This window comes from Setaria viridis, chromosome 4 (genome assembly GCF_005286985.2).
Source record: "Setaria viridis chromosome 4, Setaria_viridis_v4.0, whole genome shotgun sequence".
Taxonomy (NCBI): domain Eukaryota; kingdom Viridiplantae; phylum Streptophyta; class Magnoliopsida; order Poales; family Poaceae; genus Setaria; species Setaria viridis.
Genome location: NC_048266.2, coordinates 11,728,990 through 11,801,078, shown reverse-complemented (window position 1 = coordinate 11,801,078; position 72,089 = coordinate 11,728,990). Strand labels below are relative to the sequence as shown.

The window sequence follows — 72,089 nt, the reverse complement described above, 5'->3', positions numbered from 1 at the left end:
CGCGCTTTCCGATGGAAACTCAATCCTACTAAGTGCGTCTTCGGAGTACCTTCCGGCAAATTACTCGGGTTCATCATTAGCCATCGCGGCATTGAGGCCAACCCGGAGAAGATATCTGCCATCACAAACATGCAGGCTCCTGCCAGCATTAAGGATGTGCAGAAACTTACAGGCTACATGGCCGCTCTCAACCGGTTCATCTCGAGACTTGGAGAACGGGGACTACCCTTCTTCAAGCTTCTCAAACGTCAGGACAAGTTCAAATGGACGGAAGAGGCAGACAAGGCTTTCACACAACTCAAAGACTTTCTGTCAAAGCCTCCTGTACTCACTGCTCCCTCGCCGAACGAGGACTTGCTCCTATACATCTCCGCTACTACTCATGTCGTCAGCACGGCAATAGTAGTCGAACGGTCTGAACCGGGCCACGCCTACAAGGTCCAACGACCTGTCTTCTTCGTCAGTGAAGTACTCTCGGACTCCAAAACTCGGTATTCACCGATACAAAAGCTATTATATGCTATTCTGCTCACCTCCCGGAAGCTGCGCCATTACTTCCAAGAGCACAACATCACAGTCATCTTCGACTTCCCGCTTGGAGAAATTCTCCATAACAGAGACGCCACGGGTAGAATCTCCAAATGGGCAGTCAAACTCGGAGCTCTTACTTTGAGCTTCAAGCCACGGACAGCCATCAAGTCTCAGGCTTTGGTCGACTTCATAGCCGAGTGGACCGAAAATCAAGTTCCTACTCCAGTCGAACGACCAGAGCATTGGGTAATGTACTTCGACGGATCCCTCAAACTTGAAGGGGCCGGCGCAGGCGTCTTACTCATCTCCCCCAAGGGAGACCAACTCAAGTACGTGCTACAGATATTCTGGGAAGCATCCAATAACGAAGCCGAGTACGAAGCACTGCTACACGGCCTTCGCCTTGCAATCTCCCTCGACATCAAACGATTACTGGTGTACGGCGACTCCCTAGTCGTTATAAACCAGGTCAATGACGAGTGGGATAGAAACAAGGACAACATGGACGCTTACTGCAAAGAAGTCCGTAAACTGGAAAACAAATTCTCCGGCTTGGAGTTCCATCACATCGTCCGCGACAACAACGTTGCCGCCGACGTCTTGTCCAAAATGGGCTCAACTCGTGCAGAAGTTCCAGCAGGAATTTTCGTACACGAACTACGCAAGCCATCTATACCTGCACAGGTCACACCGCCCGTAGTCCCGACTACTGATGCCTCCCGAGAGATCATGATGATAGAAGTCGACTGGAGGACACCCTTCATCAACTACATCAAAGATCACCAGCTACCATCCGACAAGAATAAAGCCGAGCAAATCTCCCGACGAGTCAAGAATTACGTTCTAGTCGAAGACAAGCTCTATAGGAGAGGTGCATCATCTGGAGTACTCATGAAGTGCGTCACCAGAGAAGATGGCCAAGCAATCCTAGAAGAAGTTCACAGAGGAATCTGCGGCAACCACGCCTCCTCGAGGACTCTAGTTGGCAAGGCTTTCAGAGCAAGGTTCTACTGGCCAATGGCTCTAGCCGACGCCAAGCAACTCATCCAGAAGTGCAAAGGTTGTCAATTCTTCACAAAACAGCAACATGTGCCGGCTTACAAGCTAGTCACAATACCTCCAACATGGCCATTTGCCTGCTGGGGGCTCGACATGATTGGCCCGTTACCAACTGCGCCAGGAGGATTCAACAGAGTACTCGTGGTAATTGACAAGTTCACCAAGTGGATTGAGGTCAAACCAGTCACTTGCCCAAAGGCAGACCGAGTCCTCGACTTCTTGGATGAAAACGTACACCGCTATGGTTTTCCCCAATAGGATCATCACAGATCTCGGGTCAAACTTCAACAATCACGACTTCTGGGAATATTGCGAGAATAGCGGCATCGACGTTCGCTATGTCTCGGTTGCTCATCCGCGCGCCAACGGTCAAGTTGAGCGTGCTAATGGCATGATACTCGATGCTTTGAAGAAACGACTACACGACGTCGGCAACACCAAAGGCGGCCGATGGCTCAAAGAGTTACCCAATGCCTTGTGGGGCCTACGTACCCAACCATGCAAGACTACGGGGCTATCACCTTACTTTCTGGTATATGGCTCAGAAGCCATACTACCCACCGACATTATGTGGCAATCACCTTACTTTCTGGTATATGGCTCAGAAGCCATACTACCCACCGACATCATGTGGCAATCACCATCCGTCGAACAATACGATGAAGAGCTTGCAATCGAAACGCGGCGAACGGATATCGATAGTTTGGAAGAAACAAGATGCGCAGCACTAGTGCAATCTGACAGATACCTCGATGGTTTAAGGTGTTATCACGACCGCAACATCAAGGAAAGATCTTTCAACTCGGGCGATATGGTCCTTAAGCGTATTCAAGACACGTCAGGATTGCATAAACTCAATTCACCGTGGGAAGGTCCTTACATCATATCAAAGGTTACAGGACCCGGATCTTATAGACTCCAAGAACTCTCAGGAGAACAGGTGCCAAACTCCTAGAATATAGAACACCTTTGTCGCTATTACACATAGCAGCACCCGAGTACTCACTTCAAGGCAACTACTCGGGACGACTACTCGACTACCGACTTCAAGGGGTGTTCGCTTCAACGCGCTTTCAATACAACAAGGAAACTTGCCCTGATACAAACTCTTCGTATCAATCTTTACTGAAACAAGAGTACATCAAGTTACATACGAGTACAAGGACTCGGCTCAACAAAGACTACAAGCAACTGCCTACTGGCGGGCTGCATTTAAGCCTCAGGCTTTTACTATATCACAAGGCCACTTAGGTCTGCCGACCGCAGGAAGGGCCTACACGCAAGGAAGCTGCGCAAAACGCAGCCACACCCAGGTATCCTACCCAAGGCACGTCCAGGTACTCCATTACCGCCATCACCAGGACAGCGGCAAAGTCAAAACCGGGAAGACGAGCCTAGAGGGAACCAAGGCTACTCTTTTGCTAGCCTTGCGAAGCCTATCTACTCTACGGCCGCACCTCCACCATCTTTCAGAGCGGGATGAAGACTGGGGCACTCGTTACCCCTCACTCGCTGCGAGTTCCAGCACGTACTCCGCTGGATCAGTAGCTGCAAGATGAGGCACGCGACGAACCCTCCTACGAGGATTCTTCTAGCATCGCGGCTATCCCTACGAGTGCAAGAGCCTGTGGAGGCAAGGTGGCCTTAATCTACGAGGAATCTTCTAGCACCGGTGTGCTTTTTGCTGGCTCTCTACACTCAAACAGAAGCAACCGCAGGCAATCCATTGCTACTCAAGAGCTTGAGTTGGTTCGACCAGCAGATGGCTCTATTTATAGCCGAAAGCCACAACTACCACCGGCCCAAGAGTTATTGTGCACCCGTGATCAATAGGTCTGACAACTCCTGACTCTGCCCATGTGACTGCACTCATGCTGCAACAGACAAAGGAGCACAGTACACCCGTGCCTTCGCAATGGACAAAAGAGCACAGTACACCCGTACATCAACAAAGGACAGCCGAGTACAGTGCACCCGTGTCCCTCAGAAGACGAGTACTCAAACAACATTACGACTACTCGACGCTCGGGAGTACTACAAAGCCAAGCTTAGCCTACATGACGGGGGCTCTGACTACTCCGATCCTGGTCGGGCGAGGCGGAGTTCCACCCTAGAAAGGTCGTGCGCCTCCGACCCCAGGACTCGGGGTCGGGCGAAGCGAAGTTTCACCCTCGAAGGGTCGAGCGCCCCCGACCCCAGGACTCGGGGTCGGGCGAGGCGGATTTCCACCCTCGAAGGGTCGGGCTCATCCGACCCCAGGACTCGGGGTCGGGCGAGGCGGAGCTACTCCCTCAAAGGGTCAGGCACCACAGAGTTGCAATACTTTAGGATTCAACAACATTTTTTCGCAAGACAACGAACTCCAAAATCCAAAATCTTGATATTCAAAAGTATCAACATGCTCGGTACAAGAACAAAGGGTACACACAAAAGCTCAAAGTTCTTCTAAGGAGACGAACTCCGACATCTTGGTTGCAATAGGCTCCGCCTCCTCAAGGTACTGCGCATAGGCCTCCTTTGTGCAGTTGCGAGCCACGCCATCACCAGCCGCCGCCAAGTCTGCCCGCGGGTAGTAGGACTTCACAACCGCAAGCACCTGTTTGCAAACAGTCTTGCAAAGTCCTGCTACTTTGCTCGAGGCTGCTCTTAGTCGCTCTACTAGCGATTGCGGTCCTGCGCCTTCCTCCACGAGGGCTATGGCATTCACCAAATCTTCGGCCGCTCCAGACAGCTCTCGGAGTTCGCCCCAAAGTCTTCCCAAGGTCTGGGCATCATCTCTACATGCCACCATGGCCATGGAGAGCATCACGCCATTCTGCATCTTTCGGTCCCGCTGGTGCTCGCACGCAGCTTCTGCTTCAGCGAGCGCGGCCCGAAGATGTTCGGCTTCATCTGCCACTCGGTCATGAGCGTTCCTCCAATCAATGACTTGATTCCTTGCAGACGCCTCCTGTTTCTTGAGCTCTATAAAGCAAAAGAACTCAGGCCACAGCCAACTACAGTTGGACACACCCAAAGTAGTCGCAATGCTTACCTTGATACTTCTTGTTCAAGGATTTATAGCGGCTCTCCAGTTTCTCCTGCAAAACGGCGTGATCCGCGCGTTCCACGGCAAAGGATTTCGCCCCGGCTTCATGAACCCGAAGCGCTTCTCTCAGACGGGCACATTTTGCTCCAGCTGATGGTTTCTTTCCTGAAAGGATCTGAGTACGCTGTGGTGAGTTTCACACCTCACGACTACTCGGGTCTTACAGTAACATTAGCAATATCTACCTGGACGCCTCGGAACACATTCATGGCCCTTTGGAGCTCCAAATCAGAAGGCGGGCTGAGTACTGGCCTTTGGGTACTCTCCACAAGATGAGGAATCGTACCCGGAGCAGCACCTAGAACATTCACCATATCAGCTAACGACTATGACTACAATAACAAATTACAGGCACTTACCTGGAGCAGTCGTTTCTTTGGATTTCTCAACAACAGCCAGCGCTCCGCCAGAGGATGATGATAGGCCGGCGCTCCCCGAGCCTGATGCAGCAGCGGGTTCCTCCACTGAGCGAATCACGTCTTGAAGCATCGACATAGTAGCTCCAAGACGACCATCGTCAACCTCGGGTATTTCTTCAACAATGAAGTCCTCCAGCGGAATTGATGCTGTAGTCAAAGGTTTCGGCACTATCCCTGTCTCTACAGGGATAGTCTCCTCTGCATCCCTGCTCCAACAAAGTGTCACTACTTGATTTTAAGACAATCCAACGGCATCTAACAAGACAAGGAGGCTCACCGGGTTGAATGCGGTGGCAGTCGCACACGTTTCTTCTCGGCGACAGGCGGCCGAGTACTAGGAGCCGCGGGAACAGCCGTCGGCACCATTTTTTCACCAAGACCTATAAAATCGAAGTCAAGACCAACAGTACTACTCAAATGACTACAATTGGAAGGGGCAACGCTTACCACTGGCGATCACATTGGGTAGCAAAGTACCAGTAGCAAGTACTGGAGACACCTCCTTCACTACTCCAGCAGGTAGCCCCAGAACCGCCTGGTCGGCAATGAGCGGCATGACAGCTGGAGGAGTTGGTGCAGTTAACTCGGGGGCTACCGCTGCATCTGTTGATGGTACCCTCTCCGGCAACGTGTCAACAGCCTCATCACCGACTTCAGGGTCGGACGCGTCTATCTCTTCAGAGGCAGCTTCATCTACAGCCTTCGAGAACAAATACAAGATTCACCACATCAGTAACGCATCACAAGTTCATCAGTAACATACAAGTTATCGACTACATACCTTGGTACCCCGAGACTTTTCAGTGGTTGCAGACTTCGCCGCAGCCATCTTGCGGACTACTCTGCGTCTCTTGACAGGAGGAGAAGGCTCGTCCTCCGACTCCTCGATGACAGCTTCCGATTCTTCTTCCGACTGTGCCACATAGCCGTCAAGAACTCGGGACTTCTAAACAACAAATCGGTGTCATCAACAAGAATCACAAGTCAAAAGAAAACAAATCAGGAGGGACTTACCACCTCTGGCTCGTACCAGGATTCATACTGGTGAAGGGCCACAGGGATTACTGGTACTCCCTGATAGTTCCTGAAAAATTTTGCCAGCAGCGCCTCCACGTCATCGTCAGATATGTCCTCCTCAGACATACGCGATGGATCCTTCAGACCTCCGTACTCATTTCCCGGGTGAGCACGTTTTTGAAGTGGCTGGACCCTTCTCTTCAGAAAGCTGGCTGCCACATTGATCCCAGTCAGACCGAGTGCTTTCAACTCGGTGATCTGCTGCATCTGAAGATCAAGCTCCGGGGTATCCTCGGGCTCGCTTATCCAATTTTCCGCATGCTTGGGCGCGTGACCAGTCACCACAGGCAAGCGAGGATCATGGTTCCCGATGTAGAACCACCTTTTCTTCTAATCCCCATGGGAGTCGGTCAGATTATACTCAATATATGCATTTGAGTTCCTGAGTTGGAACCCGGTGCCTCCAAAGACCTCCGTCCGCTGGGCACTCAGCTGAGGCTTGCAACGGAACAATTTCCTGAATAGCTCGAGACTTGGAGGTACTCCCAGGAAAACTTCGCACAGATGTACAAATATATCCATGTGCAGTACTCCATTGGGATTCAAGTGGACGAGCTGAAGATTGTAGTACTCGAGAATACCTCTGAAGAAGTCGGAGGTAGGCACGGCCAGTCCCCTTTCCACGAAGTGAGCAAGCATCACCGTCTCCACCGGATGCTCCTCAAACTGCCACACATTGGGAAATGCGGGGCGCCACTGCACGATTTCCTTCGGCTGAAGGAGCTTGGCATCGGCTAGCGCTTGGACTGCTTCTTCCTTCATCATCGAGTGTTGCCAAGTTGCCCCAGGTGGCGGCGGAGCAGTCTGGTTCGTCGGCCCCACCTTCTCCTTCCCCTTCTTAGATCTGACCTTGCCCATCGCCAGAGCCTTGCCTTCGATCTTCTCGGGTTTCTTGCCCATCTTCTTGGAGCGCATTCAATGGACCCAACCTTGGCTTAAGGAAGAGGTTTCAACTCGGATCTAAGCGGCAATGGCGGAGGCCGCAGCACTGGCGGCGGCGACACAGCGAGCAAAGGCACAGAGGAGGAGGAAGAAACAGATCTAATGCCCGTACGGCGTTACAGCAACCAAAAAGGGGGCTTTCTAGATTTATCTCCGCCGGCTCCGGATTCGACGCGCCAGTTGCGCAACGGACAGATTAAATCGCGTATTAATCGCAATAAACACCCAACGATTACTACATTCAACGGATTGATGACCACTTCAACGACAGGAATTGCCTAAGTGCTCGGGGGCTGCGGGTACCGTACCCGTTGGTCAGTTTTTTCTTTTTCAAAAGATCTCCGAGGGTAAAATGGGCAAAAGCTAGTTTGACCCTAAGCTTGATTCTTCGACTCAACCTAAGGCTCGGGGGCTACTCCATATGGAGTGCGATTGACATCGCACTACCATATAAAAATTACTCGGGACGGAGACAACTCGAAGGTGCAGAAAGAGTACCTTCCAGCCATGCGATAGTAGTCGGGCACTTCAGTCTACAAAAACTACTCAGGTAGTGCCTGCAGTGCCCAAGACTATGGCGCACGACTACAAAGTACTCGGGGGCTTGTCGGGACTACTCCCCAGACCCACGAGTAGGCCTCGAACGGCCCACTAAGGGATGTACTCGGACTTGATCAGAACAAGGATGGGCGTATCCAACTCGGACTAGTCTTGTATGTTTATGGAAAACTACTCGGGGCAATACCGAGTAGAACTCTATAAGAGTACCCGACTAGGACTCAGACTTGTAACCCTACCCTCCCGTGTATATAAGGCCAGGCAGGGACCCCCCTCAAACAACAATCTAAAGATCAGAACATACATCAATACAAACCAACACACAGGACGTAGGGTATTACGCGATCTAGCGGCCCGAACCTGTCTAAATCGTGTTCCTTGCGTCACCATTGATTCCTTGATTCTCGACGACCCTTACCGCATAAAAGACCACCTAGGGTACCCCCTAGGCGGGTTGCCGGTCTAAAACACCGACAGGATATGTCTTCTGCCTCAATGGTGGGGCAGTGAGCTGGAAAAGTTCCAAGCAAGAGACAGTTGTAGATTCGACAACAGAAGCCGAGTATATTGCAGCTTCGGAAGCTGCAAAGGAAGTTGTATGGATCAGAAAATTTATTTCTGAGTTGGGCATGGTCCCTAGTTGCTCTAGTTCGATAGACCTCTATTGTGACAATATTGGTGCTATCGCATAGGCAAAGGAGCCTAGGTCGCACCATAAGTCCAAACACATACTACGACGATATCACCTGATTCTAGAAATCATCGATCGAGGAGATGTGAAGATATGCAAGGTGTACACCGACCTGAATATTGCAGATCTGTTGACTAAGCCACTCCCACAAGCAAAGCATGAGATGCATACGAAGTCAATGGGCATGAGATGCTAACATAACTGTCTAGCACTATAGTGGGAGGCTTATGATGATGTATTCCATAAAGGTAGTCATAAGATGATGACATCATGTCAACGTTTGTAATCTGCATTTTTTAGTGATATGTTCCATGACTTTGTCATTATATGTGATTAGCGAATATGTGATTCATAAGTGAAACTCCATGATACAATATTGACATTGTACTAAAAATGATCCCTAGCTTCCATCCGTCATGCGGAACTATGATGTAGAGATAAGCTAGTACATGTGTTGGGTGGATGTGTTGGGATACGAGGTAGGCTACACTAGCGCAAATCAAAATTTCTACCGCGTATAACCAGGAAGAACTGCCGTATAAGGATCACGGGATTACCACTCGACGCACTACTGGTGCCGAAGATGTAGATATGCGTCGATGCAGTGAAGACGATCACGTAGTCGTACGTAGTCGATCAACGTAGTCGTACGTAGTCGATCACGTCCAGCAGCTCCTCAGCAGCTCGTCCACGTGCAGCAAGATCGCCTCCGGTGCCGCGGCTCGTCGTCGGCTCGTCGTGGCTCGTCGGCAGCTCGTCGATGGCTCGTCCAAGTGCTGCAGGCGCAACACCTCCAAGGTATCCACACGTGCAGGGAGGAAGCGTCGCAAGCCGGACTGCTAGATCCGCGAGTTGCAACAGGCGAGGGCGTGGGAGGCGCGGCAGGTGTGTTTCGCCAAAAGGTGTAAACCCTAGGGCGCCCCCACCCCTCTATTTATAGAGGTTCCTGACGGGCCTCTGGATCCGAGGCCCATTAGTACTTCTAAACCTAATCCAACTCGGATCAGATCCGAATTGGGCTTCCAGCCCCTTAAGTGTGTGACCCTATGGGTTCGGATACGTATAGACATGGCCCGAGTACTCCTACTCGGCCCAATAGTCGGTAGCGGCCTCTAGCAAGACGTGCCAACTCCTATACGCACACGAAGATCATATCAGACGAACCATCACAACATAATATACATGCTATTCCCTTTGCCTCACGATATTTGGTGTAGCTTCAAGCCGATCGCTCTTTCTCGATCCTGTGATTCGGAATCCCTTTGTAGGTTAACTCTTAACCGTACGTAGCATGGCCATGCATTTTCGGATCCGATCACTCGAGGGGCCCAGAGATATCACTCTCAATCAGAGAGGGGAAAATCCCATCTTGATTGACCATGTCTCATAGCATGCTTCTTGACAAACCCGAAAGCTACCTTTATAACTACCCTGTTACGGCGTAGCGTTTGATAGCCCCTAAGTAGGTCGATCCACATCTAGAAAACATGCGACAATCTCAGGTCTAAGGACAAAGCGTATATGTTGTTTAAAGAGAGACCTACTTCTCGTGTTGGGTCAGTCCTAGCACATGTCTCCACATGTGTCCACATTATTAGTTCAACATCTCCATGTCTATGACTTGTGAAACATAGTCATTAACTAATACATGTGCTAGTCTAATATTCATGTGTGTCCTCACATGAACTCCGACTAGGGACAACTTTAGAATAACCATACAAGTAAAGAGTTTCACATACAATTCACATAATTGCAAATCAATTCAAGTAGCCTTTAATGGATATTCAATGAACACAATATACAAATCATGGATACAAATGGAATATCATCATCTCTATGATTGCCTCTAGGGCATACCTCCAACAGTCTTCCACTTGCACTAGAGTCAATCTAGAAGGTACCTAATACCCATAGCTCTTACATGCGCATCATGCTTAGCCTACGGGAGTGGTTTTGTCAACGGATCAGAAATGTTCAGATCCGTGTGTATTTTGCATATCTTGATCTCACCCCGGTTAACGAAGTCTCGAATGAGATGAAATCGCCACATTACGTGTTTGTTCTTCTGGTGGTTCCTTGGCTCCTTTGCTTGCGCAATTGCCCCATTATTATCACAGTAGAGATTCAATGGGCTGGACGCATTCGGGAACACACCAAGCTCAATGAGGAAATTCCTTATCCAAACAACTTCCTTCGCGGCTTCCGAAGCCGCGATGTACTCGGCTTCTGTCGTAGAATCGGCCACCGTCTCCTGCTTGGAACTCTTCCAACTAACAGCACCACCATTTAGCGTGAACACAAATCCTGATTGTGACTTTGAATCATCTCTGTCGGTTTGGAAACTAGCATCGGTGTAACCTGTTACAACGAGCTCCTCCTCACCTCCATAGACGAGGAACATATCTTTAGTCCTTCTCAAGTACTTAAGAATGTTTTTCACCGCTGTCCAGTGACTCTCACCTGGATCAGATTGGTGTCTGCTTATCATACTTAGCGCATATGAAACATCTGGGCGAGTACTTATCATTGCATACATGATAGATCCAATAGCCGAGGCATATGGCACTCTACTCATGCGATCCCGCTCATCAGCAGTCGAAGGACATTGAGTCTTGCTGAGATGTATGCCATGTGACATAGGCAAGAACCCTTTCTTTGCCTCTTCCATGCTGAACCGCTTCAACACTTTGTCAATGTAAGTATCTTGGCTTAAACCTATAAGCCTTCTCGATCTATCTCTATAGATCTTAATGCCCAGAATATATGCCGCTTCCCCTAAGTCCTTCATCGAAAAACTATTTTTCAGTGAAGTCTTTACGGACTCAAGCATAGGAATGTTATTTCCAATCAGTAATATGTCATCCACATATAAGATTAGAAATACTACAGAGCTCCCACAAACCTTCTTGTAAACACAAGACTCTTCTTCGTTCTTGGTGAAGTCAAACCCTTTGACCACTTCATCAAAACGAATGTTCCAACTCCTAGATGCTTGCTTCAATCCATAAATGGATCTCTGAAGCTTGCATACCTTTCCAGCATTTTTCGGATCGACAAAACCCTCGGGCTGTATCATATACACGTCCTCAGTTAGGTTTCTATTTAGGAAAGCTGTCTTGACATCCATCTGCCATATCTCATAATCGAAATATGCAGCTATAGCTAGAATAATCCGAATGGACTTAAGCATCACTACGGGCGAGAAGGTCTCATCGTAGTCAACTCCTTGAACTTGTCAAAAACCTTTTGCGACAAGTCGTGCTTTATAGATGTGAACATTTCCATCCATGTCCTTTTTCTTCTTATAGATCCACTTGCACTCTATGGCTTTAACACCATCAGGCGGGTCAACCAAGTTCCAAACTTGATTGTCTCCCATGGATTCTATTTCAGATTGCATGGCACTCTGCCATTTTTTGGAGTCTGGGTCCATCATTGCTTCTGCATATGTCGCAGGCTCATCATTGTCCAACAATAATATTTCCTGCATTTCGCGGAGCCTTGCCGACCTTCATGGTTGTGGCGGTGCTTCTCTTGCCATGGGTATATCAACTTGTTCTGCTACGTTAGCATCACTCATTGATTCTTGCCCGATTGGCTCATCTTGAACTTCTTCAAGATGCACTGTCTTTCCACTCTTTTCTCCTTTGAGAAACTCTTTCTCTAGGAAAACCCCGTTCCGAGCGACAAACACTTTGCCTTCTGTTCGGTTGTAGAAATAATATCCCAAAGTTTCCTTTGGATATCCCACGAAAATGCACTTATCCGACTTGGGTGTGATCTTGTCTGACTGAAGTCGCTTGACAAACACTTCACATCCCCAAATCTTTAGAAAAGACAAACTAGAAACCTTTCCAGTCCATATCTCATATGGTGTCTTAACTACGGATTTAGATGGTACCATATTAAGTGTGAAAGCTGCTGTTTCTAGAGCGTATCCCTAAAATGACAACGGTAGGTCCGACTGGCTCATCATTGATCGAACCATGTCTAACAAAGTTCGATTACGTCGCTCGGACACACCGTTTCTCTGAGGTGTTCCAGGCGGCGTAAGTTGTGGAACAATTCCGCAACTCTTTAGATGATTGCTAAACTCGTGGCTCAAATACTCGCCTCCACGATCAGATCGTAAGGCCTTAATTTTCTTGCCACGCTGATTTTCAACTTCATTCTGAAATTCCTTGAACTTTTCAAAGGTTTCAGACTTGTGCCTCATCAAGTAGACATAGCCATATCTACTAAAATCATGAGTGAATGTTATGAAGTATTGGAATCCTCTTCTAGCCGTCGTGCTCATTGGTCCGCATACATCACTATGTACGAGTTCCAACAAGTCTACTGCTCTCTCAGGAAATCCTGTGAAAGGCATCTTGGTTATCTTGCCTAGCAAGCAAGCCTCACATGTCTCGTATGATTCAAAATCAAACGAAGTTAGAAGTCCATCAGAATGGAGCTTCTTCATGCGCTTTTCACTTATATGACCCAAACGACAATGCCACAAGTAGGTAGGACTCAAATCATTAGGCCGAGGCCTTTTAGCACTTACATTACAGACAGGTGAACCATCAAGATTTAAAACAAATAATCCATTCACAATGGGTGCAAAAGCCATAAACATATTATTCTTAGAGATCACACAACCATTGTTTTCACTCGCAAATGAATAACCATCCTTCATCAAGCATGAAGGAGATAAAATGTTTCGACTTAAACTAGGAACAAAATAACAATTATTCAACTCCATAATAAATCCTGACGGGAGGTGGAGTTGCATCATCCCGACGGTCAACGCAGCAACTCTTGCATTATTGCCCACACGGAAATCAACTTCTCCTCTTTCCACGCTTCTACTTCTTATCATTCCCTGCATCGAATTCCAAATATGAGCAACCGATCCGGTATCAAATACCCAAGAATTAATAATTGTATCAGCGAGAAATATGTTGTCTATAACATTAACAACAAGCGTACCTGAGGTAGAAGTACTCTTACTTCCGCCATTCTTCAACGAAGCTAGATACTGCTTGCAGTTTCTCTTCCAGTGACCAAGTTCATGACAGTAAAAGCACTCTTTATCTGGAGCAGGTCCAGCTTTAGCCTTGGGCGCTGGGTTTGGCTTGGACACTCCAGCCTTACCCTTCTTCTTCCAAGAATTGCCCTTCTTCTTGAAGGTAGGCTTGTTCTGTACAGCCATCACATGGCTGGTACTAGCGCTTTTCTTAATGTCTACCTCTGTTGTCTTGAGCATACCACACAGTTCATTCAGACCCTTCTCCGTCCCATGCATATGGTAGTTCGAGATGAAGTTCCCATAGCTAGGCGGAAGAGATGAAAGAATGAAGTCAGTGGCCAACTCTTTGCCCATTGGGAAGCCTAGCTTCTCCAATCGCTGAGTGTAACCAACCATCTTGATTACATGTGGTCCTACTGCTGCGCCTTCTGCTAACTTGCACTCCAGAAAGGCTTTGGACACATTGAACCTTTCGGTCCTAGCCTGTGTCTGGAACATGTCCTTGAGTGCCACGATCATATCGTGTGCCTCATGATTTGTTTCGAACTGCATCTGCAGCTCGGGTTCCATGCAAGCAAGCATAAGGCAGCTTACCTCAAGATTAGCATCAAATGCCTTCTTGTAAGCAGCCTTAACGGCAGCAGATGCATCATCAGCAGGTACTGGTGGTAGTGGGGTGTCTAGAACATCTTCCTTTTTATCAGCCCTGAGAACAATTCTCAGGTTACGGATCCAATCCGAGTAGTTTGTTCCATTCAACTTGTCCTTCTCAAGGACCGAACGCAAAGCAAACGATGTGGTGGTGTTGCTAGGTGCCATTTAATCTACAACAAAAGTAATGCAAAATACACTAAGACAAACGTATCCATGATAGAGCAAATTACATTAAACTATTTTAACAGAATCTACTCCCACTAAAATCAATATCCCTCTATTGAAACTTAATGATTCAGGATCCACAACTAACAAGTCTACTAGTGAGCTTTAGCATCACCGCTAGCAAACGAGGTAGGTCGGTAAGCAACTTTTGCTAATCATATCACATATGACTCCTGTTGTTGGGTGACATCTCTATGTCTCGGCGCCCAACCTTTATGCCCCAAGGTCCTTAACCGTTAAGATAACCTTGTTAAGCAAACCAACCCTTATGCGTGTAAGTGTCCGACACAAACCCGTCTAGTCAAGGAAAACTAGTGGCAACCTAATTTCATAGACCCACCACTAATTGTACAAGACATGGGACGGTGCAAGTTTTAGTTGGGAGGGCATACTAACTTAAACTTTGTGAGGGATCGTTCTACTTCTAACATCACAGCATGCAGAAAGTAAAACATAAACAGAATAGCATTCACACAGTTGTGACACAGTATGGCCCGTTTTCATATGGTGATCTCCATCTCCAAAGAACCTGTTCACCATGGTGATCTCCATCTCCATGTTCCATGTGCGCCATCCTCCTGGTGATGAGTCCTCCAAGAACTAGAGCATGCTATTACGCCTAATAGCTAGTAAAGAATCTAGTAATGAAGATTACATAGTTGCTTGGATCATCACAGATTGGTACGCAGACCATTAAATACAATAAAGTGACAACACATATGGCTCCTGCCGTGTTGCCGTACGCGCGACACGCAGGTCACGAATGAGTTACACACATGCATCACATACACAAGGGGGCCATACTGATCACAAGATACAAACATACATCCTGCAAAACAGAGTTAGGTGTCCTAACGTTCCAAACTTCGGATGCCCGAAACTCCATCTTCCAAGCCGAATTTGGGAAATCTAATTTCGCCGAAAACGGCAAAGCGGTTGAATTTTATGTGTAACTTTTTCTGTAGATCAATTTTCATATAAAAATCACCCCGATCCGAGATCGTACCGAAAAGTTACGGCTGATTTACTGAAGCATACGCATACGGCAAAAATCCCGACCCCGGCAGTAGATCCTATCTACTATTGCACATCTAATGCGCCTGGCGTATGACCCTGGATTTCGATTCGACCAATCATATTGATCTTCGCTCACTGCAACTGGATTTACGTGTATCACTTAACTCCGATGGCGGAAACCGACCGGTAGGAGTATGTCGTTACACTACCATTGCAGCAAGGGCACGAAACCAGGACATAGATCAAACAGAAAACTCGCATATCTCCATATGCACACATCCCGAATCCAAAACTAAGCAGCTACGGCTCTTGATACCACTGTTGGGATACGACGTAGGCTACACTAGCGCAAATCAAAATTTCTACCGCGTATAACCAGGAAGAACTGCCGTATAAGGATCACGGGATTACCACTCGACGCACTACTGGTGCGGAAGATGTAGATATGCGTCGATGCAGTGAAGACGATCACGTAGTCGTACGTAGTCGATCAACGTAGTCGTACGTAGTCGATCACGTCCAGCAGCTCCTCAGCAGCTCGTCCACGTGTAGCAAGATCGCCTCCGGTGCCGCGGCTTGTCGTCGGCTCGTCGTGGCTCGTCGGCGGCTCGTCGATGGCTCGTCCAAGTGCTGCAGGCGCAACACCTCCAAGGTATCCACACGTGCAGGGAGGAAGCGTCGCAAGCCGGACTGCTAGATCCGCGAGTTGCAACAGGCGAGGGCGTGGGAGGCGCGGCAGGTGTGTTTCGCCAAAAGGTGTAAACCCTAGGGCGCCCCCACCCCTCTATTTATAGAGGTTCCTGACGGGCCTCTGGATCCGAGGCCCATTAGTACTTCTAAACCTAATCCAACTCGGATCAGATCCGAATTGGGCTTCCAGCCCCTTAAGTGTGTGACCCTATGGGTTCGGATACGTATAGACATGGCCCGAGTACTCCTACTCGGCCCAATAGTCGGTAGCGGCCTCTAGCAAGACGTGCCAACTCCTATACGCACACGAAGATCATATCAGACGAACCATCACAACATAATATACATGCTATTCCCTTTGCCTCACGATATTTGGTCTAGCTTCAAGCCGATCGCTCTTTCTCGATCCTGTGATTCGGAATCCCTTTGTAGGTTAACTCTTAACCGTACGTAGCATGGCTATGCATTTTCGGATCCGATCACTCGAGGGGCCCAGAGATATCACTCTCAATCAGAGAGGGGCAAATCCCATCTTGATTGACCATGTCTCATAGCATGCTTCTTGACAAACCCGAAAGCTACCTTTATAACTACCCTGTTACGGCGTAGCGTTTGATAGCCCCTAAATAGGTCGATCCACATCTAGAAAACATGCGACAATCTCAGGTCTAAGGACAAAGCGTATATGTTGTTTAAAGAGAGACCTACTTCTCGTGTTGGGTCAGTCCTAGCACATGTCTCCACATGTGTCCACATTATTAGTTCAACATCTCCATGTCTATGACTTGTGAAACATAGTCATTAACTAATACATGTGCTAGTCTAATATTCATGTGTGTCCTCACATGAACTCCGACTAGGGACAACTTTAGAATAACCATACAAGTAAAGAGTTTCACATACAATTCACATAATTGCAAATCAATTCAAGTAGCCTTTAATGGATATTCAATGAACACAATATACAAATCATGGATACAAATGGAATATCATCATCTCTATGATTGCCTCTAGGGCATACCTCCAACAGGATGATCTTATTTCACAGGTCATGGCAATATGGGATATTGTGCCAACAATGTAGGCACGTGTTAGGAACATGGTGCCGAATAGACCCACTACGAGACACCGTGAGTACACTGCTATCGGTGAGTCTCGTAACGACACGCATATTATGTCCTCTGACCTGAGATCAGTGTAGAGTCCCAGATTGTGGAGCTCGCATTTTGGGGTTGCTAAACACTATTCCATAACTAGGTAGTTATAAAAGCAGCTTTCGGATGTGGTTGAAGCAAGTCGCAGGGTGTACCGAGTCAAGAAGGAATCGGCCCCTCCCATTTCAGGGAGAGATTCCTCTGTGCCCTCTCGATGTGATGAATTGAAAGTGCATGGCCATGCCTCGACTAAAGGTTAGTTGATCAGAAAAGTTCTTCACTGAGCGAGAAATGGCTAAGAATAAGGGTAGCACTTCACTCGCCTTATACTTGGCTAGGTGTCGTGTGGTAGAAGGATGTAGTATTGGTGAGTGTCACAAGTTATGCAGGATATGATCTTCGTGGACCTTCAGGAGTTAGTATGCCTTGCTAGAGGCCAATGGTAAATATTGATCGGAAATGGTTTCTGAGTCATGTCCGTAGGTTGCATGAACCTACAAGGTCACACACTTAAGGGATTGGAACATATGGATACTTGCATAATTAACTCTTGTGCAAGTGGGAGACTGTTGAAGTTGCCCAAGAAGGCCTAGCCCAAAGTGTTGGCATATTAAGCAAGTGCTATATATGCTAATCACTGGCCATAATTTCTTTAAACAAAAGCTAACCCTGCCGCACGCCAAAGCACCCTGCTGCACGCCTCCCTGGTGCGCTGCCGCCGCCGTACGCGCCTGCCTGGTGTGCTGCTACAGTCCTCCCTCCCGGATCAAAGGTTGATCACGGGAATCTCTAAGTACGTGCCGTGGAGTGCTAGCACTCTCTGATTCATCATCCCATCTCGTATGTGTGGACTGCCATAGAGGTGTCGCTAGGTTGCGCACTTCATCAGATCGTACAACTACTTTCTCGACGTCGATCAGATTGACTACTCATGCTTCATCAAGACTTCCGCTGCAACGCGCGACGAGCGAAGGTATAATCTATGATCATCTACTTGCAAGTGATCCTGTTTACGTGGTTATATTTTTGTGTGTTAGCGAGTAGCATACCAAGTTTTCTAACAATTCAAACTAATATGAGGAAATTGCCATTATAATTTAAAAACTCACGCCGCTGAATTTTCATGAAATTTTCTGCAGGTGACAACACAAGAGACTAGGGTGGCATGTGGTTCTAGCTACGGAGGGGTAACGTTAATGGAATCAGATGACACCATGATTTGATACAGTATAAGTGAAAACACAAGGCCAGTGGCCACGGCATGCGTCACATGCGAGTCACACTCCATCACCTTCCCAGTTCCTGCTCTATAAAGACACAGCAGCGATCCGATTACGGAGCCGGAGGAGCGGTAAAAAAATTGTATGTGCCCGTATCTGATTATGTGGTATCTGATTACAAATGGCCAGTACCAAACAATATCTAGCGTATGTTACAATAACACGAACCAAAGGAAAAGGTCCTATTTACCTCCCTAAATCAACGACCGAGTCTGTGTTCTCCCCCTCAACTCGAAAACCAACCATCTTGATGAGGACATCACCTACTCTGATACAACCCCATTAGCAACTTTTGATTGAAAGGTTAAACAATTCTTTATCATGATTGTATTTGATACATTTGATGAATTGATGCTGCACCATGATGTGTGTTCATTATCATTTTTAGAAATACATACATGGATCAAAAAGAGTGTTAAACACACATGGAAGGCATGGAGGTCCAAATAAGTTGATTGGGGACCAAGTGCAAGAATTCCCAGTGTTCCCCACTAGGCCACCACGTCACTTTTGGTCTAAGGAAAGAAAGAGATCAAATCCAACTTGTGACGGTAACCATGGTTGCATCTAGACTCGGATCGGGGTGTTTAAGTACTTCATGGAAATATTATCAAGTCTATTTTCATATGAATCGAGACTCATATCCATATCTTTTCTGAGGCAACCGCAATCATTGATTTACTACAGAGACCTTTTCTGTCCATGGTGCTGCGTCACCTGATTTTGGCCCGATGGGCCATCTATCAAGTAGGGCCCAATAGGGGGCACATACTAGGGTTGTGGGATGACCCTCACCACGTCCTAGTCATCCTCTACCCTCTCATATACCACTATAGCTGCCACAAATAGATTGAGTTTTGTTTAGATGTAAGTTTATCCATTGCTACTTCCTTACAGACGCGTGTGTCGACTAGACCATCCGTTCTACTCAATTCAGAACCCCAACTCTATGATTTTAGATTGGTTTTTATCTCCATATTTGCAATTGAGTTGCTTGTTCTACTTGTTTTTACTTGTTCCTCGATTACTTGCAGGAATTATCCTAGTGGTTTGGTTGATCGTGCTCCACAAGATCGCGGCGACCATTGGAGGTGGTGTATCGGTTGCTAAGGCAGCATTCTTGGATGGTTGTAGTCGGGCCGGGAACGTCATCTTCATCCTCAAATTGAGTTATCCACCTTCTCTCATCGAAAGATTGGGATTCAACCCCACGGGTTAATATCAGTTGATAATCAAAGCAAGGTTGATCGGTGATAGACTTTCAGTTCTTTGCTGTTTTTAATCTCCTACAGTTCAAAAAAAGCTAAAAAATTAGTAGATTAGTTTTCCTTAATCCTAAAGACCCTTTGAGCCTTCTACTAGTGCTGCTTAGTTAGGGCTTGTTGAGTCTTCGATTGCATCGGTTGTGTCGAGTTGCTAGTCTTAGTGTCTAGTCTTTTCAAGTTTTGAGTTCTTGTCACGTTTTGGTCGCTTCCACCATTACCGCTGCTGTTTGTTGATTTCATATCTATCAAGATTCTAATTTGGTTCAGTTTTTTGTGAATTTCAAGCTAGTTGTTGTTGCTGCAATTGTGTAAGAAAAAGAAAGAAAGAAAAGAAAGAAAAAATAGGAAAGGAAAAGAAAAAAACAGAAACAAAGAAAAAAAGCAGGGGTTAATCCTTTTGTTCCTCTTTTCTTTCGGTGGTGCTTTGTGACTTTCTTTATGTCTAGACTTTATAAGGATTTCATTAAGTACTTAAATGTCCAAAATAGAGTCCAGATGAAGTCGTGGCGGCCGTCGAAAGTTGGAGCAATGCTGTAGTCCGAATCCAGCCCCAAAATGTGTTGGATTTGATCTCTTTCTTTCCTTGAGCCAAAAGTGACATGGTGGCCTGGTAGAGGACGCTGGGAATACTTGAACTTGGCCCCCAATCAACTTCTTTGCCCTCTATGCCTTCCATGTGTGTTTAATACTCTTTTTGATCCACGTATGTATTTCTAAAAATGACAATGAACACACATCATGGTGCAACATCAATTCATCAAATGTATCAAATACAATCATGATAAAGAATTATTTCACCTTTGAATCAAAAGTTACCAATGTGGTTGTATCCGAGCAGGTGATATCCTCATCATGTCTTAGCTCCTCCAACTTAAGAAACCAGTTGCGCAACCACCTCGACTTGAATTAGAGCGGTTTTCGACCGACGTGGCGGTTTTTGGATATGGTTTACCAACGTGGCGTCACATCTTACTACCAACTGTTCGGTGGGTCCCATATGTCAGAATGTATCATCTTCTTCTACCTCAGTTTCTCCTATCCTCGTGCCGCATCATCGTCCTCCACGCTCTCCCTCTTCCATGCGCAGCACTCTCCCCTACAACCCTTACATGCCATCACCGAATCTCGCTCTACAATGCACTTGCCACCCACCTCGCCTCCCTCACTGCCCCATCCACTCTAACGCGCCACTCCTTCAGGATTGGGTGCTCGATTGCAACTTGTGAGGCATCAGACGACAAGCACGGCCATAAATCGCAGCTGGAATTCTCACTACGCGCGAGCTCGCTCCTACCGTCGCTACCATGGGACTAGGTCTGTCGTGACATCCTCGAGGGTTGCGACCACTGTAGCCATTCCTCATCTATTCGCGGCACAGGTAGCCAAAAAGTTCAGGTCGGGTAATTCGGGTTTTTAAAAAATCAGGTTCTGAAAACTCGAACCCGAGATTTGCCCGAGAAAAACAATACCCGACATTTCGTACCCGAAAATTCGGGTTCGCTTTCGGGTAATCCCGAACAGCCCAATTTCAACCTTCAGCAGATCAGCAAATCTTAGTTTCAGAGCCGATTCAACTTAGCATCCATTTGAAGCCTGACCTGCTGCCGTCTCGTTGCTGGTCGGAGCAACGGCGGACAACACGTGCGTCGGCTGCGGGCGGCTAGGGTAGGGTTCGGCAGATGGAGAGGGAAAGGGGGAGCGAGGTCTGCGATTTGCAGCAGGTGCTGCTGGTTGCGCATGGTTTAGATAGGATAGGTGGGCTGCGGCTTGCCACTTAATTGGGCTGGGCTGGCACCGTATTCTGGGCTGCTAAGGGATTTCGGGTAAAATGGGCTATTCAGTACCGTGGCCTATAACTCGAAATTCTCCAAGGGTCCGTTTGGATGTAGATATTGGAAGTCTTGGTATTGAATTAGGTTCAATACCAAAATAGACTGGTATTAGAAATGGGTTACAATACCAAATTTGTTGTTTGGATGTAGATGAAATTGCCACTTGGAATCAAACAAGGTGAAAATACCGATTCATGTTTGGATGTGTATGCGGGTGAAATTGGAATCGTATCTTCTCCTTTCTCCATCCAGCTGAGCAGAAAGGGGAGCAGGCATGTGGGGCGGGCCTCCGTCCATTGCCGCCAGCCGCTGCTTCAACGAACGGCCTGCATGCGCATCTAACCTAGGCAGGTCCCAGGCTCCTAGCCGCCGGCCGCAGCTCCTTAGCCCCAACCCACGCGCGCGCAACCTCCATGGGCCGATCGTAGCTTGGCCCTAACACTGAGGAGGAAGGGGAGTGCCCGGGCCTCCGCACTACCGCAGCCAGCTGCTACTTCGACAAGCGGCGCAGGAGGGGAGCAGGGGACCCCGGTCGTGAGGAAGAGGAGGAGGAGGAGGCTGCAGTCATGAGGAAGAGGAGGGGGATGCGGCCGTGGTTCACGAGGAAGAGGTGGAGGGGATGCCGACCATAAGGAAGAAGAGGATGGGACACGACTGCGACGAAGAGGAGGAGGCGGCCACGGGCGTAAGGAAGAGAAGGAGGCCGCGAACGAGGGAGAATATTGATGGGAATCTCCGGTGGCGGAGTTTCGGCGATGGAGGTCAGGGGTGGAGTTCCGGCGGTGATGCTGTTCAGTGGCGGAGGTTGGGTGACTGACAGAATAAGCGAGCCAATTTATCCCAATACAGAGGCGTGAGGCTCGGCTTTGAGGAAGCGTTTTAAGTTCTGATTGGATTTCATGGTATTGGTTCCAATTCCAATTCTCAATTCTACGGACATCCAAACAATGGTATTCGTCATATCCAATTCCAATTCTTAATTCTGAGCTCCAATACTGACATCCAAACGGGACCTATTTAATTTCGGGTTTCTCGACTTGACGCCCGAGATAGTGTTCGGGTATTTCAGGTTCGGGTAATTCAGGATTGGGTTCGGGTAATTTGGATTCAGGGTTCGGGTTTTCTGCCCACCCCTAGGCACAGGTGAAGCAATGACAAATCAATCCAGCCAAGGAAGTTAGATTAAAGAAACAAGAAATAAATCAAGTAAACTAGTAGACAGGCACGGCATAAGAAGGGGACCTGACACTTCCGGTGAGTGGCAGAGCTAATTGGCTTGCTGTGTTGCTTGGATTTGGAGGTGTGGCTTTGCAAGGTAGGGAAAATAAGCTGAGAAATGCTCGATTTGGGCAAGGGTCAGCTCGGGTGATGACGTATTTGGTGCTGCTGGTGGGGATTTGTGCCTGCTTGCAGGGAGAACCAGTAGAAAGAGATGCAGCGTTGGTTGGGGAATTTCTTGTTCCGGGAGATGAACAGAGGATCGCAAGGACGAGGCGAACACGCTCATGGCGAGCTAAGATGAGCTTGGCCAATAGACGGCGGGCGGCAACAACATCCATGGCAGCGGTATCAGGGTCCGTCCCCTCGCCGCGCCATTGCGTCATCCTGTCGCGCACCCATCCCCATCACGCTGCTCATCCCCCAGCTCTGCCCGTGCGGCCTCCGCGGCCACTAACGGCCAGGGTCAGCTCGATCCGGGAGGGTCGGGCAAAAGCAAAACTCGAGCCTTTTGATATAAACATTATAATAAATATATATAAAATATTACTAATAAATACGTAAATGTATCAAAAATAATATTTATATTAAATTATTTATACATATTACCTTAAAAGTTTCCTCTAACATTCCTCGATGCAAAGTCACTTACGTTAGGATTGATGTTGATCTCATCTAACAATTTCTTCTCGATACATAATGTTGTCAAATCATTTAACCTTTTCGGAGTCATTGTTGACCTCCCTATTAGTTGGTTCATCCGTAACAACTCTTGCCAACTCATCTGGGTTCCTAGAAGCGCCCGTATTATTCTCAGGGCCCTGATTACTCTTGCAAAATTTATCCATAGCTCCTCTTTGTGATTCTTTTCCTTTTCTTGTTACCTGATTCATATTTTTTAGACGACATGATATCCCATAGTACTGAAATTATTATAAATACACAATAGTTATAAATCAGTTGAGATTAAATAACCTGTGATAGTGAATTAATAATTAATGGTATGAAGAATTGGGGAATTGGCAATCGAATCATCTGATCACATAAGCAAATTGGCGCCAACCGCAAGGTCTACAAGTAACAAGCCAACAAGCTAAGAACCAGCGGCGCGCGTGGGTTCTCCGCGCTCGCCGAGCACTTCCTCACCGTGCGCTCCTTCAGGAACACCACGAGTCCACGACGCGGTGCAGTCAAATAGACGGTCGTCGACGTGCACGACCGGTGAATCAAATCCAACCAACTCGATCGACTGGAGAGCCCCTCCCAAAGATTTTGAGAGACATAATTCAATCGACCATCATGTTCAGTACTGAAGCATATGGGATCCTTCCAAATGTACGCAGCATGCACGAGGTGATCGAGGAGCTGGGTTGAGCAAGTAGACGAGAAGAGCTCCAAAAGAGGACAGAACGGCGACGACCTGCCCCTGGCAGCAGTGAGAGTTTGATCTAATCGCGATTTGGATCTAATCACTCTCCCCTAGCGGCGTACGTAGTTCGGTAACTATCTGCTCCTTCCGTTCCAAATTATAAGTCATTCCAACTTTTTTGGAGAGTCAAAGTGTGGCGGATCCATCTTGTATTAGCCAAATCAAGGCACGGTTAAGTCGCCGAACATGCGACACTCGGCCTTAATCGGGCTAACTCGAGATGCCGTCGGATTTTATCCGATTTAACCACTTTAACAGGACCGAGTTAGCAAACTCACACGAAGGTGAGCGGTTCCAGAGAATACAACAAGTCCACTGAGTTAAACAAATTTGGCCACTGAGTTCAAAAACCCGAAATCAGAGTTTTTACAAGGTTCCAAAAGGAAACAACAGAAGGTAAAACAAGCGGAAGCTAAACGTAGGGGTCGGATGTCCTTGGTGAGGCCTGCCAAGACGTCAGTGATCCCTCTCCTCGCCGTCCGAGGAGGGATCCCACTCGACCGTCCAACCCGGAGGGAGTTGGGGCGGCCAAGTGCCAACAGAAGAAGGCTCGGGAGCAGCAACTTCACCGGAAAAAGAAGAGCCACAACAAGGCTGAGCTACTAAGCTCAACAAGACTTAACCGACCGGGAGTAACTACTCCACCACTTCTAGACATGCAAGGCTCTTTGGCTGAGGGGTTTGTTTGCCAAGAAGCACTAAGTAGATCCTTATTTTCAAGTTTTAGCTCAGATTCTAGGTTCATTAACCGGTCTAAGTTGGCACTTACTCTAAGCAAACATAGAACCAACCAAGGGTGTATATATCATCATCAAAACCATGTCGTCATCATATTTCTTTCTTACTCAGGGTAGCATAGCGATCAAGCAGTCTCAAACTGTGAGAGGCAGACGAATCGATTCGAGTTCTTTAACCATGCATGGTGAACCTAACCTCACGACATCCGCGCACCACTGAGGGTCGCTTCCTATGTCAACCTTCCCCATCAATCCCCTAACCCGTGTCGGGTCCATTTCCTTTGGTGCAAGGTTCCACAGACCTGGCCTCTGCCGTTCTGTGACCACGCTTGCCACCACGTGCGGCCACAGGGGAAACTCCGTTCCAAGGACAATGGGGCGACCGCTCACATCTAGGTTCAATCCGGTACTCGGCTTCCTCATCCCATAATAAGTATGAGGTTAGTACTTTCAAACACTTGATCACGAACACCACCACTGTCGGGCCTTAACAAGTTCCATAGACAGACAGGGCGATCAGCCGACCATCAAAGAGTTAACCAAAACCATGCCCCGTCCATCGTCCTTATAGTTGTAACAGAAAGGAAACAACCAACTCCTACAACTCGCGAGTGACAGGATCACTCGGCTTTTACCGCTTCCTATTTAAGCATAGCAATTACTCGGTCCAACAGCTAGTGTTCAGATTAGGGAACTAAGTCATGCATCTATGGTTTCAAGCAACTCCTATACATAAATGCACAAAACAAGATGGAGAAGGCATGCGCAAGTTTGGGAAAAACTGGGTTCATGCTCCGGGGCTTGCCTTCAAATGAGGAGGAAGGGAAGGGGTCTTCTGCTGGGGTGGTTTCGGCTTCTAGAAGCGGGAGCTCGGCTACAACTTCGTCTTCTGGCGCCGGGTGCAGCTCGTAGAAGCCGTTGGCGAGACGCAGCTCTACACGAATGCAATGCAGGGGGTCAGCATTTAGATGATTATTATAACAGCAACATTTGCGAGTTTTAGCCCAGAGACTGGTAGCAAAGCTACGGAAAAAGGTGAGGAAGTTCGCTTGGGTTGGAGAAGAACAAGGTAAAAGGATCGGATGGAAGGAAACTTATGATCTGACCCTTAGACTAGAGGAATAGATGTGCTGGGGGTCCTCAGACTTAACGTAGAGAAGTCCCCAAATCTTTACACATATACCCTCGGGTCTAGGAAAAGGATACAGCCGAGCCCTCAGGCGAGGTGGAGAAAGGGTCGGTGAAACAGACAGGGTCGGGCGAGACGGAGAAAGGGGTCGGTCGAACGGATAGGGTCGGACGAGGCGGACAAGGGGTCGGACGAATAGAAGGGGTCGGACAAATAGAAGGGGTTGGACGAACGGAAGGGGTCGGACAAACAGAAGGGGTCGGACGAGGCGGAAAAGGGGTCGGCAGCTTACCTTTGGTTCACAGGTGAAGCTTGGGGGTCGGGAAGGAGCAGACTTGGGCGGAGGAACTGGAGCACTAAGACTTGCAGCGGCGATACCTGGCGGTGCTCCGGCAGCAGCGGCGGCGCTTCTTGTGGAAACAAGCAAGCCCTTGCGCAGCGCGGAGGAGTAAGCGGCGGGGTGGATTGGAAGGGCGGGCGTTGAGTGGAGAGGAGAGTTCCTCAGGGACTTAGGCTGTAGCGCTTTGAGCACAAAGCTGAGGAACGGCAGCAAGGCAGCGATGGCGAAGAGGACTCCGGTGGAGCTCTGGCATTCCCTTTTATAGCTACGTGGAAGAGAGAAGGTTGGAGCGGCGCGAAGACCGGGAAGAACGATGGAGTGTGCTGCCGGGGCGGCGATTGAGCAGCGGTGCGGCGGAGCAGGACTTCGGGGAAAACACCGTCGGCCATTGGGCACCGGAGACAGGGCGGCGCAGGCGCGGTTTTGCCGGTGGTTGAGATTTGGCGGAGGCGGGCGTCGTCGTGCGGTGGATCTGATGGAAGTGACCGAGGGAACGACGCTAGAAGTTAGGGCGCACAGGTGAGAAGACAGGCGGGCTGCGGTCGCACAGGCGAGCGCGAAACAACAGACTGTCGGGGGCGCAGCTCTGACGGGGCGGAAAAGGAGCTGTCGCGGCCGGGGTCGGGGTTGGCGGAGGAGGAATCGTCGCGTAGCGCATCTGGGGTGGCGCGACGGTGGAGAGGCGGCGGGAAAGCCGGGAGGCATCGGGCTCCGCAGCCGGGGGTCCGGCGGGGTGATGATGGGCGCAGGCGGCGAGGTGCTGTAGAAAGGGTTGCAGAGGGCTTCTGCTGCGATTTGGGAAGGGGGCACGGATATCCATCCGGTCGCGGCCGGCGACGGGGCGGAGCGGCGGGGGGGGGGGGGGGTCGGAGAAGTTGGGCCACGCGGTGGGGGAACTCTGAAGCGGGCATGCTACTCGAGTGCGTCTGTCGCGGGAGATCTGTGGAAAAGATTTTTGTGGGTCCACCGGTCAGTCTCGGTTGGTCCGCGCATCAGATTGAAGGGAGGCGTTGAGGGAAAACTTAGAAGGATCCGGCGGGTGAGTTGGGGTCGGCGGGGTCGGGACTGGGGGCCAGCGGAGAGGGATCGGATTCCCAGGGGTCGGGACTGGATTGGAGGTTGAGCACTTCAACTCGGGGAGCTGAGGTAGGGGGATGGGGGACTCGGATTAAGATTAACTCAAGAGATTTGGGGTCGGTCGTCACACAAAGCATCTCAAATTTGACCAAATTTATACAAATAAGTACTAACATTCATGTACCAAATAAGTACCATTAGTTTCTTTATTAAATATATTTTCGTAGTATATTTTTTTGGTGTTATAAACTTTTATGATCTTCTCTATAATTTTGGTCAACATAAAATAGTTTCACTCTCAAGAAAGTTAGAATGACTTATAATTTGGAACGATTTGGAACGAAGAGAGTATGTTATACTCGTTTGACCTGAGGTGAGCCTCCTGATTTGGGGGGCCAGTGCAGCCGCCCCCTTGCCCCCCCCCCCCCAAGGGTCGGCCCTGGGACTCGTGACGGAGAACACCTTGAGGGGGTCGCTGCCTGCCTTTGCACGCAGGCCGCCAGTGGAGATTGTCGGTGGAAAAGAGAGAAGGAGAGAGAAGAAAAAAAATGGAGGCTGTCATGTGGGACCCGCTAAACAGTTCGCCAGCTAGGATATTACGTGGCGCGTCAGCCAAAACAGGGGTGGAATCGGGTTAGGGAGGTCCCGTGTCCGGTTTTGGGAGACTGAGGTACCAAAATGGTAAAATAGACGGTTTTTGAGTTGGGGTGAAAACGTGGACTCGAGCGTTGGTTCAGGGAGGTAAATAGGACTTTTTTCCGAACCAAACAGCACCGAGTTAGCGGGCTCAATTGTATTAAAAGACTGGAGCCCACGTCAGACACAGCCCATTTAAATGAGCAGTTTGGAGGCCCAGCTTAGGCTTCATAAAAAGGGGTCAATTGGATTAACAGCGAGGCCACGGCCCACCGCTTTATTGTTTGTTTGTTAACTGGATGGATGGATGATGCCCCCCATAAAAGTCAGATTATGCAGGGCCATAAGCTGGAGATAAATGCAACTAATGTAACTTGGTGTGAATCAAATCACCGTCATATTTGCATGATGAAATATTGAAGAATCCTTTGTTTGCGAAAAAATATTGAAGAATCCTTCTTCTTCTAACGAAAAAATATACTCTCTTCGGTCTTCACTATATGCCGGCGTAATCCGTGGGTCCGTACGGCTGCAGCCACTCCGCGATGATCCCGCTCTTCCTCCTGGGGCAGTGCCCCATGTCCCGGCACAGCTGGTCGTGGTACCACGTCACGACGGAGGCGACGCACGACTTCAGGAAGAACCCCCCGCAGCGCCACCGCGACCCCCGCCCCCACCGCGCCCACTCCGCCGCGCCGCGCTCCATGTCCCGGACGCCCGGCAGCCGGACGGCGCCGTCGAGCAGGTGCGCCACCCACTTGGCCATCATCTAGTACGGGTGGATGCTGGACCCGCTCTCCGCGTACCCGACCATGGCCATCTGCGGGATCCGCGGGTGCAGGATGTGCCGGTACAGCGGCAGCACGGCGGCGTCGTCATCGGCGATAATCTCGCTGAACCAGGGCGAGGCGAACACGTCCCGCAGCGGGCGGTCGATGTCGAAGCCCGTGCAGAGGATGACCACGTCGGCGCCCACGACGCGCTCGCCGGCGCCGTCGTGGAGCACGAGGCCGTCCGCGCAGAAGCCAACGGAGCCGCACCTCCTGAGCTCGACGCTGCCTTCGTCCACCCGGTCGTAGAACCCCTCCGGGAGTATGCCCAGGCGCCAGCCCAGGCTCGCCTCCCCGAAGCCGCAGTCCGGCACCATCCCGTGCTCCCGCATCGGGATGCTCCACTTGTAGTAGGCCTCCGTCACCTTCGATGTCGCCCATCCCTGCAGGAACAGCAGCTCAATGCCCTCAATCGAGACGAGTCGGAGTCCCATAGCCCCATAGGAAGAAGACGGATCGGAGCATGAGCAAGGCTGACCAGTGGAGTCAGTATGGTGGCCAGGAGGCTCAGCGCGAACCCCTCGCCGGGCTTGTGAACCATCAGCTCCGACCATCGGGTCGAGGTGAACCTAAAATTTTTCGCACGCCGAGCAACTTTGGGATCCACCATCCAGTGGGCGCTTCTGTAGACCATCGTGCACGGGTACCTGCTACCTGTCAATCCCAATGCACACAGCACGGATTTCAAATTCTCACAAATTCTGATGATGTGGTTTATTTATATTTGCATAAATGTAGAACCATGCAAGAAGTGTCAATCGTTCGTTCTGACCGTTGGCCTCGGCGCACTGCGCGACGGTGTCCATGGCCGATTTGCCGGCGCCGACCACGGCGACGCGCTTGCCCCTGACCAGCTCCGTGGCGTCCTCGTGCGCCATGGCTGAGTACTCCATGGAGTGGAGCACCCGCCCGCGGAACTCGTCGGGGCCTCTGCCGTGGGGGAATGTGGGGAGCTTGGGGACGCCTTACCTCCCGATGCGGAGGATCAGGAAATCGAACCTGTGCGTCTATGGAACAAGGGCACCGAGATTGTTAGGAGCTCGGGTAGAGAAAACAGAGATTGCTAAAGAGCTGTATGAGTGTTAAGATAATTTGTCCGTCTCTCTCGTCTGTCGACTACTATTTGTTGGATTCGTGTGGTGAAATACCGAAACTTCAAACCTTTTTATTCGTTTGAGCGGTGATGCTCACACACTGTAGGAGGGAATGCAAGCAAGCATCGAGAATTCTGGCATCACTGAAAGCGGATGCATCAGTGGCAGTGCTTGCTCTGGGAGAAAAATACATGGCCCCACTTTGTAGGTGACCCGAGAGTATGACATAAATTATGAGGTGCGGAAATAAAGTGCTAACCTAATATAATATTAAAAGTGCGGGTTGTTTTGCAAAAAAGTTCCTCAATTTTTTCGTAATCAACCCGGAGTCCTTGGAATATGTCTTGACGATTTTGCAAAAAGTCCCCAAACTTTACTGCAATTGACCCGAGGTCCAGCCTTTGCTCCAGTTCTTTTGTCCCGCCCACACAGCGTGCTTGCCGGCGGCGGCGCGGGGCACGCACCACCGCTCCGTCACTCGCGTGGTCAATCCTCCCTACGCTCACCACGCACTACTGTCGCTCGCCCTGGTGGGCTCCCTCGGGCTGCACGCCCTACCCGCCACCTGGACCTAAGGGGTGAAGGAGAGAGGAGGAAGGGGAAAGGAAACAAGGAGCCAAGTGTCTTCTTGCAGTCAACCAAGTAGAGCCATGTGCCAGCGAGGGCATGGCGCCCCGGGAGGGGGGGGGGAGCGCAGCGGCAGTCAGTAGGCAACGCAAACAGGAGCGGAGGCTGGGACCTCACACCCCCCCCCTCTCAATGACGTCCATCCCCTTCAGATCCGGGACTAAGGCCTCCACATCTAGCAATTGGGGGCTCGATTTTGTACTTGATTGGAACGATTTGGAGTGGATTATAGAAGGGAGGTGGATGGAAACGAGAAGAAGAGGAGAACACACTCTTGCTCATGGCGGCTAGAGGCACTGTGGCCTAGCGCTCGAAGCGGGAATAAGGCTAGGCACGGGGAGGACGAGCGCTTGCCTGGGCGACGGCGAGGACGGCAAGATCCGTAGCACTTGGGCGATGGCAAGGATGGGGCAAGATGCGGGTGGCGCAAATGGACGAGGAAGCAGCGACTGGCTGGATGACGATGAGTACGCGAAAAATCGAATGAATGGATAGAGCGGAGGTTAAGCGGTGAATTTTTTTTATTTCTACATGTGGGTCCCACGTAATAAATAGATGGTATCAAACTACTCACAAATGTCTTCTACTACTATACTTGCAAAGAGAGGACTACTAGGGAAAACGCACCAACATATTGTGAAGCGAAGCCAACATATTAGGAACAAGCGAATAATAACATGAGAGCAAGTAAGGACCCGTAGCAACACACGGGCATTTTTGCTAGTACATAATATTAAAGTGCGGTTGTTTCTTCCAACCGTTGTGGTTGTTTTGCAAAAAAGTCCCTTAACTTTTTCGTAATCAACCCGCAATCCTAGGAGTTAAACAGTCATAGTTCTTGATGATTTGAAAAAAAATATCTCGCATTTTTTTTAATCAACCCGCCATCCTGATCATGAACTTCTTGTTGCGGCCCAGTCAAATGGTCTAGCAGTTCCGATCCATCTCCTCTGTTTCCCGAGCTCCCCACCGTGCTGCCCCGGTGGTGTGACACGGAGCTTCAATCTCGCCGTGCACGGGTGCTATCGCCTACTACTGCACCCGTGCGTGCCACCCTGATCTAGCGCTGACCTTCTCGGAAGCGGTCCACTGCGATCTCACATATAATCCATGCAGCAGCAAAGCATAAGCTGTTGTCGTAGCATTCTACCTAGGACATGCCTGTTGCCGACGCTGACCGCAGGCTATCACCGGTGCCTGGCATTCGCCTAACATTACTGATGCAGTGGTGCTGCCTGGAGTGCTCGTTGGTACTATGCGGCTCGGAGTATGCTCAAGCTGGTTTGGTAATTGCTAGATGAATTTGCATGCAGTGAAAGTTTTAAATTTAGAAGTGGTCCAGCAAATTCTAATAAAGGGTAAGTATTTATTTAGCCTTACAGTTTCTTTTTTTTTTATAGGTTGAAAGTTTTGTGGGCAATACATCTGTAATAACATGCTAAGCATGAAAGCTCAAATTGGAGTTACGTGGATACTAAATCTATATACCAGAAGTTTCAATATATGTATAAACCTGATGTTGCGTATATTATAAATTAAATAATGGCAAAATAACCTAGACAACCTCAAGGCCTGCTCTACAATCTTGCTGGCTGAACCTCCTTAATTTAATCAGAATTGCTAATTTAAATTTTAACTTAGTGATTATACAGCCAGAGAAATCTGCATGGACCAAATACAAATTTCATGGAGCACTCTAATAGCACTCTAATACTAAAATTGCTGGATGATTGGATCAACATACATTGTGATAATAAATTAATTGCGATTTCAATTATGCACACCAAAATTACATTTTTTTAGTGCGAAGATCTTGGCTCCAAATGTGCGTAGGTTCCGGCCGGCGTATTCATACAAGATCTCCGGAAACCTTCCATCAAAATCCTGGACCCGGACCAAGTCAACAACACTGGTGCCCAGGCTCCGGCGGACCCAAAACCCAATGACGTCATGATGATTGAGGTAGAAGAAGACTGGTGCGCCCTGTTCATAGCCTTGATCACCGACCTGATGGCGCCTAAGGACAGGATAGAGCATGAAAAATTAGCTCGACGCAGTGCAAACTACGTCATCATCGGCAAGGAGCTCTACAGGAAAGCTGCATCCACAGGGATCCTAATGAAATGCATTCTACGTAGCGAGGGCATTGAACTCCTGCATGAAATCCACTCGGGAATACGTGGCAATCACGCCGCCTTGGGTACTTTGGTCAGCAAAGCCTTCCGTTCTGGTTTCTACTGGCCAACAGCGGTAGCCAATGCAAAGGAACTCGTCCAAAGGTGCAAAGGATGTCAATTCTTGTCCATGCAACAACACTTCCCGGCTTAGGCCCTACATACCATCCCACCATCCTGGCCTTTCGCCTGCTAGGGGCTGGATATGGTTAGACCCTTCAAGTCCGCTCTGGGTGACTACACACACATCTTCGTGGCAGTCGACAAATTCACCAAGTGGATTGAGGTCAAGGCTATCACTAGCATCGAGTCAGCTAAAGCTGCTCAGTTCGTGGAGGAAATTATGCACTGCTTTGGAGTGCCAAACAGGATCATAACCAACCTTGGCGCACAATTCACAAGCTCCGAGTTCTAGAATTTCTGCCAAGACAACCTCATCGACATGTACTACTCCTCAGTAGCGCACCCACGCTGCAACGGTCAGGCCGAACGTGCAAACGGGATGATCCTCCAGTCCCTCAAGTCACACATCTTTGATGACGCATCCAAGTACGCCACCAAGTGGCTTCTCGAGCTACCCCATGTCATCTGGGGCCTACAAACATAGAAGAGTCAGGCTACCGGCTACACCCCTTTCTTTATGGTGTACGGCTTAGAGGCCATCTTGCCATCCGATGTGGCCTTTGACACCCCGTGTATCCAGTACTACGAGGAAGGCGACGCAGAAAAAAGTCGGCGGGTCGATATCATCAGTCTTGAAGAGTACCGCGTGGTAGCCCTCATCCAGCATGCACGCCATGAGTAGCAGATACGGTGCTACCACGATTGGAATGTCAACAAACGCTCATTCAATGTTGGTGACTTGGTGCTTCGCCGGGTCCAATCCATCAAGGACATGCACAAGTTGGCCACCCCTTGGGAGGGTCCCTTCATCATCAAAGAAGTCATCCAGCTAGGCACCTATCGACTCCAATGGGTAGATGGCTCCAGCGTCCCTAATCCATGAAATATCGAGGACCTACGACGCTTCTACCCCTAGATATAAAAAGCTATGTACCTTGTTTCCCCTCTATAAATAAAACCTCTGTGGTTCTTTTGTGTACCTACTGCCTTACTGTTTTCTTTCTCGAGCTGTTTGATGCTCGGGGACTATTCGACCTACTCAGCAGCCCGCTCGCTCACAAGCTCGGGGGCTTCACCTGCTGCTGACATCTAGGTCCCGTATTTCTCTCCTCCCCCTCTCAAGGCTATACGACTAACTCGTGTGGTCGGTGTCCTAGCTTGCGAAACTTAGACAACCTCGCGTTCACCCCTCCTACAAGCTCGAGATCCGAGGCTAGGTGCCTAGTGGCTATAGGCTTCAACTACACGCTATTGTATCATATACACCAAGGGAGGGATGGATCTTGTTTTCACCACATATGATTAAGAACATTACATTAAACATTTCATCAAATAGTTTGATACATCTTAAAGTTTTTTCCTACAGGTCCAAGTCATTTACAATGGTTTCCACCACATCATGGTACTGCTCGGCCAGCTCTGGAATCCAGTCCATGTTGAAGTCGGCTGTGACTCCTATCGCAGTGTGCTCTAAAGCTAGCTTCAGGAAGTGCGACACTACCAGAGCGAAGGTGTTCTTGATGCATTCTTCTGTAGTGTCCTTCATCAGTGCCTTGAGCCGACCTGGTGCGGCCTTGAGACAATCCAGCAGTGGTGTTGGCGTGGCTGTGTCGGCGTTTGGTTGGACCATGTCCATCACACAGCCGGCTTCCTTCCGTAGCTCCTCCAGCTCTACCTCCAACCCTGCAGTTACACGTTGGTCATTCTGAAGATTACTTACAGCAGCCTGTAAGCAGCGCTCGGTTTTCTTGCATGCATTGGCTTCGTAGGCTAGCTTCTACGATACTGCATACTCATGCTTGACCGCCGTGTCATGCTCCTACTGAAGGCATGCATTGGAGTCCTCGCACTCCTTAAGGTGATGAGGACATCAACACCAACGATACATCCATGCCGACACGAGTACCAGTTTCTACGCCGACACAAGTACCAGTTTCTGGTCCTATTACTTGCGCCCGTGCTCATCAACTTAATCATCAAGTAATTTCACACTTGAGTTCCTGTCCATCATATTTAGACCATGGAGATGCACTCTTGTTTTGGTTAGGAACCAGGGAGAAGACTGAAAGGGAAAAGGACTCGCGCAGGCTGGATTCGGACTCCAGGACAACACCAACTTGTGATGGTCACCACAGTCGCATACGGACTTGGATTGGGGCGTTCAAGTACTTCACGGATTTATTATGAAGTCTATTTTCATATGGATCTAGACTCAAGTTCATATCTGGTCTGAGGCGGCCGCAATAACTGTATTACTACCAAGAGGTTTTTTATCCAAAGGTGCTGTGTCACTTTAATTTGGCCCAATGGGCCGTGTATCAAGTCGGGTCCATTAGGGAGGCGTCCTAGGGTTGGAGCACAACCCCAACATCCTGGTGGTCATCTTCCCACCTTCATATACCCCTTAGAAGTCACCAAGAACAGTTGGGTTTTGTTTAGATCAAGTTTAGCTCTCGGTACTTGCTTGTAAGCGCACGTGCTGGATCAGTCACCCATCTACTTGTCTTCGGAACCCTACCAATATTGAGATTGAGTTTGAAATCTTCATCTACATCTACTAAATTCAGTACTTGTCATACTTGTTCTTGTTAGTTCCTTGATTGCTTGCAGAACCAGTGCCCTAGTGGCCGGGTGACGTGTTCCACAAGATCGCGGTAGCCGTTGGAGGTGGTGTATCGGTTGCTAAGGCACAGGTTGGAAGGTTGTAGTTAGGCCGTGAACATCGTCTGCATCCACCAATCGAGTTACCCCACACCCTTTCATCGGAAGATCGGGAACCAACCTTAGCAGGTTCCTATCAGTTGGTAATCAGAGCAAGGTTTATCAGTGAGAGACTTCCAATCCTTCGTTGTTTTAATTTTCCTATAGTCCAGAAAATCCCCAAAAAATAGTAAATTAGTTTACCTTCAATCCTACAAAACCCTTTTGAGCCTTTGCTAGCATTGCTTAGTTAGGGCTTGTTGAGTTTTCAGTTGCATCGGTTGTGTTGAGTTGCTGGTCTTAGTTTTAGTCCTTTAGAGTTTCGAGTTCTTGTCACGTTCTAGTCACAGCCGTGTGCTACCATATTAACCTTTTGTTGGCTAAATCCGAATACATCTTTGTGTTCAAGTTCGAGTAGGAATCTGAGTTTGTTTGAGACCGAATCCCATGTGGTGTTGAAATTTGAGTTGGAATCTGTTTTGAGTTCGAATTGCTTGTTGCGCCGTGTTGCCAAATATTGTTGGTGTTTGCTCTTGTGCTACATATATTGAAGTGTTCTAGAAACGCAGCAGCAGTCCATACCTATACTCGACTCCTCCACATTGTGCATACACATTTTCGCTTGGCTTACTCCAGAGAGAGAGAGAGAGAGAGAGAGAGAGAGTGGTGTGTGACTCTTGTGAAGTCTATTTGTTCATATAATCAGATTTGAGGATCCCTGGAAAAAAAGAAAAAAATAGAAAAAAAATAGAAAAAATAGAGAAGAAAAAAAAAAGAAAGAAATAGGAAGAAAAGAGGATGTTCATTGTGTTTCTCTATTGTTTCCCGGTGGTGTGTTGTAACTTCCTTTGTGTCCAGGCTCATGTCTCTAGCACGGTTTAGGCTAGGACTAGCACAGTACCACCGTTGAACAATTATTCAGCTTGCTTTTTGTGACTAACGTGGTCCTAGTACTTCCTTACTTCGGCCCCCCTACAACTCCACATATTTCGACTACAGCTTGACAGGTCTTGTTGTTGAGGCACCGATATACTTCATTCCACAGTTGCAGACTTGTTGGTTGCCGTCCCCTCCTGTTGAGCAAGGTAAGAATTGGTAAGAGCTTATGTAATGGGTTGAGAGTGAGCGTCTTGCAGTAGCTACATCTTAATAGTTGTAGGGTTTTTATTTCTTCACCTATTTTCTTATTGCCTTTGTTTCTCTAACCATAACAGGATCAGAGGATAGTCAGCATATGCCGTGTTCTCCCCGCACCAAGGGCATCATACCACATTTTGAAAATCTAGTGAAGGGGCATGTGGAAGGGCTTGATAATGATTTGTAGGTGACAAATGAGAAGAATGGGCAGTTGGAGGCCACACAACTTGCCACCAACACCAAGCTTACAGGGTTGGAGACATCGGTCACTTATATTGACAAAAGCCTTGCTACTATTTTGAAGCGCTTTGATGAGATGCATGCCAAAACCACAAATGGGCATGATGGAGAAAATAAGAAGGATGAGCGAGTCGAGGATAATTGGGATGATTATGTTGCTGATACTGAACAAGATGACCAAGACGCTCATGATCGCCGACGGCTACGCACTAATTGTAGAGGTATGGGTGGTTACCGATGACGCGAGGTACATAACAAGGATGATGCTTTCAGTAAGATAAAATTTAAGATACCTCCTTTTGATAGAAAATATGATCCTGATGCATACATTACTTGGGAAATTGCTGTTGATCAAAAGTTTGCATGTCATGAATTCCATGAAAATACACATATTAGGGCTGCTACTAGTGAGTTTACTGATTTTGCTTCTGTTTGGTGGATAGAACATGGCAAGAAAAATCCTAATAACATGCCACAAACTTAGGATGCTTTGAAACGGGTCATGTGAGCTAGATTTGTTCCTTCTTACTAGGCACGTGATATGTTAAATAGGTTGCAATAATTGAGACAGAGTGCTAAAAGTGTAGAAGAATATTATCAAGAATTACAAATGGGTATGTTGCGATGTAACTTAAAGGAGGATGAGGAACTTGCTATGGCTAATTTTTTGGGTGGTTTAAACCGTGAAATTCAGGACATCCTTGCTTATAAGGATTATACTAACGTAACCCGTTTGTTTCATTTTGCTTGTAAAGCTGAAAGGGAAGTGTAGGGAAGACGTGCTAGTACCAAGGCTAATATTTCTGTAGGAAAATCTACATCATGGTAGCCGCACATGACTACCTCCTTGACCGGACGTGCACCTCCACCCTCTCCTTCCCCGAGTCGGCCGGCACCACCACCTCTCTCCAGCGACAAGCAACGTGCAACTTCCACAAATTCAGCAACCAAGACTGCGTAGAAACCAGCCACTAGTACCTCTTTGGTTGCATCCAAGGGTAGAACAAGAGATGTTCAATGCCATCGATGCAAGGGCTTTGGACACGTGCAGCGTGACTGTCCTAGCAAATGTGTTTTGGTGGTCAAATAAGATGGTGGGTATTCCTCTGCTAGTGATTTTGATGAAGATACACTTGCCTTCGCTTGCTGCTGACCATGCAGGTAGTAAGGAACAACCAGAAGAGCAGATTGGTGCAGAGAATGCAGATCATTATGAGAGCCTCATTGTGCAGCGTGTGCTTAGCGCACAAATGGAGAACGCGGAGCAAAATCAGCGGCATACACTATTCCAAAAAAAGTGTGTCATTAAAGAGCGTTCGTGCCGTTTGGTAATTGATGGAGGTAGCTGCAACAACTTGGCTAGCAGCGATATGGTGGAGAAGCTTGCACTTACAACCAAACTGCACCCACATCCTGTTAGGTTACGAGGTAGGCTACGCTAGCGCAAAATAAAATTTTCTACCACGTAAACTAGGAAAACTGCCGTATATGGATCACGGGATTACCACTCGACGCACTGGTGCGGAAGATGTAGAATCGCATCGGGGCGGCGAAATCGATCAGCGTAGTCGATCACGTCGACGTCGAGCAGCTCCTCAGCAGCTCGTCCACATGCAACAAGGTCGTCCTCGCACCGCAGCTCATCGTCAGCTCGTCGTGGCTCATCGGCGGCTCGTCATGGCTCGTTGGCGGCTCGTCGGTGGCTCGTCCAAGTGCTGCAAGTGCAACACCTCCAAGGTATCCACACGTGCAGGGAGGAAGTGTCGCAAGCTGGACTGCTAGGTCCGTGAGTTGCAACAGGGTGAGGGCGTGGGAGGTGCGGCAGATGTGTTTTGGCCAAAAGGTGTAAACCCTAGGACGCCCCCACCCATAAATAGAGGTTCTTGATGGGCCTCTGGGTCCGAGGCCCATTAGTACTTCTAAACCTAATCCAACTCGGATCACATCCGAATTGGGCTTCCAGCCCCTTAAGTGTGTGACCCTATGGGTTCGGATACGTATAGACATGGCCCAAGTACTCCTACTCGGCCCAATAGTCGGTAGCGACCTCTAGCAAGACGTGCCAACTCCTATACGCACATGAAGATCATATCAGACGAACCGTCATAACATCATGTATATGCTATTCCCTTTGCCTCATGATATTTGGTCTAGCTTCAAGTCAACCGCTCTTTCTTGATCCTGTGATTGAAATCCCTTTGTAGGTTAACTCTTAACCGTACGTAGCATGGCCATGCATTTTCGGATCCGATCACTCGAGGAGCCCGGAGATATCTCTCTCAATCAGAGAGGGGCAAATCCCATCTTGATTGACCATGTCTCACAGCATGCTTCTTGACAAACCCGAAAACTACTTCTCACGTTGGGTCAGTCCCAGCATATGTCTCTACATATGTCTATAGTATTAGTTTGACATCTCCATGTCCATGACTTGTGAAACATAGTCATCAACTAATACATGTACTAGTCTAATATTCATGTGTGTCCACACATGAACTCCAACTAGGGACAACTTTTAGAATAACCATACAAGTAAAGAGTTCCACATACAATTCACATAATTGCAGATCAATTCAAGTAGCCTTTAATGGATATTCAATGAACACAATATACAAATTATGGATACAATCAGATATCATCATCTCTATGATTGCCTCTAGGGCATACCTCCAACACATCCATATCACATTCGATGGCTCAACAATAGTGGTAAGGTTAACATAATGAGACTGGTACAAATTAATTTTGCTATTGGATCATATCATGACGTTGTTGAATGTGATATTGTACCTATGCAACCTTGTCATATTCTGCTAGGTAGACCATGGCAATTTGATACGGATTGCATGCGTCATGGTAGATCAAATCAGTATTCTCTCATACACCATGATAAGAAAATTGTTTTGCTTCCTATGTCTCCTAAAGCTATTGTGCGTGATGATGTTGCTAAAGCTAAGAAAACTAAAACTGAGAGCGATAACAATGTCAAATCTGTTAGTAGTAAGAAAGATGAGATAAGATTGAAAGGACATTGCTTGCTTGCTACTAAATCTGATATTAATGAATTGGTTGCTTCCACTTCTGTTGCCTATGCTTTCGTATGCAAGGATGCTTTGATTTCGGTTCACGACATGCAACATTCTTTGCCCTCTGCTATTGCTAACATTTTGCAGGAGTATTCTGATGTGTTTCCAAGTGAGATACCAGCGGGGCTGCCACCAATACGAGGGATTGAGCACCAAATTGATCTTATTCCTAGTGCATCTTTGCCAAACCGTGCGCCATACAGGACAAATCCGGAAGAAAGGAAAGAAATTCAATGACAAGTGTAAGAACTGCTCGAGAAAGGTATGTGCGTGAGTCTCTTAGTCCTTGTGTTGTTCTGGTTATTTTAGTACCTAAGAAAGATAGAACATGGCGTATGTGTGTTGATTGTAGAGCTATCAATAATATCACCATTCGATATCGACACCCTATTCCACGTTTGGATGATATGCTTGATGAACTTAGTGGTGCTGTTGTGTTTTCCAAAGTTGATTTGCGTAGTGGGTACCACCAGATTCATATGAAATTGGGAGATGAATGGAAAACTATTTTTAAAACTAAATTTGGTTTATATGAGTGGTTAGTCATGCCTTTTGGGTTAACTAATGCACCTAGTACTTTCATGAGATTAATGAATGAGGTTCTGCTTGCTTTCATTGGAAAATTTGTTGTGGTCCATTTTGATGATATATTGATTTATAGCAAATCTATGGATAAACATATTGATCACTTACATGCTGTTTTTAATGCTTTATGAGGTGCACGTTTATTTGGTAACCATGAGAAGTGCACCTTTTGCACTGATCGAGTGTCTTTTCTTGGCTATGTTGTGACTCCACAGGGAATTGAGGTTGATCAAGCCAAGGTAGAAGCTATAATGGGGATGTCCTGTACCAAAGACTATCACATAAGTGTGAAGTTTTCTAGGACTTGCTAGATTCTATCGCCGTTTTGTGAAGGATTTCAGCACCATTACTGCACCTTTAAATGAGCTTACAAAGAAGGGAGTGCCTTTTAGTTGGGGTAAAGTATAAGAGAACTCCTTCAACATGCTGAAAGATAAGTTGGCATATGCACCCTCCTCCAACTTCCTAATTTTAATAAGACTTTTGAGCTTGAATGTGATGCTAGTGGAATTGGATTGGATGGTGTTTTGTTACAAGAAGGCAAACCTGTTGCGTATTTTAGTAAAAAATTGAGTGGGCCTGTTCTGAATTATTCTACTTACGATAAGGAATTGTATGCTCTTGTTCGCACATTAGAAACATGGCACCATTACTTGTAGCCCAAAGAGTTTGTTATTCATTTTGATCATGAATCTTTGAGGCATATTCGTAGTCAAGGAAAATTGAACCGTTGATATGCTAAGTGGGTTGAATTTATTGAATCTTTTCCTTATGTTATTAAGCACAAGAAAGGGAAAGAGAATATTATTGCTGATGCTTTGCCTAGGAGGTATACCTTGCTGAATCAACTTGATTACAAAATCTTTGGATTAGAAACAATTAAAGACCAATATGTTAATGATGCTAATTTTAAAGATGTGTTGCTGCATTGTAAAGATGGGAGAGATTGAAAAAATTCATTGTTAGTGATAGGTTTGTGTTTAGAGCTAACAAACTATGCATTCCAACTAGCTCCGTTCGTTTGTTGCTGCTGCAGGAAGCGTATGGAGGTAGCTTGATGGGGCATTTTGGAGTCAAGAAAACGGAGGACATACTTGCTGGTCATTTCTTTTGGCCAAAGATGAGAAAAGATATGGAGAGATTTGTTGCTTGTTGCACAACATGTCAAAAGGCTAAGTCACGGTTAAATCCACATGGTTTGTATTTGCCTCTTCCTGTTCCTAGAGCTCCTTGGAAAGATATTTCTATGGATTTTGTGCTGGGTTTGCCAAGGACTAGGAAGGGACGTGATAGTGTGTTTGTGGTTGTTGATGGGTTTTCTAAGATGGCGCATTCCATACCCTGTCATAAAACTGATGATGCTACTCATATTGTTGATTTATTCTTTCGAGAAACTGTTCGTTTGCATGATGTGCCCAACACAATTGTTTCTGATCATGATGCTAAATTTCTTAGTCATTTTTGAAAGACTTTATTGGGAAAACTAGGAACTAAGTTTTTATTTTCTACTACATGCCATCCTAAAACTGATGGTCAAACTGAAGTTGTCAAAAAAACTTTATCTACTATGTTAAGGGCTGTTTTAAAGAAGAACATTAAGATGTCGGAAGATTGTTTGCCTCATATTGAATTTGCTTATAATCGTTGGCTGCATTCTACTATAAAGATGTGCCCATTTCAGATTGTATATGGTTTCTTACCTCATGCTCCTATTGATTTGATGCCTTTACCATCTTCTGAAAAACTAAATTTTGATGCTACTAAGCATGATGAATTGATGTTAAAACTCCATGAAACAACTAAAGAAAATATAGAGTGTATGAATGCTAAATATAAGTTTGCTGGTGATAAAGGTAGAAAGGAACTAATATTTGAACCTAGAGATTTGGTTTGGTTGCACTTGAGAAAGGATAGGTTTCCTGGATTGAGAAAGTCTAAATTGATGCCTAGGGCTGATGGACAATTTAAAGTGTTAGAGAAAATTAAGGATAATGCATATAAGCTCGATCTGCCTGCAGATTTTGAGGTTAGTCCCACATTTAACATTGCAGATTTGAAGCCATATTTGGGAGAAGAAGAAGATCTTGAGTCGAGGACGACTCAAATGCAAGAAGGGGAGGATAATGAGGACATCAACACAAACAATACATCCACGCCGACACGAGTACCAGTTTCTACGCCGACACAAGTACTAGTTTCTGGTCCTATTACTCGCGCTCGTGCTCGTCAACTTAATCATCAAGTAAGTTCACTCTTAAGTTCCTGTCCATCATATTTAGACCATGGAGATACATGCACTCTTGTTTTGGTTAGGAACCAAGGAGAAGACCGAAAGGGAAAAGGACTCGCGCAGGCTGGATTCTGACTCCAGGACAGCACCAACTTGTGATGGTCACATCGGTAACATACGAACTTGGATTGGGGGCGTTCAAGTACTTCACGGATTCGTTATGAAGTCCATATCTGGTCTGAGGCGGCCGCAATGACCGAATTACTATCGAGAGGTTTTCTGTCCAAAGGTGCTGAGTCACTTTTGAGCTCAGCCTCAAGGCGCTCTACCTTCAGACGATAATACTTGACCCGCCGAGTCCCTTTCACCACCTTCCACGTACGGGCAGCTAGATTCTATTTACACTTCAACATTGAGAGTTCTGCAAGGAAGCTTAGATTTAAACACAAGTTGGTAAATGTACTTACAAACAGCAGCTCGCCGGCATCCAGGGACATTTTCCGCAGCATGTAAAGGTGTTCCTTATCGAGCGCTGCGTCCTCTCCCACATCCGTGTTGGAGAAGTCCTCGGGGTCAGACTCTTCATGAATCACACCAAGGTCAATCTCCTCAGTGGACCTCTTTGGCGGCAGGTCATCCCTGGGCAGCTCCCCTTGTTGAGGCTCAGTTCTGGCATCTTCATCAGCCTTCTTCTCAACCTCGGGGTTGACCATGGTGACGTTTTCAGCCTTGGAGCCAACTTCACCTTGTTGCGGTGTTGGAGTCGGTGCAACATCTTCGGTGTGATGATCTTCACCAGCTCCGACCTCCGCAGGTGGTGGCTGCTCCTCGGTGTGACCGCTGGTCGCCTCGGTCTGGACTAAGCAGCTGGTCAGCTGAACAGCCACCATCATCAGATAGCATGGCGGTCCTGCATCGGCAGCACAATAAGAAATTCACACAAGCTAGTCGGCAACCATGATTGCAACACGGATAGTATAAGCAGGCAGCACTTACAGGGTGTTCTTCTTCTTCACTCCGTACTTGGGGTACAATGGTGGAGGCGGCGCTGTTGTATCCTCACTGGGCGCGCCGCGGATCTTCGCCTTCAGCGCCTCCTTGATGTGCGCCACGTCAGCCGCGGTGGTCTCCTGGAGCTCCGACTCCCTCTTCTTCACCGGTGGGCTTGGTGTGTCGGACTCCGCTTCACTGACCAACTTGGGGGTGAGGGTCATGCTAGGGGCAGCCTTCTCCTCCTCCTTCCCCTTCTTGCCGACCATCTTCCTCTTCGTGAAGCTCGACTTCTGAGATTTAGAGGCGGGCTGCTTTTGCATGGCCTACCATGTCCGACGCCCCACTGGTGCAGCGTCTGAGCCCCAGTCGGCACCCTTCGTTACGCCCTCGTTCGACCCAAACGAAGAGTCCGAGTCCCACTGAAGGTCGACGGGTGGCGTAGCGGGCTCTTCAGCCGGGCAGATCTTGGGTCTTCTCACTTTGACCCCTCCAGGTAGTAGTGCCGGGCAAAAATATACGAATGTGTCATCTTGGTCAATCACTGCTTTACTCACAAACATCACAAATAAATATGTGGTACATCAAATCAATGCTGAGGATAATATTACCGGATTGGATGGTGGCCTCTTCAACGAGAAAGCTTTGGGGATGTTCTTGTTACTGATCCGACCCTTGAAGAACTTTGCGCTGGACCTCCCGAGTCGGATCTTCTAGACCCAAGTACTCATACCCCGGGTGCACTTGATGCTTGATTGGTTGGGTCAGCTCTTACAGAAGTTGACACTGATGGCCTCGGCTATCAGTCCATGAGATTTCAGATCGGCGATCTTTGCCAGCAGCTCATCCACCTAGACCTGCTCCTCCGAGGTCGGCTGGTTTGACCACTTGGGCACTACCACTAGCCTGAACCCTGTGTGTGGCGGCAGCTCAAGCCGCTGATTGGCAATGATGAACCATTCACTATGCCAACCTTTGTTGGACTCCTTCAGCTGCAGATCAAAATACTCTTGCACTTTCTTAGGCCGCAGCGAGAATCCACAATCCCCAACAACCTGACCCTATTTCCCCTTACTAATCATGGGCTTCAGATGGTACAGGTACCTCCAGAGACCAAAATGTGGGGGGATGCCCAAGTATGCCTCACACAGGTGAATGAAGACAACAATATCCAAGATTGAGTTTGGATTTAGATGTACCAGATCAATCTTGTAGTAGTGCAAAAGACCTTGGAAGAAGTATCCACACGGGATCCTAAATCTGCGCTCGAAGAACGGCGCGAAGACCACCGTCTCTGCCATGTCCTCCGACGGAAAATCTTAGCCGGCAGTGGGCTTCCACTCCAGCAACGCCAGCGGCCCGAGGAGGCCCCGGTTGACGAGGGCTTGGATGCGCTTGTGATGACCGACCCCAAATCTCATGAGTTAATCTTAATCCGAGTCCCAAATCCCCTACCTCAGCTCCCCGAGTTGAAACGCTCAACCTCCAGTCCCGTCCTGACCCCTGAGATCCGACCCCTCTTCGCTGGCTCTCCAGTCCCGACCCCGCCGACCCCAACTTACCCGCCAGATCCTTCTAAGTCTTCCCGCAACGTCTTTCTCCCAATCTGAGCAGTGGACCAACCAAGACTGACCGGTGGACCCATGAAATCTTTCTCCCAGATCTCCCACGGCAGACGCACTCGAGTAGCCTGCCCGCCTCAGAGCTTCACCGCCACGTGGCTCAACTTCTCCGACACCCTCCGCTCCGCCTCGTCGCTGGCCACGACCGGATGGATTCTCGTGCCCCTTTCCCCAATCGCAGCGGAAGCTCCTCTGCTACCCTTTCTACAGTACCTCGAAGCCTGCGCCCATCATCACCCTGCCGGACCCCCGGCTGCGGAGCCCGACGCCTCCCATCTTTTCTGCCGCATCTCCACCGTCGCGCCACCCCAGACACGCTACGCGACGATTCCTCCTCCGCCAACCCAGACCACGACCGCGACAGCGCCTTTTTCCGCCCTGTCAGAGTTACGCTCCCAACAATCTGTTGCTCCGCGCTCGCCCGCACGACCGCAGCTGCCTGTCTTCTCACCTGTGCGCCCTCGCTTCTAGCGCCGTCTCCCCGGTCGCTTCCATTAGATCCACCGCACGACGACGCCCGCCTCCGCCAAATCTCAACCACCGGCAAAACCGCGCCTGCGCCGCCCCGTCCCTGGTGCCCAATGACCGCCAGTGCCATCCCTAAAGCCCTGCTCCGCCGCACCGCTGCTCAATCTCCACCCCGGTAGAGCACTCATTCGCTTCTTCCCGATCTTCGCGCCGCTCCAACCTTCTCACTCTTCCGCGCAGCTATAAAAGGGAATGCCAGAGCTCCGCCGGAGTCCCCTTCGCCATCGCTGCCCTTCCGCCTTGCTCTCTGTTTCGTGCTCAAAGCGCTACCGCCTAAGTCCCTGAGGAACTCTCCTCTCCGCTCCACGCCGTTGTTCCCCCAATCCACCCAGGCGCTTGCTCCTCCGTGCTGTGCAAGAGCTTGCTTGTGGTCCACAAGAAGCACCGCCGCCGTCGGAACCCTGCCAGACCTCGCCGCTGTCCAAGCTCCAGTTCTTCCACCAAGTCTGCTCTTTTCCGACCCCAAGCTTCACCTATAAGACGAAGGTAAGCTGCCGACCCTTTTCCGCCTCGTCCGACCCCTTCTATCCGCCTGACCCCTGTTCCGTCTCGCCTGACCCCTGTTCCGTCTCGCCCGACCCTATCTGTGTCCCTGACCTTTCTCCGCCTCACCCGAGGGCTCGGCTGTATCTTTTTCTTTAACCCGAGGTTATACGTGTAAAAACGGGGACTTCTCGGCGTTAAGTCTGAGGACCCCCAACACATCTATTCCTCTAGTCTAAGGGTCAGATCATCAGCTTCCTTCCATTCGACCCTTTTTCCTTGTTCTTCTCCAACCCAAGCGAACTTCCCCATCTTTTTCCGTAGATATGCTACAAAGCTTCTGAGCTAGAACTTGCAAGTGTTGCTGTTGAAATATCTATCTAAATGCTAACTCTTGCATTGCATTTCCTGTAGCGTTGCATCTCACCGACGGTGTCTACGAGTTGTACCCGGCACCAGAAGACGAAGCCGCAGCAGAGCTCCCGCCTCCAGAAGCCGAAGCCGTCCAAGCAGAAGAGCAGTTTCCCTCCTCCTCGTTCGAAGGCAAGCCCCGGAGCATGAACCCTAGTTTCCCAAACTTGCGCATGCCTTCTATTCCTTGTTTTTGCATTTACGTATAGGAGTTGCTTGAAACCGTAGATGCATGACTTAGTTCCCTGATCTGAACACTAGCTGTTGGACCGAGTAGTTGTCATGCTTAATAGGAAGCGGTAAAAGCCGAGTGATTTCCTGTCACTCGCGAGTTGTAAGAGTTGGCTGTTTCCTTTCCGTTACAACTATAAGGACGATGGACGGGGCAGGGTTTTGGTTAACTCTTTGGTGGTCGGCTAATCGCCCCGTCTGTCTATGGAACTTGTTAAGGCCCGACAGTGGTGGTGTTTGTGATCAAGTGTTTGAAAGTACTAACCTCATACTTATTATGGGATGAGGAAGCCGAGTACCGGATTGAACCTAGACGTGAGCGGTCGCCCCATTGTCCTTGGAACGGAGTTTCCCCTGCGGCCGCACGTGGTGGCAAGTGTGGTCACAGAACGGCAGAGGCCGGGTCTGTGGAACATTGCACCAAAGGAAATGGGCCCGACACGGGTTAGGGGATTGATGGGGAAGGCCGACACAGGAAGCGACCCTCGGTGGTGCGCGGATGTCGTGAGGTTAGGTTCACCATGCATGGTTAAAGAACTCGAATCGATTCGTCTGCCTCTCACAGTTTGAGACTGCTTGATCGCTATGCTACACTGAGTAATAAAGGAATCTGATGATGACATAGTCTTGATGATGATATATGTACCTTTTGGTTGGTTCTATGTTTGCTTAGAGTAAGTTGCTAACTTAGACCGGATAATGAACTTAGAATCGGAGCTAAAACTTGAAAATCAGGATCTACTTAGTGCTTCTTGGCAAACAAACCCCTCAGCCAAAGAGCCTTGCATGTCTAGAAGTGGTGGAGTAGTTACTCCCGGTCGGTTAAGTCTTGTTGAGCTTAGTAGCTCAGCCTTGTTGTGGCTTTTCTTTTCAGGTGAAGTTGCTGCTCCCGAGCCTTCTTCTGTTGGCACTTGGCCACCCCAACTCCCTCCGGGTTGGACGGTTGAGTGGGCTCCCTCCTCGAACGGCGAGGAGAGCGATCACTGACGTCTTGGCTGGCCTCACCAAGGACGTCCGACCCATGCGCTTAGCTTCCGCTTGTTTACCTTCTGTTGTTTTCTTCTAAACCTTGTAAAACTCTGATGTTGTTTTATGGCCGAACTAAATGGTTAAGTTGGTTAACTCAGTGGACTTGTTGTATTCTCTAGAACCGCTCACCTTCGTGTGAGTTTGCTAACTCGGTCCTGATCAAGTGGTTAAATCGGATGAAATCCGATGGCATCTCGAGTTAGCCTGATTTATGCCGGGTGTCGCGTGTTAGGCGACTTAACCGTGCGTCGATTTAGCTAATCCGAGGTGGATCCACCACAACGCTCTTGCATCATCACGGACTTCATCTAGATGGAAGATGGCTCCGGGGCTTTTGCTTGCGCCATTTCTTTGAGCTCCACACCTTGAGATTTAGATCTAATGGAGGTTAGGGTTTTGATGCGCATATGGTGGTGCAGCGGCTCGATCGGCGGCAGCGGAGTGTGCGCAAGCAGAATAAGGACCACGATGGTGCGACCTAGGGTTTGCGAGCGCGGAAGCAAAGTGCTCAGTGGGCTCGAGGTGGCTGCGCTAAGAGTGTTCAAGATAAGAGTGAAACGGCTCTATGACCAATCGAGCTTTTGAGGGGGATGACGGTGTAACTTACGGGTGGAATCTGTGGGATCTCTATTGCACTTTTAATGGCGTGCCTCTATGACTCTGTCAGTCCTCGTCCTCTAGAGTTGGGTGCCTAATTCTACTCGATGCGCCTCCGTGGATCCGCCAATCCTCATCCTCGGGGGCTGGCGCCTAATTTTGCTCAGCGTGCCTCCTTGGCTCCACCAGTCCTCATCCTCGGGGGCTGGGCACCTTATTCTGGTTGGTGTGCCTTCGTGGCTCCGCCAATCCTTAGGGGATGGGCACCTAATTCTACTCAGGCGTGCCTCCGTGGCTCCGCCAGTCCTCGTCCTAGGGAGCTGGGCGGCTAATTCTACTCAGCACACCTCCGCGGCTCTGCCAGTCCTCATCCTCGGGGGTTGGGTGCCTAATTTTAGTCGGCGCGCCTCCGTGGCTTCGCCAATCCTCATCCTCGGGGGTTGGGCATCTAATTCTAGTTAGCGTGTCTTCGTGGCTCCTCCAGTCCTCATCCTCGAGGGTTGGGCGCCTAATTCTACTTGGCGCGCCTCCGTGGCTCCGCCAGTCCTCATCCTTGAGGGTTGGGTGCCTAATTCTGGTCGGTGTGCTTTTGTGGCTCCGCCAGTCCTCATCCTTGGGGGCTGGGCACCTAATTCTACTTGGCACACCTCCGTAGCTCCACCAGTCCTCGTCCTCCAGGGTTGGGCACCTAATTTTGGTTGGCATGCCTCCGTGGCTCCGCCAGTCCTCATCCTTGGGGCTGGACACCTAATTTTACTCGGCGTGCCTCCACGGCTCCGTCAGTCCTCATCCTCGGGGGCTGGGCACCTAATTCTAGTCAGTGTGCCTCCGTGGCTCTGCCAATCCTCATCCTCAGGGGCTGGGCCCCTAATTCAAGTCAGCATGCCTCCGTGGCTCTGCTAGTCCTTGTCCTCGGGGACTAGACGCCCAGTTTCAAGTCATTATGCCTCCGTGGCCCCATAAATCCCCAAAACTAGATGCAGGAACATATTTTTGCTCAGCTACAATTCCTTTCCTTGGAAACATTACTGGTAATACATATTACAAGCGATTGTGAACCGCTCTGGGATAGCTGACATCCCAGGATAAGAAGCCATAATGCAGAAAAACAAAAAAGCATAATACAAGAAAGCTGTGCGACACACTTCCGTAGCGGTGTCCTGGACAAAGTGGCAGGGTTCACGATACAGCCTCCTCACGAGGATTCTTCTAGCATCGTTACCTCCTGACTTCACCGAAGAGACTGCGAAGGGAAGGAGCACCCTGGTTTTCCTCACGAGAATTCTTCTGGCATCACGCTTCTGGGCAGGTGCTACTCTTATAAAAAACTATAAGCTTCAAGCCTACAAGCGCTATTACTAGGGCCATGGCTCTTCGTGCTAAACATTGGTCTATTTATAGCCTGGCCGCTCGCTAAACATCCAAAGTGTTACAGTGGGCTCGTGAGGGTTCACGACAAGGCCCTCCCATAACGATACGATTCTACAGTGTTCACATGATGCTCGGGCTGATCCATAAGTACTGCTAGGAATCTTGAAGTCGCTCAGATGGTACAGTACTCCCGTGAGCAGTCATTTTTGTCGCTTACCTATCATTGCACGAGTCCTTATCTCCAGAGATTTGGACGTGTACTTTTGGTCGGCAGACCTCTGTGGCTGCACCTATCCTTGTGCTCGGGCACTGGGATCTACTTCAAAGGGCAATCTTTTCTTCTTTGACCATTGGAACGATTATCCTAATCACTTCAATGCTCAGGGGCTACTACTACGGAGTGCATCTTGCGATGCCCTCTATAACCTTCGCTTCGACCTGCTGGATGCCAGCATCCATTAACTCGGCAATCGTCTTCGCTCTATGCATTGGCTCTGCATTCACTTAGATTTTCTTCTTTTTTGAGCACTGCGCAGCCTCTCCGTCACCATGACACCATCGCAGCTTCAGCCGACTTCATTTCAAGCTTTAATGTGATGACCTCAAGTTCCTGTTTGCCTACATATCGCTCGGGGGTTTGAGGGATATGAGTACCCCATGGGTCCCTACTGACCAGGTTACTGGCCGAACTTGACAAGTGGGCCCGCCTGACCAGTGCGTGCAGGCTGAGGACATGAAGTTACTTGGAGGACACGTCAAGGCAACAAGACAGACCAAATCTGCTCGGATATTGCGGAACGCGTATTGTAGTCCAACTCATATTACTTTCCATGTAACTACCGAGTAGATTAGATTCAAACTGACTTGCAACTCTTGGTCGTCAAGCCTATATAAGGCGGACAAGGGCACCCCCCGAGAGTATCGATCTGAACATCGAAACTCACATGCAATAGAATCCATCAGCATACAAGATGTAGGGTATTACTCTCTGGAGGCCCGAACCTGTCTAAAATTCCCTGTGTCCTTCATGTTCTCACGATTACCTTCGAGTTCTTGGTTTCGCAATCGCCCTCACCTACAAATCAAGCACTTTGGTAACCCCCTAGTGGACTGTTGGGCTTATAAATCCAATACTAACCCACTATTGTAGAAGAACAAAGACATATCTGCTTTGGATGCCTTGAACCCAAGTTCCTGCAGCTTTGAACTAAGCCTTGAGTACCATGCTCTAGGTGCCTGTTTGAGACCATATAAAGCTTTATTTAACTTGCAAGTATAATTAGACAGACCTTGTTCTTCATAACCAGGGGCTGCTTCATGTAAACATCTTCTTCAAGAAAACCATGTAAAAAGGCATTGTGCACATCAAGTTGCCGCAAACTCCACCCTCTAGATATTGCTATGGACAGAACAACTCTCATGGTAGCAGGTTTAACAGCTCGACTAAATGTATCTTCATAATCTATGCCATGTCGCTGCTTAAAACTTTTTGCAACCAAACGAGCTTTGTATCTATCTAGACTTCCATCAAGTTTTCTCTTAATCTTGTAAACCCATTTACAGTCTATCACGTTTATACCTTTTGAGGAAGAACTAAGTGCCATGTTTTATTCTTCATTAAAGCCATGTATTATGAATCCATTGCCACTTTCCAATTTTTATCATACAAAGCCTCATCTAAATTTTGCGGTTCCCCAGAAGAAGTAAAACACCCATATTTAACAGAACCATTTGTGTATACCTTCTCCTTTCTGATCCCACTTTGTAGACATGTCCTTGGCCTTGTAGGTGCTGGTGCATCCAATTCCTGAGATGCCACAACATCAGTCACCACAAAAGATCCCGCCGGCAATGCTTCCTTGGATGGAGATTTGCCGATCGGACCAGGTGCAGATCCACCAGGACACGTGCTCGAGCTGATTGGTCATTAGCCACCTAGTTTTGTCCCCCCGCAAGCGTAGCAGAAGGCAGCGGGAGCGGGGCGCACGCTCCGGTTGGTGATGTGCCCATAGGAGACTAGCGAGGCGGAGAGGTGGGCAGGACTGGAGAATCCTGCAGGGTACGAGGCAGATCCTGCACGGATCCTGGCACTGCTACAGCCGGAAAACCATGCGAATCAGCTCCTGCACCCGTGCTGCTTTGTCCAGTTCCTCCAGGATTCATATTTGATGTGCTAGGGGCCCTGTTTTCACCAAAACTTTCATCAAAAAACATTAGAGTCATTAGGAGAATTAGCCACATGATCACCTAATTGTTCCTTCTCATGGGGATTGAGAAGATTTGGTGAGAGGAGAGAAATTTCTTCTCTGAGACGAGCACCTCCATTGGGGTGGAGTTTGGAGAAGGGAAGCTCGGTTTCATCAAAGACAACATTCCTAGAAATATATATTCATCCAAATGAGATTTCCAAGCACTTCAATCCTTTGTGGATATTACTATAGTTGAGGAAAACACATTGTTTAGATCTGAACTCAAGCTTGTGTCTATTATATGTTGCACAACCGAAAACCCTTAATGAAGAGTAATCCGGTGTTTGCTTAAAGAGCCGATTCAGAGGAATATCATATTTGAGAACTTTGCTAGGAGTACGACTGATTAAATAAGTGGCAGCTAAGAAAGCTTCATCCTAGAATTTTAAAGGCATCAAGGCATAAGCGAGGAGAGCTAATCTGACTTCTACTATGTGATGGTGCTTGCGCTCAGTAGAGCCATTCTGTTGGTGCGCATGGGGACATGAGATATGATGGGAGATGCCAACTTTCTCAAAGGAGTGGAGCTTTTTATATCCCCCCAATCCGTTTGCATGGTATTTCAATCAAAGAGTCTCTCAACAAGATTTTGGAACTCACGAAACTTCTCAAACACTTCATATTTGAACTTGAGTAAATAAATCCAAGTAAATTTACTATAATCATTAATAAAGCTAACATAGTATTTTCTTCCTCCAATAGAATTGGGAGCAGACCCTCAAACATCAGAATAAGTAACTCCAAAGGATGAATAGAAGTGCTATACAACTTGGAATAAGGTAATTGATGAATTTTTGACTTTTGGCGAGCATCATAAGTAGACTCTTTATTGGACTCAAAAGAACATGGTAAACTATTACTAGAGACCACCCTCGATACATTGGAAGAGGATGGATGACCAAGGCGGCTGTGCCACCTCTCAAAAGTGGGCTTCACGACTCCAAAGGCCTACTTTATTGAATGGGTTGAAGGAAGAGGATAGAGTCCCTTGTGGCACCTCCCTCTAAGGGTTGTGTTCTTCGTGGCCTGATCCTTAATCAATAAATAATCTGGATGAAACTCAAGAAAAATAGAATTATCTCTAGCAAACGATGAACAGAAACAAGATTCTTTACAGCTTGAGGAACGTAAAGAACATTGTTTAGGTGCAAGTTACGAGAGTAAGTAGGGACAATAGTATGACCAATGTGACTAATTTTCATACCTGCACCACTTGTGGTGTGAATCTAATCATTCCCCTTGTACTTGTCATGAATTGAGAGCTTCTCCATATTGCTTGTGATGTGTTCTGATGCGTCAGTATCGATGTACCAGTTTGTATCTATCTCATAGGCATGATTGTAGGCCGCAGCAACAAGCTTTCCATCTACAACATAATTTTCATCGAAGCGGTACCAACATTCAGAGGCAACATGCCCCGTTTTTAAGCATACCTAGCAGAGGGGCGAGAGTTGGAGCTGTTGTTGTTGCGCTGGTGATGCTGGTAATTGTTGAATGGCCGTGAGTTGTCATACCCACGCCCTGCACCCCCTCGTCTGCTTCCACTACCATGGTTGTTGGTGTTGTTGCTGCGTCCTCCACCACGGCTGTGGTCTCCATCACCACGACCTTCTTCGTTGGCGACGTAGGCAAAAGAGCTGGAGCCTCCACCGTGTTGCAGATCAAGCTGGTTTTCAAAGCTGAGCAATTGGAATACAACTCAGCTACCGAAATCGGCTCAACCCTAGTTATCAAAGCAGAGACAATCGGATTGAAGTCGTGGTCAAGGCTGTTCATGATGTAGGTGATCATCTCATCATTGTCGAGTGGCTTGCCTGTAGCCGCGATCTCATCAGCAAATCATCGCATCTTGCCGACGTACTCAGTGATGTTCATCGTGCCCTTCTTCGTTGTAGTCAGCGCGAGATGCACATTCACTGAACGTGCGTGTGTATGGGCATGAACATGTTCACCCCCCTCCCCATGCTTCCTCCGCCGTTGTGGCAGTAGCAACCTCCGCCGTTGTGGCAGTAGCAATCTAGCCAAGGACATCCTTGGTCACAGACGTGAAGATGAATCCCAGGACCTGTTGATCCCGAGCATACCACTCCTCATACATCGGATTGGGAACCTTGAAGATATTGTCTCCCTGCTTCTCGTCGATCTCGGCGGAGGGCGCAGCAATCTTGCTGTTGATGTGGCCTTCTAGACGGGCATCGCGTATAGCAGTGAGCACCTACGCTTACCATAGCGCATGGTTGCTTTTGTTCATCTTCTCTGATATCTGGATGCCGAACAAGGGACGCTGGAGCTTGAAGCCATGGATGCAATCTACCTAGGCGGCAGCAGCTCTAGTTACCATGAAAGAAGTCAGAGGCGCTTTAGCGTGGAATGACGGCCTCTGGCTTGGCGTCAGCTTTGTGTTAATTGTTGTACATAAATCGCACGGAGGAGTTTACATTATACTAGCAAGATGCTCGTGCGTTGCTACGGCGAAACGACGTTACTTAGCGCACAATGTTTTTTATCGTGTCATATAGCGCACCATATTTTTTATCATGTTGCGTAACATTTTTATCGCATTGCTCCGGCAGTTTGTTGCGTGTGCGGTCTCCGCGCGGTTGGATATGGACACGCTCACACGTTGCTCCAGTGATACAGAAAAATAGAGCTCATATGAGATGAAAAATAGAAAAGAAAGGCGTGGACAGGCATAGGATATTATTTAATATTTTTGAGAATTTTTGAGGAATTTTTGGGACAAGGGAAGGGCTCTAGGTAAAAAGACGTGTGCACTTACCGGGTGCACCTAGCGATTTCTTGGTGGCTGACACAGTGAGCGGGTGGGGACTGATGCTGGCACTATTTCGAGGAACCTCCCCCTCTTCTCTCCTTTTATCACCCGAACCCCTTTCTCTTTACAATATGGACTGCGGGTTGATTTCTAAAAACTTCAGGGGCTTTTCTGAAAAATAGGATGACGGACGAAAATAATGTGGCAGAGACGTTACTCGTTTCACCTTTAACACCCTCCCTTTGCACTTTTTAGCAACCGAGCCCCCCGTCTCTTCAAAAGTGGATTGCGGGTTGATTTCACGAAACGTCAGGGGTTTTTTTGCAAAATGAACACGACGGACGAAAATCTAGGCAGAGGCATTACTTGCTTTAATAATAGGTAAAGATAGTCCAAAGAGTCTAGTCCGGCCAGGATCTAATTTACAAGATTTTCTAGTTACAAAATTATACAACAAGATAGCAAACAACTCTATCTACAACTGCCTAGCGAACCAAATCTCGTTTGAACTGATTACAATCTAAACCAACAATATCTAACAGCTCCATGTTTACCTGATCTCACCTTTCGTCCTGTCTCACTTATCTCAGTCTGTTCAGCAGGGCGCTGCTCGCCCCGGCGGTGGCCCCGCGTGGCTGTCCCCGGGCACACCAGCCCGCCGCCACGACCGTCGCCCGGCCGGCACACCTGCAGTGATCACCCACATGCTGCCGTGCCACCACCCTGTGCTCGTGCCTCCTCATCTCACGTGCACCCAGGCGCTCTCGGCCGCAGCCTCCCTGTCTGATCCGTCCCCCTCCGCTCCGCGCGACGTTGAGCTGGCGCCCCGAGCTTCGGCCCACGCGATGCCTACGCGAGCTTTTCCCTTTTTCTGTTTTGCAATATCATTTATATGTGTGGATGCAAATGCTTGTGATGAGCATATGCGAATTTTGCGAATTTAATTGGATACAACTCATAGAGACAACTAAATTATGAGAAACTTGAAGATAATAAATTCCGTTCATCATGACTTGAATGTTTACCACATGTCATATGATTTGATCATGTCCCCATATGTGCTATAATTTTAATCTGAATTCCTTGTTTTTTGTTCGATACAGGCTTGGATTTTTATTAGTTTCTTGCTTAACTATGTAGATGGCGGACAGGAGCTGGATGTATCTTCACAACCAAATATAATTACTCTGCCATAATGAGTACTTACATACTAGATACAAAGTATAAAGAGAGGATTAAAGGAGGAATGCTCACTCAAGGATGCATCTCAAGTTGCTGATCATTAATGCAAGGTCGTCTTATCCTTCAGAGATGCAGAGTGACATGAGCTGGACCATAGTTGTCACAATCAATAAACAATCATATCAAGAAGCAAAACTAAAAACCAATGCAGATTAGATTAGTGCTTCTCAGCCAGGCTGTTCTACACCCAAGAGGGCCATGTCCCGCTGCCGCCACCTGCCATCAGTAAAAAAATCCAATTGTGCAGAGAAAATCTATATTTGAGGGCCCTATACAAATAGCGCTTATCATTGAATCATTGTGCTGCTTGTCTATGCTAAACACGAATTGTTCAGCGGCCCTATACTAATGTAATGTCTAATTCTAGCTGGAGTGCTGGACATGTGAGACTTAAATGGTCTCCGGATGCCGCACCCGCAACCCTTTTCTCCTCTGCTTGGTTTCTCAGGGTCTGTTTGGATACACACTCATAATCTTTAGGACTTCACTTTTAATCCACTTTTAGGACTTGTGCATCCAAACATGTCATAAAAGTGCATTCATAATATTTAGAAGTGTTGTTTTCATTAGGAGGACCAAACCATCATAATAGGTCATTTTTCTCCTAAAAGTGGTCCCCAACCCATCCTTTACTCCTATTGCCCCTCCCCTTCTCTCTCCACGGCGCTACAAACAAGGCAGGGGTGGAGTAATTAGGGGTACAAAAGTCATTTCCCCTCTAACATCCTAAAGATTATGATTCCATCCAAACAGCCTACTCATAAATTTTAGGACTACCAATTTCTAGCTCCTAAACTTTATGAGTGTCCTAAAATTTACGAGGGTGTATCCAAACAGGCCCTCAGTTCAGCGGCTTCAAATGGATCACATAGCATCAAGGCAGAAACCCCGCCGACAGCCAGGAGGTTCTGGGACAGGTCGCGCACTAACTTTATAACTTCGACCAAAACAAAAGATGTTTTATTTTTTCATTGAGACAATGCCTCGCTTTGTTGGTTCGTCTATGGTTTCGTGGAGGTTTTGTTTGGAAAGTCGAGACTGAGGTCGAAATCTCAATAAATCCTAGAATTAGTAGAATTAGTAGTCTTCCAAACAGGCTTTTACAAGAAAATGGTTCACGGTGAGACTGTCAAATAAAATGAGGATATTACAATTGTAATTTACAAGCTCATGCAACCAAGGCTATTTTGAACCGTACTCAGCAGTCGGCGGTATGAGTTCTTTAGTACTCCCTCTGTTCCAAATTTTCAAATTGTAGATCGTTTTGGCTTTTTTAGCTACATAATTTTTACTATGCATCTAGATATAGTGTTTGTCTAGATGCATAATAATATCTATGAACCTAGAAAAGCCAAAATCACCTACATGGATCGGAGGGAGTACAATTCATACGCATGAGACGAACACATTGCAAAAGGTACCGGCTTTCCTTCCCCTCGAAGAGTCAGCGGATTTCGTTCAGGTCTCTCTGACAAAATAAGTACTTCACCAGTCACCACAAAGTCGAGACTACCGTTGGTGCACGGTTCAGTGTCAGAAAAGGGATCGGCTGTTTCTTCATCATGTACAAAATGGCACCTCGAGTGCGTTGGAGCAGCGTCAGTCATCAATAATCTTGCCGCCAGCCCATGTTGTAAAGCTGTCCTGTGAAAAATCCTGCGGGCAGAGCACAAGTTCAGCAAAAACAGGGGGAGAAATGGGCAACTGAACTGATATTAGTCAAAGGCATCCAAACCATACAATTTGGCTCAGTCGAAACTCAGTTGTGTTGTCAAGCTCAAGATTCACAGTATCTGAGGGCTCCAACCGCTGACACTCTTCCAAATCTTTCTTGAAGTCCTCTGTGGGCAGTTGGGCATAAACAGCCAAGCGAGGCTTTATCGCTCTGGGTTCATCTCCGCCACCACAGGAGGTCTGAGACTGACTCAGGAGGAACTCATCGCACAGAGCGAGTCCTTCTGCCAGCTGCTGAGAGTCTAACAGTTCAAACTGGGACTCACCTTCCCACAACTTGGGATCTTGTGATTGGGGGTTATCTCCACCCTCTGGTTTCTCAGAGGGTGGGAGGACAACAGTCTCTTCAGCAGCATTCTCTTGAATGTTTATTTCACAGTTTTCATTAACCTGCACATTAGGAAGAAAATTTGTGCTACCTTAACTGAATTCTGTTTCCAATGATCAAAAACAAGTTTGTAGTGTATGCTCTCTCTGCTGGTTCGGCTTACCTAACACATACAAATGTGTGCTATGAACTGAAGAAATAAATAAAGACAACATGAATATTCAAGTTACCTGATAAGGATTATGGTCTGGATTCTGAGCAATTTCTTGGATTGTACCAACAAGTTCTTCAGAGGGCAATGTAGTGAAATCAGGAATGTCTGCTTCAGCAGCCATTGATTCTAAACCATCCGCTGTGGTTAGCTCTTGAGCATTCTTCTCCCCAGGTTTAAATTGCTGCTGAAAAAATAATTTAGAGACAACATATTCACCCTCTTTCTCATCCTCCCCAGTGCCTAGGTGGTACTGGTGCATCACCCAATTGGTTTTCTCAGCCTTCCCACCCTTTGTAGTGCTCGTATAAAGCACCATTATTTTCTTACAGCCGAGGTGCTTTCCTTCAACTAATACTGGCTTTGTCTTGCCTGTCTTGTGCCAACGAACATCTGCAAGATCATCGGTGTTTATCTTTCGACGCTTCCTAGTGCCAGTGTTATAGGCTCTAAATGTTCTGTGGAAGAAGTGTGATACACTTCCATTTTGCTTAACACCTGAAATGGATGGTCAATCTAAGATGATTGGAAACAAGTGGAGTATCAAAGCCAAAACTGTTCCAACTAGAAAGTGAATATGTTTGAAAAAAGGCCAGTGACAATGCAAGCAGTTGTACATGTTCTAGATTGTCGCTTAGTGACATGGTGGAAAGCTAAAATGGAAGTAAAATAAATAAGCCTATTGCCCCACCAGGAGTTTTCCTAGACTAAATGCAGGTTGTAGACAATCATTAACAAAAAATAGCCTGAAGGATAAAGACATCAAATAACAAAGATAAGCATTCGACAGTAGCTGTACTTTGCAGAATTTTACAAGTGATCTTATCTGAAAATAAAAAACGTCATTTTCTTACTCATCTTAAGAAGCCCAATCCTGAAAATTCCCATAATCCTTCAGAAATAAGATTACAGTCTAATAAATACCTGGAAGTTTCTGTGGATGAGTGTAGCAGATGCCATCTTCTCCCTCAACCGTTGGAATAAATTCATCAATGAATGGATGAGGTTTTATACCAGATTTTCCATGTTTTGCCAACAAGTGCCAAAGCAATTCCTGGTCAGACGGATCAAATTTTACACCTTTAGGCAAACCGGGCCACTGGTGAACAACCTGCAGTGAGAACACAACAATCAGATGATCACACTTAAATAGCACCTTACAGCCATTTTTTATTTAAGATTTGTACTCCCTCCGTCCCAAATTATTATTCGTTTTAGCTTTTCTAGGTATATAGCTTTTGATATGCACCTAGATATATATTATGTCTAGATACACAGCAAAAGTTATGTATCTAGAAAAGTCAAAATGAATAGTAATTTGGGACGTAGGGAGTAGTTGTGAAGTACCCAAAACTAAAGCCCTATACTATATGCATTATACAAAAGTCAAAGCATTTCAGAAATAATAGGTTCATAAAACATTTCAGCTGGTCATGATCTGCACCAAAAGAACGACAGCTGAATTGAAAAATATAAATTATAGCAATTGATTATGTATTCCTGCATTATAAACAAGTTGATTCAACTCCTTAAAATATGCAAAATGATGATTTCTTTGTCAGTTGCTAATATATCAATTTTTTATAACTACTTGTTTAGAAAAAGCAACTGCACATGGCTACGGAGAAATGCAAAACGCATCTGTACTAGAAATAATAGCTAGTTCAATTCAACTTCAGCATAATAGCAATGCAAAACTCTTACATCGCTGTTATCAATGACATGGCTGCACTTCGGGCACTCTTTACTTGGGTTACTCATCCATTTCTGTTTACTGGGATCTGAAGGCCCAGAAGCATTTTTTATTTTGGTGGCAAATCTTTGGCCATCAATTATCCAAGTTGTCCTGCAGAAAATAAATTGAAAGAAAAATGAATAAAGAAGGGTTGCTCTATCGCAAATAACATCACCAGAATTACTGTAATGTGTTTATCAATTATCATTTGCCAATAAAAAAAGACCAAATTCCAGGTCACGTAGAAGCAGATAATTTCATTAAATGTATCTAAGCAATGAAGAAAGGTAGAATTTCTTTTACTAAATTTTGGCAAGCAGACAACGATTCGATTTCTATGATAAAAATTAACTTGTGCTTCCTCATTTTTTTTCATAATATTGATGGAACATTGACTTTCAAAAATTCAAGATCAGACTCACCTCCATCGACCACCATTGCATAAAGATAAGTTTAAAAGGTGGTTATGTAGCTAAATCATAATTCCAAAACCTCCATCTAAAATGATATTGTTGACCAATGAAGCAAGTCATATTTAGCAAACAAGAACAGTTGTTCATGTCCAGCTTACATGACACACCGATCACAACAATACAGAAAGTAAACAGGATGTTTTTATCCAACAGATTACCCGGGCCAAAAAACAATAGAAAATGAACAATGAGTATACTCTATCTCAAAAAGGAGATGCACCCAGTTGCCCATAACCAAGCTATCAATGGGTAAGTAACTAAGTTTGAACTAAAGTCCAGATAATCAAGCTAGTAGCCATATCTCCCCTTGAAACAAAGTAGCCATATCAATGAGTAAGAACTAAGATAGCCATGATCTCCCCTTTGGAGTTACACCTGCACTCCTACAAACAGAAGTGTTTTTTTTCCCCTGAAAGACAACAAACAGAAGTGGACATACTATAAATGAGAATAGAACAGGCAGTGCATATGTACTGCAGTATACCTACTTATCACTAAAACCAAAATACAGAAAATGTCATCCTTTCTATAGAACTTCCCCTAACTGCAAAACAACTCGCCGCTGCATAATCCACAAAACATTCAGCCTTTCATCTGAACTCGAGGGCAGAACACAATTTATCCGCTAAATCGAGCCCCAACACCACAAATGCATGACATGACCGGCCCCCCTAACATCGCCCCAGATGAAAAGACATCTCCTTTCGATCAAAACCAACGAAAATCCAAGGCACACAATCCTGAACAAAATCATTTGGTTTCAACTATGCGCAGCAACTGCGCCCAATCCGAATCGTGCCTTCCCCAAAATCGCCACAGGATTAAATCTTAATGCGAAAGATTAGCGATTAGCAATAACTAATGTGAATCCCCCAAACATAAATGCCAAAAGGACGCATCCCCTAAGGCGCCCCCTTTTCCGACATGGGCGGACAACATTCCTCGTACGGGGAAACGCGGCGGTACGCGGACGGATGGTCGAATCGGGGAGGGGGGCGCACCCGGTCATGGCGGCAGCCGCGCGTCCGGCGACGGCGCCTGGGTCCTAGGGTTCCGGCGAGCCGGGGGAAGCGGCGGCGGCGGCGGCGAGAACCGGGTGGTGAGCAGTCAGAATATGTGGGAAAAATTCTTTCTTTGTTTTTTTGAACCGGGGTTGACCAGACGACACCGACCGGACGAGTCAAGTGCACGCGCTCGCCGAGTCACAGGTGGACATCAGATGGATTTTATGCCGTAGGATGGCAGATGGACGTTCAAGGTTATGCTTAGGTCATGAAGTGGGCCTAGGTGAATTGTCTCGCGATGATTGACTGTCTCTGTGGGTTGTTGACTAGGTTAGGTCGGAGAGGGAGGGAGTGTGGCGGGTTTCGTAAACGGTGGGCGCGAGGGTGTTGGGCTCGGAGGTTTCGGCCTCGGGCTCGGAGTGCTCTGGTCTTTTCATCAGGGAGTGAAGTGGGCTTTTCCACTTTTAGTCAGAGGAAGGTGCATCTCCTGATGAAAACACCATAAATATTAGAGATGATAAAAATTCATCCAAAAGCATATTTAGAAGTTCTTAGAAATTAAATTTGGCGTAACCATACCTAGGACTATGATATAAATTAATGCAAAAGTTTAAGTGAAATCATGTACTGGTCTAGTTCATACAAAAAGGTAAATTCTGGTGTATCTGTGCAGTATAATTCTTAAGAAAATAATGTCATTTAGTATGCGTTGGACACTTGTCATTTCGTGTAAATTAAACTAGAACAAGTTTTGACCTCAGAATTTTTGAGAAACTATACTATAATATGAATTATAGATACGCCAAGTTTTGTTTTTTAAAAAAAACTGTATATTTTTTGACGAATTTTTACCATTTTCAATATTGTGTTGCTTTTCACTAGACATGTACATGGAATGTGCAGATTTGTGTCTGTACCTTTTTTACCAGGACTAGAAATCGTGCATACAGTTAGTCTAAGTATAACTTAAGTATTTGTTAAGGATTATATTTGGTGGCAAACATTAAATGAATATCTGATTTAGATATGCATTGGAATGTCCATATGGCTCGGATATTACTCTCCGTTCCAAATTGTAGGTCGTTTTTGCTTTTCTAGGTGCATAATTTTTATTATGCACGTAGATATATTGTGTGTCTAAATGCATAATAATATCTATGAACCTAGAAAAGTCAAAACGACATACAATTTAGAATGGAGGGAGCAGTTTGTAGCACATATGCACCTGCCAACTGAGGAATGAGGAATATTTGGCTTTACATGGAAATATATTGATTCTTTACTTACTACTCCCTCCATTCCAAATTATAAGTCATTCCAAGAATCTTGGAGAGTCAAAGTATCTCAAGTTTGACCAAAATTATAGAGAAAATTATAAAGATTTATGACATCAAATAGGTATACTATGAAAATATAATTGATGAAGAATCTAACGATACTTAGTTGACATCATAAATGTTATTATATTATCATATAAATTTGGTCAAAGTTGAGATACTTTGACTCTCTAAAATTCTTGGAATGACTTATAATTTGGGATGGAGGGAGTATATGTGTTCATCTTTGTGGAGCCCACAAATCTCATAGAATAATTTTACATTATTTGAGGAGATGCGGCCATGTACACAGATCAAGGTTAAATCTTAGAAAATTCAATGGTCCGTATTATTCTACATAGGAGAATTTAGCTGGCAAATATTTCATTATCCCATTTATAATCCACATACGCCTCTGATGTCTGATGGTCTACATATACTAGACACCTATAGGCTGATAGGCATCTCTTCTCACAAACTCACAGTGATCGTGTCAGCCGTACGCCCGTACCAACGGTAGAAAGAAAGCACCGAGCGAGAAAGGCTGGACGTGCAGCAAGCCAAAATGAAGGCCGCTGGCTGCCGTTCGGATGGAAATGCGCCGGCGACGATCCTGACAGCCGTCCTGCTCGGGTGCCTAGCAATCTCCGCACAATGTAAGTACCACCAGCTAGTCTATTTTATATGCACGTAAGACGACAGAGAGCGATCTTTCTCTGCCCGGATGGTGTCTTGACGCAAAAATTCTTTCCGTGATAGGTGGTCGCGTGCCTACGGATCTTGCCGGGGAGCGAGGCGAGGTCGCCGCCGCGGCTGGCAGTCCCGGCGGTAACGAGCGGCCGTCGGCGATGGCGCAGCCCGTCTGCTACAAGGCGTGTGGCAGCGGACGATGCGACTATTGCTGCAGGAGCCCGTACACGCCGACGATCTGCTGGCCGACGCAAGGCCAGTGCAGGCAGGAGTGCCATCCGCCCATCCGCCGCCCTGCAACGTACCCCACACAAGCGGCGGCAAACAGTGAGTAACATCGAGAACGAGCGACCGTGAAATGGGGAAGGAAACTCTCTTGCTCCGTCGCGTATATCGCGTATAGCCGTATACGTTCATCGTGTCACAATAAGCGACAGTAAACTGGCACATCCCAATCCATGTAGCATGTTTTAAGAATAGGCTCGTCAGTCGTCACTATTAATATACTTGTTCCTCTGTCCTTAAATACAATACATTCCAATTCCAATTCCAATTCCTCCAAATTACTCCCCCAACTATAACTAAAGTATAGATAACTTGCTAAACTAGTTTGTTTCTTCAGTTTACCCCTAAACTATGCCATTTAGTTCAATTTACCTCTTTGTATTTTTTTCTCCATGCACAAGTGGTGTTTTAAGTTCAAATTTTGGAAGATGATAACAGAAATTATAAGACATGTTAAAAAAATATATCATAAATTTTTTACCATTATTTTGATAGGATCGGATATTTAATAATAAATTTATCCTTAAAATATAAAATTATATAAAAACTAATGATGAAAAATTCATACAATATTTTTTTAATATAGGTTATGATGTCCACTACACCCCGCAAAGTCCCAAATCAAAATTCAACTCGTGCATGGAGAAATAAAAATTACAAATTACATTATAGGGTCAGTTGAACAAAATAGTATAGTTTAGGGGATAAACTGAACTAGTTTAGGATGTTATCTGGACTTTCGCTATACTTGAAGAGCGTAGTTTGGACTTTTTTCTTCAAAATATGTTAAAAGTTATACTCAATCATAAGGCATTCAGGACACAATTCAACAATTGTTCATTTAATTATCCTCAAAGTTGTTAGAACAAGTTTAGTTAACAAGTAAATGAGTTGAAGTGGACTCCTTATTATCTGTGATAGGCTGACCTAACTTTCCACATTGTAACTTAGAGGTACATGTGTTTTTTTTCAGTCTTTCTAATCTGTCTTCAAATCTTTATGATACCTTAATTATATTTCAATATGAAGCAAAACATTTTATAATACGCATCAATACAACTCTGCTTGAGATATATCCCAAACTCTGCCTCCATGTGAAATTTAAATTTGGCTATTAAATGTCAAAAACCCATTACCACATTCTGATTATGAGTCATGTTTGATAACAATGATAGGTGAATTTTGATGGTACTTAAGCACACCAATTGTTGTACCGCAAGCTCATCGATAGAGTATTTGTGCAAGGTTTATCAATCCGTGGATTGACAATAAACTGGCTAGTGCTTTCTATCTAGTCTAACATATTAATCCTAACATGAAGAGATAATAAAACTAATATAAGATGAACCATACGAACATAGGTTGATCACATCCATAGATATAAGTAAGAGATAACACAACAAATGGGTAACCGAGACAAACGCCTTCTAGATGTAGTTCTAGCCAACAAACAAGAATATCATGCATCTCATCCAGAAGAATCTTTAAACTACTACCTTCGGTCTAACTCACAAGTACTGATCCCGATCCTACGGTTTCGCGCGAGAGGATAAGAGTAAGACTATAAGTGAACGTGTCTAGCTATCATGAAGGGTCAACATACTAGATCTAATCACCATAATTATATAAAGCATGCTAGATATATAGTCTAATGCGTAGACTAGGAGCATATTCATGTTAGTATAAAGCATAAAAGGAGGTACTGAGTCAATAGATCAAATGACATGAAGAACTTTGCTCACATAATAGATGTATTAGATCATCATCTCTAAGTACATACCATCGATGATCCACTACTAGCTCATGAACTACACCATGCCTCAATCGCATGGGGAGGTGACGACAGATAGGGTTTGGCCTAAGCCATATATTAGACAACTTTGAAGACTTACAGTGGCCCTCAGCTCGATATGGTATTGGTCCCTCTATTTGTTCGAGTTTTGCTGGATGGATGCGAGTTATGGCCGAGGGAGGGGGTATTTATAAACCAAGGAGATCTTATGCATATAGGAAGTTGAATCGAGGAAGGAAGGTTGTTGTCACTTGTTATTGCCACCTTTTTGGTATTTAAGTGGTGTTTTTGGATTAATTCTTATACTAACCCACCACTTGGCATGTGAAATAAACCCACATTCGCATATGTGTTGTATTTTGAAGTATATTGCAAAATGGCAGGAAATACGACATAAACAGGTGACTTTTGTACAAGCTCGATTTGGACCTAGACTTTGGATAACACAAGGAGCCTACATGAGAAAGACGAGTACCAATGGAGACCAAAAGAGGGTGGGCTGATTGGCCCAAGGCCCACAGGCCGATCAGCTTGGACCAATTCGGCCTCCAAATGTGTCCACATTGGACGAACCATCATTCCAGATGACTTAGAGGTGAAGTATGTGGTGATTTGACAAGTCAATCTTGTGGTTATGCTAAATTAACATCAAGATTGGAAGGTCAGAAGGTCCGTAGAAGCAGCAGATCGCACAAAGCATATCTTCCTCATCTGGACTTTGATTGGGGCGAATTTTATGTCTAAACTACATAGCTCGAAAAGACCTACAAGTTTCGTATAGACAGTTTGGGCATTTGAGGTCAGCAACATGATAAAATTGACTAGGCCGATCGGGCTGGCCCTTTTCTAGCTCCAATCGACGTGCCCTTCGCCCTATGGTACCTTTGGACTATAAATATCCTCGTTCTCCATCAGCACATGCATTCATCCAGCAGAACTCAATGAAACCTAGGGCATTCACCAGAGGGAGCTTAGAGCCGCTGCAAGTTTTCAGAGTTGTCTAGGAAATGGCTTAGGCCAAACCCTAGCCTCCATAGCCGCCTTGCGTGAAGCCATGGCAAAGTTTAGGAGTAGTAGTAGGTTGTCGATGATATGTGCTCGGAGGTGATGATCTAATACATATTGTGGGAGCAATGTTCTTGATGTCATCCGATCTGTTAGTGACTCAATGCCTTCTTTTATGCTTTCTATCTATTATGAATATGCTTGTTCCTTAGTCTAATGCAAGGTTAGACTCCATAGCATGCTTTATGTAATCATGGTGATTATATCTAGTATGTTGACCCTTCATGATAGCTAGACACGTTCACTTGTGGTCGTGCCCTTAAACTGCCTACACCGATATGGGGTATCGTGACAGGGTCTGCTTCCGTGTAAGGTGGGGGTTTTCGGGAGGTTGACCGGAGGTAGTAGTTAAAAGATTCCTTTGGATGAGATGCATGATGTGCTTGCTTATTGGCTAGAACTGCAACTAGAAGATGGTAGGCTCTTGTTGCCCTTGGTGGTGTTATCTCATATATATCTGTGGATGTAATCTACCCTTTTTTATGCCATTAATCTTTACAACAGGTTTGCCTTTATGTGCAATCAATGCTTCATGTTAGGATTGATCCGTTAGATTAGATACAAAACTCTAGCCAGTTCGCTGCTGATCCAAGGATTGATAAACTAGCGCGCTAACTGCCGCCAACAAAGGCCCCATGCCGATTGGTATGGCCCCTTCTTAGCCTTACTTCAATGCCAACTGAGTCTTAGGGATGAAGTTTCCACACGTTCTGGGTGTAAAAGGAGTCCATGATAATCGGCTTGGATCCAATTTTTCTTGAGTTCAGCGCTAAGTCTTAGATCTTTTCAAGCTACCCATTTAGACACCACCCAAATAGGAGTCCAAATGAGTAAATTATGCCCCCAAACAAGTTTTGCTTCTCTTGTAGAACTCTAAGCTACCCTTCCTGGGCTTTTCATGAGATCAACTTGTCAAATCTTCATGTGCTTTGCCCCTTTAACTTGGTCATGAAGTTCATTGATTTTGGGCATGATGTAGGCCCATGCCGATTGGCATGGATCCCTTTTGTGGCACAAGCTTCCATCTTTCTTTTACAGTTTTCCTACATTGTTCATTGTTCATGCTGGATTGTAGTTCATACAAAAACCTCTTGTTTATGTCGCTTTTCCTACAAATTCACAACATGATCTAGATTATGACACACATGTAAATATGGGTTTATTTTATGTACAAGTGGCGGCTAGTGTGAATACCAATATCAAATCACCACTTAAATAGCATCAAATTGGTGTCTGTAAGTGATGCCAACATTGGCATGTATGTTTCTCACACACTGATGGCAAATGTCTCTGATCCCTTCTATGGGGAAATTATGTGTATACCTCCAAATACAATATGTGCATACCTATCCCGATAGATTCCACATGTCCCATCTTGCTTGTCTCAATTGTCCTCTTATTTTTTTTCAAAAGAAAAGAAATATTTATGATTCTCAATATTGCTCTGTTAGATGAAAGTTTTTCTAAAAAATTTCTAAAATTTAAACATCTCGAAACTTTGAAGTCTATATACTTGTACTAAAATCAGGCTTTCCAGAAGGACAAATGGCTAGCAATAATCCACTGCGGAGCGATATGCTCCCTTATGCATATAGTCCACATGAAGCATGATATCGTAGTGGATGATGTAAGTCATATCCCTATTAATTTTTCATTTAGATGAGCTATGGTGGAAGATAAGATGATACAATGGCATAGCCTAGTTGCCGAAATTACTTTATCAGAATGCCAGGAATATTCATTAAGCATTTACATAAGAGAAGATAATTATCTATTAAATCAATATACATGACACTATGTATTAGAATATTATTCGTACTCATTGCCACAAGTGGAAGCTCAAAGTACCCTTAAAAATTGATATCTTTCTTTGGTTCCCGCAAAAAGGAGTCAGTTTCACCAAGGATAGTTTATCAAAAAAAAAGATGGTATGGAAGTAAGAAATGTTGACATTATTTTTGTAATTCTAAAGAAATGATGCCATAGTTGTCCTATGAATGAATGACATTAAGGCTATTTGGAGGATATTGATTTGCATGCACATCCTGCTGAACAAGTTGCTTGCATCAAAGAAAAAACCGGGATCATGTTTGACATAGGAATATGTCTGCTTGGTGGTAGACTCTTACACAAACATTTTCCTTAACAACATAGATATATGCCCATTAATCATCATCTTATACTTTTGATATTCTTTTCCTATAGTGTCAAAGTTATAAAGTTATGAAACATGTCCTACAATAAAACACCAGTGCCAACAATTGAAAAACACATCTAGTAATGGAAACGCATAATTAAACACAAATGTATATATGCTATTTGTAATACTGATACAGATATAATCCTTGTATAAAATGAGGAACATAAGGATAACACCACAATATAATAGTGACACACATATAAAAAGAGTACACAATGATTCATTACAATAAAATTATTCACCCCCTCCTATAGGAAAATATCACATTAGAACACTTAAACCTCTAGTATAGGATGAACGAATAGGCCACCAAGCATCTTATGGTACTAGACCATATGTTAAACCTAGTCCATGCGTAGATCCATGAACCACTGATTATCAAGAAATTCTCCTTGCTGATCACTAGTCCAAGCCATGTGGCTCCCATCCCCCTCCACTGACGGAGCTACAAAAGAACCATTAGCTTCCATCTGTTGCTGATGACCGGTAGCCAAGGTGGCAGCCTGGCTGCTGCTTGCTTGGCTAGTGATGTGTGGAAGTGGCAACCTAACTTTGGGAAGATTGTTCATAGCAGTAGGCTGGCCACCAGAGCCATAGTGATTTGGGTTGTAGGCACCTCTTGCAAAGGTGAGCCTCTCCTGGCCAGAAGCATTGTTCTGCACCCTAGGCTCAGCTTCGTAGAGGCCGACATCATTAATGCTGTAGCGCTGCTTCTTGGTGGGATTTTGTAGCCTTTGAAAATACTTCTGGGCATGGCTGGAGATCTGCACCGGGGTCTTGCTGGGAACATAGTGCCTGGAGATGATCTTCCAATTGCCACGGCCGTATGCACGCAAACCATAGAGGAATTGCCTACAATGAGATAAGGATCAACATGAACTAGTGAGATACAAATTCATATCATGTGTCTAAACTTTCAAAATCAATTATACCAAAACTCATGTGCTTGATAAGTGCCTCATCATAATCAATACCCCACACCACATGCTTATTAAGTGTAGTAACAATACACGTAAAATATGTGCCAAGTATTTAGAAAATAGTGGAAAATAGTGAAAAATAAATAGAATGTCAAAACTCATATGGTCGTAAGAGGATTCAAGAATAACAAGAAAATTAATAACCTGTGCTCCTCTTCAGTCCAAAACCTTGCGGCATGTTGCTTCCGAAGAGTGGGCTGCTTCTGCAGTGCCTCTTCCCCCTTCCTCATGGCTCCCATCTCCTCCATAAGAGAACTGCATAGCACTTCTTCCATGTTTCCCATGGCAGGATCCTCCATCGGCATTCCAAAGTTGCCATTCATGAGGTTGCTACTTGTTGCTACATGTTGGTTGCCACTTTGAATTATCTCCACCATGAGTTCAACGTATAAGTTGGTTACCTGATGCTTTTCCTTCAAGGGGAACATTGCTTGGAGCTCATCAACAATGTCAGTGTGCTTCTTGTTCATGTTGTTGGCATGATTATTGTTGGTGTTGTGCCTGGCAATGAGAGATTTCACTGTTTGGATCTCAGATGCCCTCCACTCTCCATTGAACCTAGGATCCATGGGGGCTCGGTACTACACAACAATTGTAGTATGAACTAGGAATGGTGATTGCTGGGATGGGGAGAATGGCAAGCACAAGGCCACGTATTTATAGGCCCTCTAGCGAATCTAAATCTATCCATGCTAGTTCTGATTAATTGCATAACAATTATTGAATATCCAGAAAAACAATGAAATTTTAATGAAAAAGTCTAAGATATATACTCATGCGAATATATATTCATATGCTAATGCGAATTAATTATAATTTCTATACTTTTGGAATAATGTCAAGATATCACGCCTAGTTTATTTAATCATTCAAATAAGGTGTTATAAGGGAGGCGTACATGCACCCATGGATGTAGATATTGACATGAGTGACACGTGTAGAAGACCATGGCCATACTGCTGCCGCTGTTGGTATCAGGCAGACAAGATGGCTGAATACTACTGCCTAGTTTGGCTACTATCAGTTGACTCCACCGTAGTGTTGAAGTTTAAAGATGGCGATGGTCCCATAAGATATATCTATATCTCTAACCAAATGTCTTTGTGAACTGCTACAATATAAATGATCTGAACAATTCAAATCTTGAACACATGCATATCTTTTCTTGTGCTTTTAACACAATTGTTTTATTTGATATACATATATAGAATGAACGTCAGAGTAAGGGGATGTTTGGATACACCTCCTAAAGTTTAGTACCCGTCACATCGGATGTTTGGATACTAATTAGGAGTATTAAACATAAACTATTTACAAAACCCATTGCGCAGATGGAGTCTAATTCGCGAGACGAATCTATTAAACCTAATTAGTCCATGATTTGACAATGTGCTGCTACAGTAAACATGTGCTAATTATGGATTAATTAGGCTCACTAGATTCGTCTCGCGAATTAGAATAGGGGTTCTGCAATTAGTTTTATAATTAGCTCATGTTTAGTCCTTCTAATTAGCATCCGAACATCTGATGTGACACACTTAAAGTTTAGGACCTCGTATCCAAACACCCCCTAAGTCAACATTTTGCAACAAGTAGTTAAATTTTTATGTATACTATATCCCCGCATTGTCAGTTTGGCCTTTCTTCTTTTAATGAGAACTTGCTCCAAGAATGACAATAATTCCATGTTTAGGCCTTGGTGAATTGTGTATGGAGATTAGCTATATTTCATAAACTAACTAATTTGGTTACAAACTTTTTGATGATTGTACCAATAATGACTCATGGCCAACCAACTACAAGAAAAAATTGTGATCTTTGTTTCAATAGTTGTAAGTGGTCGTATTAATTAGTTGACACAATTG

The 72,089-nt window shown here is 46.4% G+C and overlaps 3 protein-coding genes and 1 non-coding gene across 5 annotated transcripts; all 4 read right to left on the bottom strand.

The window, feature by feature from the left end:
- Nucleotides 1–28,429: 28,429 nt before the first annotated feature.
- LOC117853433 (probable flavin-containing monooxygenase 1) lies at nucleotides 28,430–30,083 on the bottom strand. The gene has a single exon (XM_072292933.1). It carries the CDS (start codon nucleotides 29,441–29,443, stop codon nucleotides 28,829–28,831), a length of 615 nt encoding a protein of 204 aa, XP_072149034.1. The 5' UTR covers nucleotides 29,444–30,083; the 3' UTR covers nucleotides 28,430–28,828.
- Nucleotides 30,084–54,067: 23,984 nt separating this feature from the next.
- LOC117854373 (small nucleolar RNA Z247) lies at nucleotides 54,068–54,205 on the bottom strand. The gene has a single exon (XR_004640297.1). It is a non-coding gene; the product is annotated as a small nucleolar RNA Z247 (small nucleolar RNA).
- A 3,258-nt stretch (nucleotides 54,206–57,463) lies between these two features.
- Nucleotides 57,464–62,053, bottom strand: LOC117853266 (SUPPRESSOR OF GAMMA RESPONSE 1). Of its 2 annotated transcripts, none has more exons than XM_034735651.2 (6): nucleotides 61,894–62,053; nucleotides 60,389–60,530; nucleotides 59,609–59,795; nucleotides 58,704–59,182; nucleotides 58,152–58,535; nucleotides 57,464–58,067 (listed from the first exon to the last, which is right to left on the bottom strand). In XM_034735651.2, exons 1-6 carry the CDS (start codon nucleotides 61,899–61,901, stop codon nucleotides 58,011–58,013), a joined length of 1,257 nt encoding a protein of 418 aa, XP_034591542.1. In that variant the 5' UTR covers nucleotides 61,902–62,053; the 3' UTR covers nucleotides 57,464–58,010. The 2 variants fall into 2 exon arrangements, with proteins under 2 accessions (XP_034591542.1, XP_034591543.1); XM_034735652.2 differs by having other exon boundaries at nucleotides 60,389–61,301; nucleotides 61,894–62,048.
- Nucleotides 62,054–69,588: 7,535 nt separating this feature from the next.
- LOC117853432 (uncharacterized) lies at nucleotides 69,589–70,793 on the bottom strand. Its single transcript, XM_034735799.1, has 2 exons — nucleotides 70,369–70,793; nucleotides 69,589–70,096 (listed from the first exon to the last, which is right to left on the bottom strand). Exons 1-2 carry the CDS (start codon nucleotides 70,791–70,793, stop codon nucleotides 69,589–69,591), a joined length of 933 nt encoding a protein of 310 aa, XP_034591690.1.
- Between the last annotated feature and the right edge of the window lie 1,296 nt (nucleotides 70,794–72,089).

What these genes read in the sequence shown, in the direction of transcription:
- LOC117853433 (XM_072292933.1), bottom strand. Translation starts at nt 29,443, where the DNA reads ATGGTCGGAGCTGATGGTTCACAAGCCCGGCGAGGGGTTCGCGCTGAG.
- LOC117853266 (XM_034735651.2), bottom strand. An exon ending in TCATCCACAGAAACTTCCAG is followed by an intron (nt 59,183 to 59,608) that starts GTATTTATTAGA and finishes CATCCATTTCAG; the next exon opens with GTGTTAAGCAAAATGGAAGT. An exon ending in CAGACCATAATCCTTATCAG is followed by an intron (nt 58,536 to 58,703) that starts GTAACTTGAATA and finishes CCTAATGTGCAG; the next exon opens with GTTAATGAAAACTGTGAAAT.
- LOC117853432 (XM_034735799.1), bottom strand. Translation starts at nt 70,793, where the DNA reads ATGGATCCTAGGTTCAATGGAGAGTGGAGGGCATCTGAGATCCAAACA. An exon ending in TGGACTGAAGAGGAGCACAG is followed by an intron (nt 70,097 to 70,368) that starts GTTATTAATTTT and finishes ATCTCATTGTAG; the next exon opens with GCAATTCCTCTATGGTTTGC.